The 71,380-nt window shown below is 45.7% G+C and overlaps 2 protein-coding genes across 2 annotated transcripts; one reads left to right on the top strand and one right to left on the bottom strand.

Moving 5' to 3' along the window:
• Positions 1 to 10,812: 10,812 nt before the first annotated feature.
• On the bottom strand, positions 10,813 to 46,427 carry ILDR2 (immunoglobulin like domain containing receptor 2). The gene is made up of 10 exons (XM_086630879.1): positions 46,382 to 46,427; positions 36,651 to 36,983; positions 35,433 to 35,552; positions 25,750 to 25,806; positions 21,557 to 21,703; positions 20,630 to 20,806; positions 15,328 to 15,444; positions 13,306 to 13,516; positions 11,692 to 12,379; positions 10,813 to 10,848 (listed from the first exon to the last, which is right to left on the bottom strand). The coding sequence occupies exons 1-10, from the start codon at positions 46,425 to 46,427 to the stop codon at positions 10,813 to 10,815; spliced, it is 1,932 nt and encodes a 643-aa protein (XP_086487005.1).
• Positions 46,428 to 57,047: 10,620 nt separating this feature from the next.
• Positions 57,048 to 71,027, top strand: MAEL (maelstrom spermatogenic transposon silencer). Its single transcript, XM_086630783.1, has 12 exons — positions 57,048 to 57,179; positions 57,911 to 57,994; positions 61,478 to 61,580; positions 63,609 to 63,764; positions 64,278 to 64,319; positions 65,173 to 65,300; positions 66,195 to 66,249; positions 66,835 to 66,976; positions 68,719 to 68,781; positions 69,672 to 69,804; positions 70,015 to 70,093; positions 70,915 to 71,027. The coding sequence occupies exons 1-12, from the start codon at positions 57,048 to 57,050 to the stop codon at positions 71,025 to 71,027; spliced, it is 1,230 nt and encodes a 409-aa protein (XP_086486909.1).
• The last annotated feature ends 353 nt before the right edge of the window (positions 71,028 to 71,380 follow it).

The raw sequence follows: 71,380 nt of genomic DNA, 5'->3' as shown, positions 1-71,380 counted from the left end.
CAAGCCAGGCTGAGCTATGCCCTGTCCCCAGCAGGGCACAATCCCACATGCCCACATGCCAGCAGCCTCTGGGCAGTTCTCTTTTGGCTGACTTGCCTTAATCCATATTTACCCTTGTATCCTCCAGTTGAAGGTCCATTTGCATGGACCACAAGTGCCTTTTCTGCGATTGTACATAGATTTAGCGAGGACAGATAGATGCAGTGGTCCCCGGGAGGACACAGCAGTGTATCTGTAAGAACTAAAGCTTTCAGCTTTTTATGCTATGGTTTTACCTGATCTCCACCTTACTGGATGTTAAAGTCCTTGCCAAAACTTGCAATTCCAAGGTGAGCAGGACTGAGGCCTGCAGAAAAACACATTTTGGCTTTTCCAGGAAGCTGGGAACTTTAAGAGACTAAATAAATTAATCATTTAGCAGGCTCTTGAGTGTAAAATGCATCCTGTTGGAGCTCAAACTCTCACTAGCCTGGAGTACCTATTCAGAGATCAGTGTGCCGACTAATCTGTTGCTCAAAGAGATGTGATAACTGGGACATGAAAATCACCAACACCTGCTCTAGAGGGGCTGATGGAAACAAACCTGAGATACAACCAGAAAGGATTTCTGCCCCACAGTGAGGGCTAACTGAAAGCACTACACCTCCTGTACTAAGTGGTTCTGTGACACTTCAGGCAATTTTTTGCAGGCTCATTCCTCTAATTCAGAGATGGCTCTGAATCACAGACCTTTATCTACAGCCAAGAGCTCTGGACCCAGAAGAGCCTTACCTGTGTGAGGAGTAGCCAGAAGTTACCGAGGGAGCTGTAGGGGCACCTCTGGCTTCTACCTTGGTATGTCGGAATGTTTCCCCAGCCAGAAGAGGCTTCCCGCAGAGCTGGGTGACCCCAGAGCTCGGTATTTCTGTTGTCGTGCCTTCCTCACCCTCATTTGTCTTCAAGGTATGGGCACCTCTCCTTCTTGCAGGTTTGGAAGCGTCTTCATGTGGGATGCGGAGGGGCGTTGAGGCCAGGAGGAGGAACAGAGGCCCAAAGACACACCGAGCGCCATCACGAATGTCAAGAGAAAAAAAAAAAAGGATTAATGACGATTTTCAGAGGCGAGCGTTAAGCTTGGAGATCTTTAAGGCTACCCACTCCGTTTGGTCGGCCTTTCCCCAGACCTCCGACGCCTAAACCCGACAGAGCCGGCTGGGAACAGCCCAGAGGGCCGTCCCAGGGCCGTCCGGTCCGGTCCGCTCCCGCCCCGTCCCGTTCCGTCCCGTCCGCGCGGCGGCCGTTACTGCGCGGCCCCAGGACGGGCCGCCAGGGGGCGCGCCGGGCCGTGCCGCCCGCCGTGCCCCGCGGGCTGGGAGCTTTGTGCCAAGCGGGAGCGGGGTCGGCTCCTGCTGCTCCTCTCTCCGGCACAGCCGCGAGGGGCGCGTCGTTCCGGGTTACCGGGGGCGCTCCGAGCGGACGGGCCCGGTCTCCGAGGAGGGCGCTCGCGTCGGTGATGGTTTTGTCCCGGGGGCTGCGGCTGTGGACGGGGTGGGGTATGACCGTGAGGATCCGTCCTGCGGTACAGCCCTCGCGTCGGGCTCCCTGTGTGCCGAGAGCATAAAGCTGGGATGTTAGTTCGGCGCGGAGCCAGAAAATTTGAGTGGATCATAGAATCATATGATTCTAAGTTGGAAGGGACCCATAAGGATCATCCAGTGGCGTTGTGATGCAGCCTGGCTATTCCGGAGGGGCATCCGGAGTGAGGCCGAGCTCGCTGGGGCTTGACCAGCATTGCCCTAGGAAACAGGTGGCCCTGGCCTGCTTCCCTTTCCACAGGGAGGAAACTCCAAGGGATGACGCGCTTTGCACAGGGAAATACAGAGCGGAGCTGGGAGCTGCCTGCAATTCTCCTGCGCACCTGGCTGCTGCTAACGCCCAGCGGATATGGATCTAAACATGTAAATGCTGTTCGGATTACATCTGCAAACAGTGCGAGAGTCCGCATCCATCATTTATAACATGGAGACGGGATCTGAATGGAGTTACTTGTTTATGAGAGAGGAAAAACATCAATCCAGAGTACTGTCTACATGAGCACAAAGGGGTCAAATTGCCAAAAGGAAACTAGAAAAAATAAATTTCCCCAATAAAATCCACAGGGAAAAAGGTTTTTAGGTCTGCAAAACCAGGGCAGGGTGTCTCCTTTCTGCGGAGTAGTGTGGCTCCATGGGGTACTTCTAGGGATATCTGCATGGAAGGAGGCTGGGCAGAATGGGCTCGTACATGTTATCCTGTGAGCTAGGTGTGAAGTTTATACAGCAATCTGCTGCTTCACTGAAAAATGTTTGGTTTATCGTCCGTTAATCAAAAAAGACTTAAAAACTGCTCATGTAGACTGCTTATTTCTTAGCAAAAAACGGGTAAATTGTTTGCCTGCAGGATAATAAAAAGGCAGATTGGCAGTAGCTTTTCCTGCTTTTATTCTCCATGGTGACAACTCAAAAGCAACAACTTCAAAACTGCGAGCATGGCAAATGCATAATGCTTGGTAATTGGGGATGAGGATGTGTCCCAAAAAGCTATAAAAGTGTTGTATTTTCATGATACAGAGTATTGTTATGTCCTTCTCCTCCCTCCCCCCATTTTGAAAATAAGTTCATTACAGGAGAGAAGGGCAATTTAAGTAAAATAACAGCCGAGTACAGCAAAGCAAGCTACTCACGCACTGCATAACGGGGAAAATGGCTGTTGCAGGAGAGCAACAGCAGCAGAAAAAGAGAAAAAACAGCTCGTTGGTAAACAGCAAGAGGACTGTATCCCTGGGCCGGGGCTTTTGACAGGGTCTGTGAAAAGTCAGCAACGGCAGGCACCGAGCTCCCGGCCCAGAGTCCCCAGACTGTAGCTCGTACAAACAGAACTAAAGGTGAGTCTGTTGGGATGCACGATGGGAATGGCGTTGGTGCTCTGCAGACTGGCTGGCTGGCACAGGGATGCACAAGAGGCTCCTTTCACCTCAGAGTTAATTTTGGTGCTTGGGGCACAGAGAGCAAATTGTTCTCAGAGCACGAGTAGAGGCTTTGCAGAAAAAAAATGCATTTTTCTATATAAAGCGAGCAGGTGTGGCAGAGAGCCACCACCAGGCATTAGAGATTAAAACTTTGCTATTTCCTTGAACTGAATTTTGCTTTTAAAATGAGCCTGTCAACTTTTAATTCATACTTTTAAACTCAAATGTAGCTAATAGCATCTTGGAATTCCATTTGCTTTCCGTGTGACTCATGAAATGCCGCTTTCCTCTGCCGCTGCACTCACCAAGGAGCAAAAACTGACTGCGTTTGCTTCCGTTGTTTGCACTTCAGAGCTCTGACTGCAGCTGCCCTGGGGTTGAAAACAATACTTACTCGTTTTGAAATTATGTTCAGCTTTAATTTTTCAAATGTTTCCAGTAACATCCCTGCTTGGGCTTGAGAGGATATCTGGAGGGCTTGGGGTTTGGTTTTGTGTATTCTGTAATTTTTGCTTTTATAGGGGTAAAAATGTCTTTTTACAAAATGCCACTCACTCTACATCTAAATCGACCGGAACCTCTAGGCGCAATGCTGAAGGTTAACTGGAAATAGCCAAGGAAATCAGAGGGGTCAGAGAGGGATCGATTATAAGCATGACAAAAACAGAAAGGGAAAGGAGGTGAAGGTCCCTCCCGGCAAAGGCCCCCATGCAGGCAGGGGTGAGTGTCAAAAAGCAATTATAAAGGTTGCAAGAGAATCCATATGGGAATCATGACAGATTCATTCCTTTAGTATTAGCTAACTTTATTCTTAAAATTTTTATCTTTCTACTGCTGGTAATCCCATTTTTAAGACCATATCAAAACGATACCTGTTCTGTCACATTACGTAATGGATTTCTTTTCCCATCTCCCTGGCGATGGGAAAGGGGCTTCCAGGAGCCCCAAGTGACAACGAGGGTGGTTTCAATGTCACAGCTGTTGCAAAAAGCATGTATGGCCAGTATAGCCTGATGGAGATGCTGTGATTTCTGGAGTCATAGGGTCAGATCTGCAGCACCTGGCTTATGCCAAAGGTCTCTGCTCCTGGACCCAGTAAAGAAATGAGCTGTAGCCCCTTTAACTTCTGTTTCCCCACGTCCCAAACCCTGTACTTAGTGACACGGAACAGATCCTCACCCACATCTTTGTGTGAAAGCTCCCTGGAGAAAAAGGAAGATAGCTCCAAGTGGTTTCTCAGCACAACAATCTCCACGACATTAAAATTATTTTCAGAATAGCTCAGGCATGATAAACACTGTGTTGTTGTGCTTATGTACCTGTAACCAATTGTGGTAAGGTTTGACTTCTAAAATGTTTTCTGATTGCTCTTTCTTAGGGATCTGTATTTGTACAGCCCCGGGGCTGTCCTGCATCTCCTCAGAGCAGCTTTGGGAGGGATCTTGGGTCAAAAGAGGCATAGTCCTCTTCAAGTACATAGAGAGTTAGCAGTTACTTTGCTCAAGACAACCTCGAACTGTAGGGGCAGGCCAGCAACTTGACCAAGCAAAGCTCTTCCATGCAATGTCAGATCACTCCGTTATCGGAAGAAGCTGGTCACAGCCCAGTGGTAGCATCCATGTGTGTTCAACTCTCCTGAAACCCCTTGAAAAAAATGCTCTGGGAACGTCCCTTCTCTCCTCCCTGCAAAACACCAGTTCTGTATTATAGAATTGTAGAATCATATGATTCTTGCAGTCCCAAGCACAAGTACAGGCTGGGCAAAGAATGGATTGAGAGCAGCACGGAGGAGAAGGGCTTGGGAGTGCTGGTCAATGAGAAGCTCAACATGAGCCGGCAATGTGCGCTGGCAGCCCAGAAAGCCAACCGTGTCCTGGGCTGCATCCAAAGAAGCATGGCCAGCAGGTCGAGGGAAGTGATTCTGCCCCTCTACTCTGCTCTCGTGAGACCCCACCTGGAATACTGCATTCAGCTGTGGAGTCCCCAACACAAGAAGGACGTGGAGCTACTGGAGCGAGTCCAGAGGAGGGCCATGAAGATGATCCGAGGGCTGGAACACCTCTGCTATGAAGACAGGTTGAGAGAGTTGGGGCTGTTCAGCCTGGAGAAGAGAAGACTCCGGGGTGATCTTATTGCGTCTTTCCAGTACTTAAAGGGGCCTACAGGAAAGCTGGAGAGGGACTTTTTCCAAGGGCTTGTAGTGATAGGACAAGGGGCAATGGCTTTAAACTGAAAGAGGGCAGATTTAGACGAGATACAAGGAAGAAATTTTTCACTCAGAGGGTGGTGAGGCACTGGAACAGGTTGCCCAGAGAAGCTGTGGATGCCCCATCCCTGGAAGTGTTCAAGGCCAGGTTGGATGAGGCTTTGGGCAACCTGGTGTAGTGGAGGGAATCATATTACAATGCCCAATGCTTTCTTAGCTACTGCCTCCCACAAATGTATCTGGCCAGTTTTAGATAAAACTCTGGAGAGGATCAGCACATAAAAGACTCTTTGATGACTGCAAAACCATTTGTCTTATTTCTGCTACAGGTGAACTAGTATTGCCCAGCTGGGGGCTTGTTGGAAAAGGTCAGGAAAGCAGTGCAACTGCTGATCCATGGGCAGCAGGTACCTGGAGTCACAAGCCAGAATGAAAACCACAATTCAGTGAGCTACGGAAGGACCCAGGCATCACAGCAGGAGCTGGGACCTCTCGGAGAAGCAGCACACACAGCTGCCAATGCAGGCTGCAGGGGCGGCGAGGTGGGCCGGGGGCACGCTGCTGATGGCCAGCTCTGACCTGGTAACAGTAACAAAGGCTGGGATGCTCACAGTTCCAGTTCCCTACATAACATGCCAGCACAAAGACCTGAATGATTCTGTCTGGCTGTCTCAGGTGACATATGTTGGAGTTTCTCAAAATTTTTAAGTATTCAAAGGGCTGGTTTTGTTAATTTTCCATTTCTCAAAATTTTTAAGTATTCAAAGGACTGGTTTTGTTAATTTTCCATTTCAGTGGAAACAGAGTGGTTTGAGGATATTCTCAGTGAAGCCACACCCTGGAATTTTTACAATGTACTTTAAAGGAATAATGGGATTGTTGAGAAGTCATTACCATTAGTATTTATTTTCCCATTCCATTATGTGAAAACTTTTTTCAGTAGCCCAGATCACATTTTTGACAGCACAGCCAAATTTACTGCTAATGCTTGATCTGCTCTTCCTCTAAGGGCTCTTTTTTTTTTTTTCCCCCAGGATTCACTCATCATCGCTGTTGTCTTCTTAGCAAGTCACTGTTGCGATGTTTCATTTTTAAGGCCACAAAACCATCCATGTCCTTGACATGACTCAGACATCCATATCCTGTATGAAAAGGATTTTAATTTTATGCCAGCAATAAAAATTGATCACTGGAAAATTTATAATTTGAGACCCCATAATAACCAGGCTCATTATCTTCCAGTGCCAGCAGCATTCCGCAGGTGTTCTGAGAGATGACGCAGACACAAACCATTAATTCTTTCCCGAAACAAGTGGCGCTGTCTCAGCCTCTCCATCAGCCTCTGGCCCCCTGCTCCCCTCTGTTGCAAGAGTCACGGGTCATTAGGGTTGTGTTGCTATAGAGATGGAAGCTCTACTCTACGTCACCCCTCACTTTTTGATTTGGTCCATTTGGTGCTGCTGCAGACCCATTTCTAAAGGGAAAAATAAAGATGGCCTGAGGACAGACACTATCAGCAACCAAAAATTCCTTCAGACTTCTATAGGGAGATATGAAATCTAGAATTTTAGACCAAGGTGGAGCCAACAGATGGGTGCTGCCCAGATCTGACTTCAGGGAATTAAGACCTGCTCTGGTTTTGCGGCTGAAATTTTTATCGTCTGGTAAAATCTGTAGAATCACTAGTCAAAAAATCTTCAACACTTTTCCACATACTTGGGATTCAAAAGAAACGCTGGACAGTTCTTACGAACAGTTGTTTCTACAATGAAAATAGTTTTCTTAAGAGAATTAGCTTGCAACTACTTATTTATAAGCTAGATACATAAATAACAACTTCTTACACACAGTGTACAAATGCCCTAAAGTACCAGCATTGAGCAAACAAAACTGATTCAAATAAACGGGAGGAAGGCTTGTATGTTTTAATACACAGAACTCATTCCTGAGGGCTCGATCAAATAAACTACAGTGGCTGAGATTGGGACAGACACAACTGAAAGGAGAAGGAGACTGTGATGTTCTGCTTTCAGTATGATGTAGAAGATACAGATATTCAGAGGCTGTTAAATCATTGTTTTGGCCCCTTTCTGACATAGTCATTGTTGCAGATGCACTTTCAAATTTCTATGTAAAATGTTTCCTGGGTCTGCTGGATGTCTGATGGAAAAGATAGCAGGGTAAACTCCCTTGAAACTCAGGGCATAGGGGTTGCCAAAGCTTTCAAACTAACAAAACATCAACGTTTCTTGCTGCTAGTATCATCTTATGTCAGGGATGAAACATTTACTTTAAAATAGCGTGGAGTGTAGTTCTATAGACTTCTCAAGGCCCTGAAGAACTCAGATGGCAACCGCCTGCCTACCTCTTCTTAACTGTGATTTCCCTAGGAATACGCATTAAAGATGAGAAGAGATGAAAATATGGAAAATTTAGCCTCACCAGCCACAACGTGAGTAGATGTAGTTGACATGTAGCTGGCAAATGTAGTTGCTAAGCCACTCTCCCTATCTAAAAAGTCATGGCAGTCAGGAGAAGTCTCCAGTGATGGGAAAAAGGGAAACATCACACCCGTTTTTAAAAAAGGTAAAAAGGAGGATCCTCGGAATGACCAACCAGTCAGCCTCACCTCTGTGCCCAATAAGATCACGGAACAGGTCCTCCTGGAAGCTATGTCAAGGCACATGGATGGCAGGGTGGTGATTAGAGACAGTGTGGCTTCACAAAGGTCAAATCGTGCCTGACTGTCTGCAGGCCTTCTGTGATAAGAGTGACTGCATTGGTGGATAAGGGGAAGAGCAACTGATGTCATCTACCTTGACTTCTGTAAGGCCTTTGACATGGTCCCACACAACATCCTTGTCTCGGAACTGGAGAGATATGGGTTTGATGGGGGGACTATTTGATGGATAAGGAAGTGGCTGGATGGCCGCATCCAGAGTTACAGTCAAAGGCTCAATGTACAAATGGAGATCAGTAACAAGAGGTGTCCCTCAGGGGTCCACATTGGGACCAGTACTGTTCAATATTCACTCATGACATAGACAGTGGGACTGAATGCACCCTCAGCAAGTCTGCGGATGACACCACGCTGAGTGGTGCAGTTGATTTGCCAGAGGGAAGGGATGCCACCCAGAGGAACCTTGACAGGAGTGGGCCCATGTGAACCTCATTAAATTCAACAAGGCCAAGTGCAAGGTCCTACACCTGGGCTAAGGCAATCCTCACAGGGTACAGGCTGGGGCATGAACGGATTCGAGCAGCCCGGCAGAGGACTTGGGGATAGTGGTAGATGAAAACTGGACATGAGCCAGCAACATGCACTCACAGTCCAGAAAGCCAACTGTATCCTGGGCTGCATCAGAAGTGTAGCCACCAGGTTGAGGGAGGCGATTCCCTCCCTCCACTCTGCTCTCATGAGACCTCACCTGGAGTACTATGTTCAGCTCTGGAGCCCCCAGCACAAGAAGGACATGGACCTGTTAGAGCACGTCCAGAGGAGGGCCACAAAAATCATCAGAGGGATGGAACACATCTCCTATGAGGAAAGGCTGAAAGAGTTGGGGTTGTTCAGCCTGGAGAAGAGATCGTTCCAGGGAGACCTTACTGCGGCCTTTCAGTATTTAAAGTGTGCTTATAAGACAGACAGAGAGACCTTTTACTAAGGACAATGGTTTTAAACTAAAAGAGGGTAGATTTAGGTTAGATATAAGTAAGAAATTCTTTACCATGAGGCCCAGAGAAGTCATGGATGTGCCATCACTGGAAGTGTTCAAGGTCAGGTTGGCTGGGGCTTTGTGCAGCCTGATCTAGTGGAAGATGTCCCTGCACACAGCAGGGGGTTGGAACTAGATGATCTTTAAAGGTCCTTCCTGCTCAAACCATTCTGTGACTCCATGATGGTATGCCCTGCAGGCTAATCTTTTTCTGGCCAAGAAGACCCAGGACTTGGATTTCCAAAACTATATTCATTGCTAGGGGAGTGTGGGAGGAGAAGCAAGCCATCCTTTCATCAGTTCACCTTCTAGCATGAAAACTATACTGTCATAAAATTTATGGAGATGATCCTTCCTCTCCCCTGACCATTGCTGGTGAACTAATATGGCAAAGGAGTAATACATAAATGAATGTCATTTTTATGGAGAACTGCTGTGATGTTAATAAATCCTATGTTCAAAACAGTATTGCCAGCGTGAGCACCTGAGGCCAGACAGCTCCCCAAATTTCCAGAGTAACAACAGAGATGGCATATCAGAGGCTGACAATGTCCATAACACAACAGGGCACCAAGTTGTTTCTGGGTGTAATAGGGATCGAGATGCTGGACCTTAAAATGTTCCCATCATCTTCCTTCGCATCATGATTTTAGCAGCTAAAAATTAAAGAAATTACTGCATTATAACCTATGGAAACCAGAATGTCAGGCTTCCACTCACTTCTAAATTCAGCTTTTCCTGAGACAACAGCCACTTAAAACCATATCGCAACTGAAGAGAATGAAATGGTTGTAAGTGAAAAAGGTGACATTCAAAGCTTGCGTTCAGTCACAGCGTTAATTCTTTGTCCATTGCTGTCACTGCTCTCTTCGATGTCTGGGAACAATGATCAGAAAGGAGTAATACCAATAGCACAGAGTGAAGATGTGCAGCTGCCCTCTCACAGAGGCCTTCCCCTTGTTGCTTCTTGAAAACAAAAAGGCCACTCACTAGGCAGAGATGTCCAGTGATGCTGGAAGCAGAGCGCCAGCAAGGCTAGAGCACTGCTGATGATGTGGTGGAATAGATATTCTAGCTTGAAGCTCTACAGGGTCACAGCTCAGCTGCAAGAAAATGCAACTGTATCAAAACAAATCACAGTTGGGGCAGGGGGAAAAACACATCATGCTCTCATCACAATAAAAGCTACTTTGATCCACTTTCAAAACAATACAACAGTCTCACCTGCAACTCTCATCACGCAATGAACAGAACTAAATATATTGAACAAACTAGCCCCTAATTGTCTCCCTCTCTCTCTCTCTCTTTCTCTGTTCAGCCCTTGCCAAAGTAACACCTCGTCAGTCCTTTTCTATAGTGTCTGAAAGGATGTAGATTTTCTTTCACCATTTAGGGTCCCATCAGCTGGAGGCAGTCTGCAGCTGTAGGAACAAGGCCTCCTCCCAGCAAGAGGATGACACAGAAAAGGCTGGAAGCAGGGAGACAATATTTAATCCAAACAGAGAACTGAGGAGACAGAGAGAGCACGAGGTATGCACACAGGCCTCTGCACATCAGACAGGGCAAGAGGCACAAAGGCAGCCTTGCTTGTAGTTGAGGGCTGCAGGGACAGTAGGGACATGGCTGCCTTCCAATGCAGAATGGAGGGCACTGGAAAGCAGGGTGCCAAAGAGAGCCCTGGCCTCATTTTTGTGGCAGACTCTCACTGTCTCTGAGATGGAGAGCTGCGCATGTCTCTTATGAAAGCCTCTGCTCCCCTGATGAAACAAAAAATTGAAACAAAGAGTCCACGGCTGGTGGCTGCCAAAGTTCACGGAGGCCTGTCTTGCTTGTTGCTCTGCATCTTTTCCACCGCAGTCTCCTCACGGTATCCAGCCCATCAACATGACATGTCCACAACAACTTCAAACCACGAGGGACATCCTTGTTGGGAAATCATTCTGAGAGGAAAGAGGAAAGAGAAATGTCAACAGGAAAGTACTCATGGAACAGACAGAGACAGATGTAGCTTTGACAGAGACACAACCAAATTGCAACAGCCATGTCCGCTCCCACATGCCACTTAAGCTCTGGCCTAACAGCCAAGCAACAACTGCTCTAGCAACAAGGTCTCCCCCATGGAACAGACTTCAGCCAGCTCCCCTTCCCCACCAACCATACACTCATCAGTCCTCCCCACCAGACTGTGGCAGGATGTTTTACACTTGCTGGTATCCCGTGTGAGGAATGCCTTTGGCACGCATGGCCCATACACGTGTCTGTAGGCATGCATCCACAGGAGTCTGTCATCCCACCCCTTTTAGAAAGACCTGAGGTCTCTTACACCATGCCTTGCTACTAGCCCTGTCCCAGTCCCGAAGAACAGAACGTCTCAACCCTTCCTTAACAAGGATCAAGGCCAAAGCAATGCCCTGTAATTTCTGTAAGCCCTGAATATGTTCCTTTCCTACCACGATCCTCCTAAACCCTAGATAAACTCCGAGTTCCCTGGATCACCAGGCCACAGATGCCAAAAACATCCCTCACCTCCCCATCCCAGGCATATCTGTCCCTTCTCTCCATCATGGAGTCCTGTCTAGGAGCTATTTGCCCTTCTGGCCTCCAAGACCCCCAGTGACTGCCCTCTTCCCACAGTGACTCCCCTCATCTGGGGTTCCTCACACTCAGACTCCAGGCTCTACCCTTCCGGACAGTCTCCCTGCCCCTAAACTCTGGTTAGTAACCCCTGCCCGGTGGCTCCCCGCTCAGCCTATTTGGATCAGGAACACCAGACATGGCCTCACTGTTTTCTTGGGGTCCTTTTTCCTCTTCTTGTCAGACGCGTTGAGGTAGGGCTGCTCCCTGGCCCGGTAGGAAGGGCCTCGGCTCAGCTCCCTCTCGCTGTACGGGGGCAGCGTGTCCTCCCCTTCCTCCTGCTGAGGCGGCGGCTGCTGCGGCGGCTGCTGCTGCGACTTCTCGGCTTTATAGGTAGAGGGTGGTGACCAGGCGTAGTATGTTCCCCCTCCTCTCTGACTGGCCTGAGAGCTCAGCTTTGAAGGGGTTTCATTGTGGTCATCACTCTCATCGTAGCTCCGGGATTTCCTCTCCAAGACGCTGCTGAGGTAGGAGTGATCGTATTTCTGGCTCCCTCCGGGCGTCCGGCTCACCAGCCTGGGCAGGTGCTTCTCCTCGTGGGCCCGTCTCCGGGGTGGGCTGTATGACCAGCCCCGATCCGAGTCCGTCAGCGGCTCTCGGTTCCCTCTGCTACGCTTGCTGTAGTACTCCTCCATGGAGCTATCCTGGTGGGGCAGCCCTCCACTGCGGCCGCCGTGCGACTCTGACCGCTCGAAACGCCGAGTTTCCTGGCTGTCTGCCCGCCGGGTCCGCTGGCTGTAGGACTCCGCAAAGGCTGCCAGCTCGTCCATGGAGACGGCCGGCACTCCCACAGAGAAACTCTTGCGGGACAACATCTCGGACTTGGATCTCTGCTGGCTGGAGGAGGGAAGAGGTAGTGTTAGAGGACAGGATTCAGCTGCGCTCAGCCCCTTGGCTGCCTTCACAGACAATGGAGGGAAACAGGCACTCTTGGGGCATGAATCATCTGACCTGTTTTCATCATCTTCTGTAGGAAGAGATGTATCACATCCTAGACATCCCTGCTTCTCTCTGCTGACTGTAAAGGCAGCTTAGTGCAGCTAGCTGGAACTCTACATGTCTAATGTTACCTGAGACTAACTCCAGAGTGCACCTCCCTTGTCCTCCAGCATGCAGGGCTGGACTTGCTTCTCCTTAGCCCCAAAGCTTGTAGGTGTGTGTCCTGCTGGGAAACCCAAGATCCTGGCTACAGAAGCTCACAGTAGGGCAATTTTGAAGCAGGTTTAAAGCAGTGAGCTGGCACAACAGCCTACTAACGGGGGAAAGAAATCCCTGCCATTGCTTTCAGAAGACCAGGCTGCTGCGATGAAAGGGAAGGATGTGGTCTCTCTCTTCTAGGCATCAGAGTGCCAGCCCTTTAGGCCTGGAGTACAGGTCTTGCTGCACCAAAGTACCGAGGTGTGATTCCTAATAAAGTGCACCAGCACTGGGAAGTGCTAGAGCAATCAGGTGCAAATCTCAAAAGAGAACTTTGCAATGGGTGGTTTGGTTTCCTATTGATCTCACTTTTACATCCCATCTGGAATGGGGCTGGTACCTAGCTTTGGCCGGCTGGGTAGGCTTCAGCAGGTTTGCGGAAATTGGACTAATTCTGACCTCATCTACTGACATCTCCAGATTTCATGTTCCTCTCTAACCCCACTATCCTGCGAAGCAGAACCAGAGCAGCAGGATATGGAGAAGAGCTACCAGTCCATCCATCCCTTCTCCTTTCTTTACTACTTTGCCACATACTAGCTGCCTCCCAAGCTGGCACTCCTCACCTGTGCCGGAAACTGTCCCACTCGTCTCTGTAGTCAGAGACAGCCTGTGATCTTGACGTGCTGCCCCCGCCGATCACTCCTGCCCAGTATTCGGCATCACCATCCAGGTCCCCAGCAGGAGGCAGAGGCTTCCTTCGCACCTGGCGGTAGGGCTGACGGAAGTTCAAGTCCTCCTCATGCAAAGAGCTGAGTTCAGAGATGGTGTTGTTATCTGCAGGGGAGATTGCGGGGAAAAAAAAGGAGACAGGCATCACCAGATAGCATGTGTGAGAAGGGAGGGGAGGAGAGGACACAAAGGCTTCAGTGAGCCCAGCTGCAGCTTTTTCAGAACGAAGCTGAGCTGCCCTCCCTATAGAAAAAAGTCAAAATGGAATCCCAGGCCCTTCTCCAAACCCTTGACTGAACCTGCCCAAAACTCCTGGGGCTCAGTTTGGGCATAGTGCTGCTGTTAGACCTACAGGTCTTCTGAACTGGTAGCTGGCAGTCAGCTGGAATATTCTAAGGGTACTGCAAACGGCATCAGACGCCTATGTCCAGTTAACTGAGTTCAGCCCTCATGCAGAAATCCCCCCTCAGCCCTGCTTCGGTAACACAAGTGAGCTCTCTGCCCTCGCGAGGTGGGCACTGCACTTTATGGAACATCATCACAGCAGTTGTGCCACCTCCACCTTTCCTAGTGTGAGACAGGCTGGCTGGCTCTGGATTTGGCCTTAATTGCCCAGCTAAAACAAAAACAACCTCCTCAAAAAAAGATTAAGAAAAAAGCAAAAGACTGTCTGAATCACTGTCAGTCTCTACCCCATCAAGCACACTGACATCTGGAGGCCTGACACACCAATCTGAAGAGGTCTTTTTATAGTAAATCTTGTGGGTGGAGAAGAAAGTGTGCTCAGCAATGACTGTTTTAGAAGTACATATAATTTGTTAGTTATGCCTAATCTGTACAGAGCTTTGATGTAGTGTCATTCCCTAAAACCCTTACCTTCATTGATTTGCAGCATCTCACGCGTCTGTTTTAAATGAGCCTCAACCAGTGTCTAATGAGGGTTAGCTCTGCGCGAATTGGACGCTGCCTGGAGAAACAGAGTCCCCAGCCTGCTGCTGTCCTCCCCACATAACAGCTAGAGGACAAAGGGCAGCACTCATCATCTCACTCTAAATCCCCTCCTCATGCACGCACCTCGTCCTGTCACTGCACCGCTGGCTCCCAGTGCAGAAACATGCCACTTGTATTCTGACACCTGTTAAGTGCACCCTCAGCCTTTACTTAGGGAAATGCAGCTTGCAAGAGGCTGCTGGAAGACGGTGAGGAGCTGCACACAGAAACTCAGTTCTGAGTTTGCATCATGTCCGTATTCACCGCCCTCCTCCCCTTCATCTGCAGCTGACTGCCAAACTGTCCACACTGACACGTGTACCACTTCTGATCTTATGTTGACCAGGATCACAAAACCTGACAAGCCTCCAGTTTCTTGAATCTTTCTTACAGTTCCTGCTCTTTCTTCAGGGCAACGGCCGCTCCAAACTACCTTTCTGCATCCTTCAAACCACACTGTGGTCATTGCAGCCCACAAAACATGCTTTCAGTAAAATCATCCCTCTCCTATTTCGCCACGCTGGGAATTTACAGGCACCACACTGTAAGTTATACAGAAATTGTGAGGACAACATCCCAGCTATTATCACACCACAGGCTGTAGAAGACAGGAGTATGGACTTGGCTTTTCAGATACTGATGATCCAAAAGTTTAATTATCCAAGTGGACAATTTTCATGAGCATTTGAGTCTCCCACACCTTGTTTGTTCTAAGCAAAGATGATTAGGTAAGCAGCAGATCTTTAAAATCAGAACATACCTGTAGATGCCTAAAATCTAGACTTTATGGCCCAAGTACCATATCCTGGACATCATACCCTAGAGGCTGGCTCTAAGGCAAAGCCAGGAAACTTTTAACTATGAATCTGCCGAGTTTTTTTCAGGTCAGTGGAAAAAAAAAAAATCAAACCATGCTTGTTCCTCACATCGTTCTCGCATTCTCCTAGCTGGGTCAAACTGAGCCAGTTCTTTCTCAACGTAGTACAGCACCTTCATGGAGTCCCTTTCCTTGTCAGTCTGGATCCTGTACCCTTTGCGCACTGCTAGGGAGAAAAGAAAAGCATTAGATGAAAACACATTTAAACCCAAGGAGACTTTCTGACAATGTTGCTTCTATAGTTGAGCTCACATCTGCAGGTAGGTAGGCTGTGTCTTCCAAAACAGTGAGTCAGTCCTTTCTTCAGAAGAAATTTGTCTATAATGCGGGATGTGAAGTTGTGAGCAGCTGCATCATTTATAAAGTTTGCAGTAACAGCAAAAATGGTTTGGAAATGCCCAATCTGTACAACCAAATGCATCAAGTGGTGTCATTGCCAGAGTGATTCCACCTCCCACAGAGGATGGCAGAGAGAAAAGCAGCACTCATTTCCCCTTTCTCAGCACTACAGAAAGGACTCATCCTGGTATGAGAGAAGCAGACCCAGAAGATCAGGCTTTCTCTATGCAGCAGAGGCTGTAAGCTCCCAGTCTGCAGGGGAAGTGAGTGGCTGAGCATCTGGGAGCTGTCACTCTGCAGGACCACTTCACCCTCCCATCCCTATGAATTCTGCTCACACAGGTTGAATAGCATGTGGTAGGAGAAGCTCCAGAGAATACAGAAGGAAACACAGCAACTCCCACACAGCACATCACACTGCTTGGAGATGTATACCGAATCAAATGATGGGGCCCATCAGGTCACTGGGTAACTGTGAAACTGCCTGCTCTGGCATTCTTTACATGCTTTATTTTACAGAATAGGTATGTCTTACATATACATTAAGTGCTTGACTCCTGGGATTACTTCATTTGCAGAGGAAGCCTGGACAGCTTTTTTGGCTTTTTCACATTACTGTGCGTAGAAAAGAAGCCACCACACACCTGGAGCCACAGCAGCTCTAACTCTGGCAGGCTGGCTCCATGCACACTTTACCTCTAACCCTATGAACAGCCTGACTACCTCAAGGAAGGTCTACAGTCGGCAAGCAGAGAATTCCACCTATCAGGACTTTGAAGGAAATAACGCTTTTTTATGGCAGATTATTAAGAAAGATCTCAGCCTGGGGATATTTCAAGATCAACAGAAGCACAGGTCTAAGTACAAAAAAGGACTACAACCCTTAAATCCAGCCTCATTAGAGAACTGCTGTGAGGACAAGTCACTTAGCACTACAAAATGGAACCTGTCTGCCTTGCATGGGGTTCATATGTTCCTTTGTGTGAATACCGCAGTGCTGCATGAGCACTCCTCTTGTGGCACAATTTAAATACTTGGACAGTGGTTTAAGCCAACCTGTTCTTTCTGGTTTTATCCCACACTCTGATACATCGAGCTACTAACATATGGGTTTGGTAGTACGTTGCATAGTATGCACTGTGTGGGCTGAACAAGGACTTGGCAGAGGTATTCTTAGGCACCTTCTGTCCCAGACTGCTGTGCTGCGTCTATGCACTATTAAATAATCATGCTCTGCTTCAAAAACGGCTGTGCCATAGAAATGGGTAGAATGATTCCTGTAATAATCCCACAAATTGCTTCAGGAGGAAAAGTGCTTTACTGTGGGTTTTTACAGTGCACATGTAAGGTAAGTAACTATATCTTGAAATATTACCTTGTGTATCTGCACTTGGGAAAGGTATTAGATGTTAAAACATAGTATGGGTCTACCAGGGTCCTGCTTTCAATGTGCCTCCGGATAGCTCATCTGATAGCAGTCTGGAGTTTCGCTGTGTTTTATTATCCCCATGAATGTGTGCACAAGGACGGCAAATGCACACGCTGATTTACAGAACACAAGGAACCCTGTCTCTGCCTTCCAAAGCAGAAGACCATTACGTCTCTTTAAGTGAGGCTGCTGCTATAAAGAGGGTCTGGACTGACTGGCCTCAGAAGCAATGACTCCTGCTGCACTGCATGAGCAACAGCAAGGGGAGTTCTCCACCTCACCATCACGACTGACCTCTTGTCTGGTACCTTGCCAGGAAAAAAGCCCCTCGCTATTGTTTCTTCTAATGCGTCTACTAGGAGCTCAGTTAAGCTACCACCTCATTTATACACAGGCCCGCAAACAACCATCAGCTGGAAATGACTCTGACCTACTAATAACCTTTGTGGAACCTGAACAGGCAGTTTCTAGACTCCAGTCTACCCAGAGCCACTACTCGCACTGAGGCTGTGCCAAATATCTATTTGGGCAACATCTATATCTCCTGGAACTGATGGAGAATTAGCTAGGCTTCATGCTAGCTTCATGCTCGACTTGCTATTGAAGCTGTGTATCAAAAGGAAAATTAATTTCTTGGTTAATTCTGTAAGCATCTAGAAATTAACTTTGGAATTAAATCTGCCAGGATGACCGTAAAGAGCTCATAAAAAGTATTTCCCATTACAGATAAAGCATATTTTCTCTGTTTATTTATTAAACACTTCTTGCAATGATATTGAATGTTCAACTTATTAAACCTCTTTATTATTCCTCTGTGTGAGAACCAAAGACAATATTGCTTCCTCCTCACACTCTTCTTCATCTGTAATTGCCACAATCTTTTAATAAGGTCTGAATATTTTTAGGTTCATCTTAATTATAATGGAATGAAGATGAAGAGACATTAACCACTTGTCCAGAACCATTCACTGAAGTCAAAGGGAAAGGAACATTCTTCCCTATTAGACCATATTTTCTTCTCCTAAACAGTTCATAGAATTCCTAATGTTTAATTGTGTTTAACTGTGGACACGTTTTTTATTCCTCTGTGGGTGGAAACAAGTCAGCCAAAACTGTAAGCTGTTTTCCTCCCCAGAATGGACAGCACTACTATTTTTTTCAGACAAGTGTGGTTAGAAAGTAAATGATGTCTCATCCTTATACACTTTCCATATTAAAGGTGTGGAGTCCAGCTCTCAGATCAAAAGCTTCCCTGTGTGCAAGGTTTAAGGAATCTATGCAAGAGTCTCCAGGTAACCACTGCATTTAAAATAGAAAGGGTATACATCCTAATTTACATGTTGTCAACACTCTTCTAAATAAGAGAGCTGAAAGTTTGGGTTTGCCCCTTTTCAGTCCTAAGTTCAGGATGGAGTTCCTAGGCTTCACTGGAGATTTCTCACATGGCTTTTATATAACCCTAGACAAATTTTCTAAGTATCCTCATGCCTGAATTTGCTCACTAGATCACCTCACAGGGGTCATTTGTAAGCAGAGACCGATCCAGGGCAGAGGCTGTCCTTTTAAGCCTGGCAGCCAGAATTACAGAATCCTCCAGTCTCTGTCCCTCAGCACTTCTGATCCCACTTTTTTTAAATAAAATTGACAGAAAGGTTGAAGTCTCAAAGATATCAAGTTTCAGATCAGACCTACGCTGGCTGCGGAAAGGACACAGAGACCATAATTAGTGCTCCTTCTGAGAAAAGGCCTTTATTATAAACTCAACCATTACCTGTTTTATTTAGCTTGCTGTCTGGCCAACCAGCAAATAAGTAGCTTGGAACAGCTACATAAGGCTTTCTCTTCTACAGCTTCTAATTAGGGAATATTCTGGGATTGTGGAGAACCTTAAGGGAAAAGGAACAGAGTGCAAGGTATCACCCTTCCTTAACTCCACAGTTCAAGGAACACCTTGAACAACAGGTGCATGATCCAGACTAAGGGTTTGTCCATGTTATTGCAAAATATATTAATTAAAAAATAAAAAAGCTTAAAAACCTCTGTTGTCTTGCTGCAACAGTTAAAATTCTGTAATAATGGTTTTATTTGCAATACATATTATTTCCTGTCAAGTTCTGAGTTGAGGGATTACATCCAGCCAGCTATTTGGATTACATAATAAATGCATCTTTCTGTGTAATGAACAAGGGATGCTAAGAGCCGTTCCATTTGTTTACCAAACGCATCCAGTTTTTCATTCTGCGTTTGTGCTCTGCTAGTAACGGACAGCAGAGACGAGACTGGGGCTGTGATCTGACTCTTAAAAATATCCCTGCAGTTCCCATGGCCAACACCACGCTCTACGTGCAGCGACATTTTTCACAGAAGAAAAAAATTACGCACTGGGCTGTCATTCATCATTTCCTGACAAGGTTTTTGAATTGGATACGTTTTGCTTTGGATCACTGATTGATTTATTTCCTATTTCAAAACGTTCCATTCCAGAGCTCTATTTTGATTTCAGTGAAGGGAAAAAAAAAAAGTATGATTGTTGAAGGAAAACATTTTTTGGAATTCCAGAAAGGTTAATATACTGACTAGAGCAGTGGAAGGATGCATAGGGTTGTTCCAAAAGCTTATTTATTTGATTATGCTACTTAATCTTGTCTTTTCAGAAGTGTCATACCAACACAGTCATGAGTAAATTTAACAATTGATAATTAGCATTGTACTTTGAAATCAGACGTGTGGCTGGATCAAGGGTAAACATACTGTGTCAGTATGGTGACTCTAAATTGCTGAGAGTCACTTCTGCTGCAGCATGTTTGAATTTAGACATGGACTCTGATCCCGAAATGCTAGTATGAGGCTAAATATCTACCCTCTTTTTCCTTGATGGCAGCTTCCTTTGCAGCGGGAGAAGTGACCCTCCCCAAGACTGAGTCATCATACTGATACTCTGACATTGATCCACAACTCCTTTCTAGTTAGAAGTCTTTTATCACTCACATTTCACAGATGCAAAGGCTGAACTAAACAAGTGACCTATTGACTTCTGTAAGATAGGGGAGGGGGTCCAGCCCCAAATGCTCTTGGGCAGAAAAGCTAAGCAAGCATGTCCCTGCACCCAAAATGCCATGAGGACAGTAAAACACAGCCCAGCAACAACTGCTGCCAGAGGGCAAGCAGTGCCCTACAGAAGAAAGGAAGACCAGTTTACCAACAGAGAGCAGCTTGTAAGGCATCAGCTCTAAGGGGAAAACGGCCACTGCCTCTGCTTCCCTGAAATTATCTTCATCCTTTTGTCCCCCACAAGTAAACATTTGCAGCAGCAATGAGTGGGGTGACAGCCATGAACCTGGCCTCTCATTCCTTGCTGACCTAATTAAGCACCCACAAACTTACACTGTGCTGATGGCACTAGAAAAGTTGGACCATGTGGCCCTGAAGGATGCAAATGTTGTCACAGCTAGGATTAAAACACAGTTAGTTTCTCTATGTTTCTTCTGTTCACATACCACTCTTTCAGCCACAATCATTCCTCCCTTTCCCAGTCACACTCCCAGTAAGAGGACCGAATGCTGTGCCTGGCACTGCAAATTACCATTTTGGCTTCCTCCGCTGGAGTCACTTGGGGCTAAGGGAGGAGGGTGCGACTTATCCATCAGCACAGCAGGAGATGGGACACCAGCTACAGGAACACTGGGGATGTAGTATGGACCTGGCATGGAAGAGACTGCAGGAGGGTACCCAGCTTTTGCTGCCTTGCCTGCTACATACACTGAAAAAGAAAAAGAACAGCAGTCAGCATCACACCAGCCTCCCATAGACCCACACGGCACGTGGCCAAAACCTGCACGCCACCAACACTGGCGACAACCCATCAGGAGACCACGGGACAAACTAAACGGCAAGGACCAATCTGAATTTCTCTAAGCCTCAAGGGGCACCAAGGGGTGTTTAAAAAATAAACACAGCAGGTTAGATGGGCACTGCAAGATTCATAGCAACTGAAAGACATTCAGGGTGTTACAGCTGGCATTATCCCTGCCATGATTTAGTGCCAGTTCAGCTTTCAACAAAACTGATGACTCAAGCAGCAGGGATAAGGGTCATGAAACTTGACAGACCTGCCTGAGCCTGATCAGGAATCTTGTTTGGTTGTAAGGATTTTGCACTGCTGTAGAGGGCAACTGCTTTGCATCGCTGGGAAGAAACCTCCCAGGATGCTCTTAGCTCTGACCTGCAACATTCACTGACACAACAACTTTGGAAGGGGAGCATGACACTTTGGAGAAGCAGGCACAGCTGTCAAGGCAGGGAGGGCTCAGGGAATTACATTTGTAATTAACTTTGAGCACTCAACCATTGAGCAATAGGTCAGATGCTTCACTCCCCAAGAACCAGTTCTTCAGTCAAGCAAAGTGCTCAGGGCAAAGGAAGCAATATTGGCAGATTCTCCTCCTGTTCTGCCAGGGAGCACAAGTGGTGCAGCAGAAGATTTGCATTAGGCTTGGACAGGATCACTCACGTGCCCGGGGACAGCAACAGGATTCAGGACAGCAGGGGCAGCGGACGTAACAGCAGCAGCTGTGTGGGCAGCACTGGCACCAGCAGATCCCCACCAGGAGGAAGAACAGGAATGCTCCCAGGATCACCAGGCCCACAAAGACCCACTCTGAAAAACAACAGGAGAAAGAGAGATACTTACAGGATTGCACATTGCTGTGAAAGGGAACATCAGCAACATCCTCCCAAGGGAGAGCCCAGGGGCAAAACAGATAGGTGAATAATAGAAGCGGACTTCCTGCTGGTCTAGGACTACATCCCCCTCTGTGTCGAAGCAGAAATGGCACACGACAGTGAGAAATGGAGCTATAGAAGAAACGTGGTCCCTTCTTGTGACGTCTCTGGCCGGCTGAGAGGTGAGCAGCATGGAGGCAGGAGCTCTGGTTCCCCAGTACAGAAACCCTTTGCCCCACGGCAGACCTGTATGAATGCCGCAGGACGTACCCCATTAGTATTTGGATCTCATCAAAGACTCATTCTTTCCAGCCATGTTCGTGCCCTGCTTGTGTGTTTGTTCCCTAGCTGTATCCTAGTTTTAACGGGACAAACGAGGGTGAAAAGCACGCTATAAATAGCCCAGTAAATGAGCCAGGCCTGCCCCTTCACAACTAGGCCCACGCATGCAATTATTCTTTTGAATGTGCGGAACGAACATCCTATTCAGGCGCTGCAGCCAGCCAGGAAACCTACCACTTGTTTTTTTTCCCCCCTCGCTGAAGCCTCAGATGATGTCTGCCAGGCCCTGAAAGGGAAGGGCTGGAAAACGCCCTCCAAGTGAAAGCACAGAAGAGCTGGTCCACAAAAACCAGGATGGGGTTTGAACGGGAAGGGGAGTAAGAAAAGGTTTCTCAAATTTCCCTGCTGGGCAATCTGCAGCGGCAGCAGCCACGGTGGGAGCAGGTGCTCAGCCTGTGCCGGCCTGGGCAGCTCCCAGCTCTGTCTCTGGCCACTTGGCATTTTGCAGGTGATTGCGTGCACAAGGCTGCACCTACTGCCACGTGGCAATTCCCCGGATTAAGGGAATGGTCAGTGACCAGACCAAGGAATTTCAAGACTTTCAATGTACAGGAGGCCTGGAATTGGTTTTACATCAGATGCACCAACCTATCCAGAAGTCAGGCTGCTGGTGAGGGAAAATCTGTGGGGAAAGACTCTACATATATCCAGGTGGTTATTCAACGACCACACAAAGATGGAAGGAAAACAAATCAAGAAGTGATGGGGCTGCTTGGCAGAGGAAAGAAAAGCAACAGACCACTGTTTCCAAATAGAAGACTAGCATTCACTAAGGGGGTCTCCTGGTATGTTATTATTTAAGATGATGAAATATTGGTACAGGGATTCCAATCTGAGTACAGAATCCCACTGGAAAAATAGTTCACCTCTCACCTGCATCGCTAAGCTGAAAAGTCAAGGAAAAATGTTCAGGTTGGAACAACCAAATCGAATTTTTTTCTAGTTCTTAATAAAATGCAAAAATAAGAAGTGTCATTTTCGATTCATCCACAGCATTTTGTTTGAACAAAAGTAAAATTCTTGGCTTTGTTGGAGTTTTCCTTAACTCTTCTACAAACAATTCCCTTTTTTTAATGCCATTTTTAATCTAGAACTTACAATTTCCTCTAAAAAACGTCAGTGAAAGATCTGGCACCTACAAATCAAAACACTTCATTTCAGAAGTGTCAAGTGAAATGTTTTATATTTTTTGAATATTTTATTTCTTTTTTGGCTGAAACAGATGAATTTCATTTAAATTTGCAGACAATTTTGGTCCTTGTGGAATATTTTTTTTGTGAAGTTACTATATGCTGAGAAAAATTCAGCTAATGAATAAGAAAGTGGCTGGAGGGAAGCATTTATGAATGGAAAAGTAAGAGCTGACAGGAGATTACTGATACGGTACCTCAAGTGCCAGTCCTAGGAACCATGTAATATTTTCATGAATGACCTTTACACAGAAAATAAGAATGTGTTAATGTATCTTGAGGGTAAGAGGTAAGGAAGTATTGTCACTAAAGACAATGACTGGGTTATGCTATAGAGAGGGCCAGCTGTCCTTGGGCCTACAACAACAAACATGAAATGCAGGAATACAATGAGTTTCGAGGTATGCAGCAATACTTTCAAGATCACACGTTCAAGGATTCAGAACAATTTCTGTTCTGAACAGGACTTCACTAGTTGAAAACAAATGAAAAAAAAAAAGATAAATGATCCAGTATACTATTCCATCATAGGACAACTTTAACAATGTATCCACTACAGCCACAAAAATGGCAAATGTAATCCCATGCCCAGTAGAGGAAGAACTTCCAGTAGTGTTAAGGAAATGTTAATGCCATCATACAAGGCCTCCATGTAACTTCATCTGAAGTTACTGATGTTATACAGCGCTAGTCATCTTTGTACAAGAGCGGATAAATTCAGGTCGGAGCGGATGCAAAGCTGGGATTTGAGGGGACGAAGAGACTCGAGAGCCTGCCTCGCAGCAGGAGAGCTGAAGCTCAATGTGTCAATCTATCAAAAAGAAGGCTGAGAGCAGATGTAGTTGCTGCCTGTAAATAAGCTAGGAGGATGAATGCTAGGAGGAAAAGCAGGTATTATAGTTAAAGGTCGTACATAAACAGGCATAAGTAGGCTATGAGTTATGTAGATGGAAGCTAGAAGATGCACATCAAAGAAAGTGATCCAACGGGAAAGAGAAAGGCAAACCCCAGACTACTCTTAAGATTGCTAAACTTATGGAAAGGATGAAATTACACGGTGCTTGGGATAGCAAGCAAGATAGCGAGCCAGACTATCCTTCCCAATCCTGTACTTCCTAATCTACGCCTATCCGAGCAGGGCAACAGGTCAGCAGCTTTTTCTTTTGTCATGTTTTCATCTTGTTCTCTGTGACCACCATCGAGACAGAGAAGGAGGTGAAATGTATCGCATGACAGAAGCGGCCAGCCACAGCTATGCAATAAAGCTCAGGTGTCAGATCTCCAGAGCTATCAGTGAACAGTACACAGGTACTGTATTGTTATTCAGGTAACAGGCAATGCTAACAGCTGAAACGTGGTTTGCCGCTGCCTTTTACACTTTCTTCTTGTTTATACCCGTGCACTGAGGGTACCAGAAAGCTACCTGACCAACACACAAGAATTTTATACCCATTCAATAAAATTGTAAATAGCAGGGGGGAAAAAGCATTAGGCAACAGAGAATCAACTTCTGCCCGTGCTGAAAAAAACAATCCCTCTCCTGCCATGCTGAACTTTCAGGGAGCTCTGGGTTACACTGGAGGTGGAGGAGTGTCTGCCTTCTCTCTTTTTGCATCTCTGGAACAGGCTTGAAAACAGCTTCACACCGTTACGTGGAGTTGCATTTTTGCACAAATGTGTGAAAAAACACTCCTTGGGCACTGTCAGGGGATGATCAGATGACTCAAGGGCTAAATGTTCTCACAGCTTTTCCCTTTCAGGGACAATGTGTTGCACAGTCTCTGTTTCCTCTGCAAGGAGTGCCAGAACTGGTGGTTCTCGTTAGTTTGACTAGCAGGGGACTTATCACGGGCAGAGAGCTTTCATGTCTGGTCCAACCACCTGGTGTTACCTAGATAATGCCCTGGCCATCCAGCACAAGAGGGGCTGTGTCACTGATGGGTTGCTAACCAGTGCTCTATTTCTAGCACCTCCTGTGCTACCATCTGTGGTGATAGCTACAATGGTACCCACAGGACAGGGTCTGGGAGCAGAAGTTACTAATGCACAAGAGCAGCTGACGTACAAAGCCATATGGGCACACGGGGCTGCCGAGGTCTCGCAGGCTGGAGTGGTATTACCTTTGTGCTAGCAGGGGGAGAGCAGAGAGCTTGATATAAAACCTCCCCTGAACAGCACCAGCATTTCTGCTCTCACACTGATCCTGGCATGACATCAACCGTCTCTGTACACTGGCTCCCAGCATGGCTATTCCTCCCCCAAGTCCCAGCATCAGCTCTCTCAGATCTCAACTCAAAACATTTTCCCAGTAAGCAACAGGCTTTTCCCTTTTTATCCCCAGATAAAACACACGTAAGAGTGAAACGTACACCACATAAAGATGCTGTGGAAGGATAAACAGACAAGATGACAGAGGACTGGGTGATTGAAGGGTGAAATGACTGAATACCTGGCATAATCTCCACAGCAAAACTGGGCAAGAGATCAGCAAGCAGCCCTGTCCTGCCTAGAAAAGACAGAAGGAGGAGAACAAGGAGAGAGGTTACTGCAAGAAAAACACACTCCCCAGCCCCTGCCTTAGCCTCTGGTCCCCTTCCTCATCAGCCCACTTGCTCTCTGTTAAGTGAATTCCTATCAACCATAGATGTCATCCTACTCGATGCCTCGTGTCTGCCTCTGCACTTCTGCCATTTCTGTGTCCTTGCATTTTATCTTTATCAGCAGAGCTGGAGGGAAAGAATCTGGAACAGAGCTTCTCCATCTAGGCACAAAATGACAAGAAGAGAGAGGTCTCCTTAAGTGTGGTTACATGGTAACATCTTTTCTGGAGTTACGCTCTACACATGCAAAAAGCTCCTGGAAATGCACAGCCCTCAAACAGTAGGATTTAGTTTACTTTAAAAATGTACTGATGTAGTTTGGATGGATGGGAAACATCTTTAACCCAAGGCCCTTGACAACTCGACCACACGCATCCAACACCCGTGGGTGGTGCTGTCCATGTGGGGCTCTGCTGTCCATGTGGGGCTCTGCAACTGCAGAGACAGCTCCAAGAAAGGAGTCTTGAAGTATGTGCTACTTATTTCAAGACGCACGAGCAACTTGGTGAGTTTTTGTGATGTAAGGCCAACTCTGAAGTGAAGCAAGCCAACCACGAGAGGATTCATGTAAAAATTTGTGGAATCACTTTGCCAAAAAAAAAAAAAAAGATAAAAAAAAAAGGCAAGCAAGCAAGATAGTAAACTGCTAATTTGTAACTGAATACAAACAAAATCCATGCCCAAAGGCTGCCTGGTGCCTATTTGTTTGGGCGCTGAATAACTGGGACATTTCTAATACCCAGCAAACATCCTGCACAGTGTTCAGCTGTAATTTACGCACACATCTGTGCATCAGCAGAGCAGCTCCATGTGCAGCTGTGCTGCTGCGTATGCTTTCATATAGCACCAGGATCATGCTCGGTTTTCTGTAAGACATGCATAAGGCAGGAGAGCTGCACTCTGAAGAGACATACATTGTGGATATAACATAACAGAAGCAGCTAAGGGTAAGCCAGTGCAAAAGTGGTAGAAAGCTACCTTTAACCTCCCCACATGCCCTTCAGGTCCTGCACTAGGTAGCACTCAGACACAATGATGAAGTGGATCCCAAGTTCCTTGGCCTCTAGTCTGTCCCTGAAGCATGTTATAATCAAATTCCCACTGTTCGTTTTTATTTCTCAGTGCTTCAGCAGAGGTTCTGTAGAGATCAAAAATCCACAAGGATGCCCGCTGGAGCCATAATAAACACTGTGAACACAGGCAGTGCTTTGCAACCCATTGCAACTCATCAAAGCTGTTTAGTACTCACAGTTAACACCATCACGATGAGATGCTCCTGAAGCCTTGGCAAAAGATACATTGCTGATCCTTCAGATAATTTACTACTTTGAAGGAGGACTCTTGCCATCAGTCTACTGCAACATTTTCATGTACACATACAGAGAGTTTCATGACATTCTTTGCAGTCCATTTTCTGGAAGGATCAAGTGTCCAGACTGCTCACAGCGAGCTTGTTATGGGAAAGTGCTCATGTATGCTTTCTGCTCACAAGATATAGCCATGTACACAACATATGTGTGGCTTAAGTCTCGGGTGCCACGAGTAGGCTCCAAACACATGCAACACATGTATGCCTTGTGTTACAGTATGCTAGACTTACATTACATTCCACATGCATGTTAAATACATTCCTTATTTTCCCAGCATGCACAAAAAAAATATGCAATTCTTGCACAGGCCTCTGTGTATGTGTGAACAATGTACACATAAACCATATGCACGTGGAACATATGGGCAGACATGAGCACGCAGCTTGCCTCCCATGTGTTATTTTCTCCACACAAGCTCATGCACAGCCCTAGTCTGAGAGCAGACACCAATGGACTAACAGCTGGAAGTATGGAGCTAATTTAGGGCTAGGATTTGCAGTACCAGAGGTAAGGGAGTGACACACATAAAGAGCAGCTCCATCTCACGAGTCCTGCTTTATTTTGAAATTAACCAAAGAGCCTCAATCCCTGCTCGTGCTGGGTCTTACGGTGCCTCCAGATCTCCAGGAGGAACCACATGTTCAACGAGCAAGAAGCATTCCTGAAAAACAACAGTGCTCCAGAACTTGGTAACTCGTTACAAAGACAACCAAAGCAGTTCCTCTCTGCTATCTACCAGCAGCCAAGCGTTTGCCTGCTTGTGCCGCCTCAACCGGCTCTGCTGAGTGTCTGCTTGGGGAATGTGCTCCCCCTTGCCCTCCGGCGGGGCTCGCACAGCCCCGGGGGCCCCCGCGCCACCGCCGGGGGATGCACAGAGCCCGGGGGGGCCGAGGCAGCAGCGAACCCCACCACGGCTCCGCCCGAACTCTGCCGCCTTGAGCAGCCCAGCAAGCACAAAGCCCGCCCCGGCGCTGCCGTGCCCCCGGCAGCTTACCGTGCGCTCCGGAACTCCCCCCTCCCCGTCCGGGGCCCAATTAATTCACCGATAACCCTTCCCCCCACCATGCGCTTCTCCCTGGGCGGGTGAAGCCAACAGGCCGGGGCTGCCCCGCGGTTGCCACGGCGACGGGAGGCTCCCGGCAGTGGCCTCCTCCCGCCCCGCCAGCAACAAGTGGAGCAACAGCAGCCGGCAGCCCGCCCGCCCGGGGACAGGGCGGCTCGCGGGGCAGGGGCCACCGCTGCCCCTGCTTTGCCTGCCCCGCGGAACGGGTGCACCCCAAAGCCGGGCGGTAGCTGGCGGAGGGGAGACGGGGCCAGCACGGGCAGAGAGGGCAAGGTTTCGGCGAGTAAGGGCACTCTTTGGACCTGCGGCTGAAACGCCAGCCAGGAGGAGGCCATGGCAATCGTGGGCACCAACTTCCTGGCTCTCTGTGCCCAGGCTGCTCCTTCTGTGGGCATTAAGCTCACGTCGGGTCTCTCCTTTTGTTTTTGGGTTTGTTTTTTTTTAAGGAAACGTGAAAGCAGAGGGCTGGGGCTACAAAGCAACTGGTGGGAGAAAACAATTTATTGAAAGGTACTGCTAAGAAACCATCTGGCCACACCACCCCTGCAAGGTGGCTCTGCCCGCCTGCGAAAGAGGACAAGAGGCACTGAGACATGGTCGGGCACAGCTGCCCAGTCACAGCTCCGCACCCCAGCAAGGGCTACGTGTCCTCTGTATGAGCTCTCGCCACCAAGCCCCAGCAGATCCCACCAGGGGAAAGAGGGAACAGATGATGGCCCCGTTTACCAGGGTTGTCCCAGGCAGCTCTGTTGGAGCTAGCAGCTCGTCCTTGTTCCAGCACAGATCTGGGACACGCTCCTGTCTCTATTCCCACTGTGCTGCTGCGGGGCTTTACCTGCCCACAGAAGCCTCTCACTGGGCACCCCACACACCCCCAGCCCCAGCCAGCCCCCAAGTGTACAGGAGCCTGCAAGCCCCCAGTCTGCACTGGCAGAGCACAGCGGGAGAGGGTGAGGAGGAGGCATGGGAGAGGGAAAAGCTGAGGGGGAGCAGAGCAGGTCCGGAAGGTGCAGAGACACAGGAGAGGCAAGCGAGGACAGGACTTAATAGGCAGGAGGAGGGTGGGTGACAAATCTGGAGAGCAAATAGCAGCAGATCAGGGAGGACCTGGAGTCAAGCAGCCTATTAGCAGAGAGTCTGCAGAGAAGAGACACAAAAATAATTAGGGTAAGTGGTGCAGCTGAAAAGAAATGATGACATGAATAAAGTAGGTGCAGGTGCAGTCTGGAACATGGCAATTGGGTAAACAGGGGAGCTGGGTAAATACTGGCAATTGCGTAAATGTGATAAATATTGGGTAAATATGGGAATAACTATTGAATTTGTTTCCCTGTTGGGGGCTGCCTCTGCAGCCCTACATGCAGCAGTGAGATCATGGGAGGCAGCAGTGAGATCATGGGAGGCAGCAGTGAGATCATGGGAGGCAGCAGCAGCTACAGAGGGAACTACTTCCTCAGTAGTGGAAAAATTTGCCAAGCCATGCCACAGCAAGAGGCTCCTGGCACAGGACACTGCCCTGAGAGGAGGCTGGAAAGGACAGGAGAAGTGTGGCCCTTGTAAATCAGATACTCTTCCAAAGAAGCTGCTGCGAGATTTATTGGGAGAGTATGACTCTGCAATGAGTTCCTCCATGCTCCCTCTGCTCAGAGTAAACTTCATCCTTTCTTCCCTCTTTCTCTTCAATTGGAGGGAGAAACAGCAGCAGCCCTTCTTGGAGATCAAAGTTTTAGCAGGCAACAAAGACCTCCAAGGAGGCTGTTGCCATGGCTACCTTAGTAACGGAGGTCTTTTAATCACACCAGTCTTCTTTGTGAGCAGCGTGTTGCTGTCGCTGGCAAATAAGGAGGAAAAGAGGGGTAAAAAACCCTCGGCAACAAATAGCACTGGCAAATGGCACGAAATAAATAACTAGTAGCCCAGACTAGGACAAGGGGGACTGGACCCAGATTACAAGGGTGGCAGTATGGTGGTCCGAGGCAGAGCAGCAGCACCTAATGAGGACAGGGCGAGCACTTTCGGGGCGGGCAGACACCAGCAGCCGTCTTGGCATTAAGCCTTTCCTGGATTTTTAAGTGGAGGGCTCCCATGCCGATCACTTCCTTTGCCTGCTAGCACTACTCGCCTTCAGTCACGAAGGTGCAGCTCAAGGCCGGAGAGCCCTCGCCGTGAAGTTGCTCACAGACGCTTCCCCAAGTGAGATCTGGCCCTCTCATCCCCAACACATGGCCAATAGCACTGACATCTCTGCCAACTGCTGTGACCAAGTACTGGCTCGGATGCTACTGGCAGCTTTTCAGCGGAACAGCGAAATCCTAAAACCATCATCTTGTAAGGGTAAATTTTGCCAAGAACTTTTCCGTCTCTGAAACCACATCAACTTTTATAATACAGTCTCTCCTGGCACACAAAAGTCTCCAAACCTGGCTATATTTATACCAGCTATTGAGTCACTTTGCTGAGTAAGAACTGTCTTATTAGCATTGCACACCATACACACACGTCCCAGTAGAGATTTATCCTCTCTGGAAGCCAACGCATGTCTCTATTAGTACATTAATTACTGTGCAATATGCTGTGTGTATATGTGTCTACATTCTTTCCTACCTAGGGGTGTTAGACTTGATAAATTTTGGGTTTAGCCTACATCAATATTGGCTGGCAATACAAGCTACCAAAGATGTCGGTTTACCAATGTTAAGTGCTAGATGACTTCAGAAATTAACAAAAAACTCAAGTGCTAATTGTTGTTATTTAAAGCATAACCACGGTAGAAGCTGAAGCTTCTAAAAGATTGATTATAAAATAATATTTCACTAATGTATCATTTATGTAGTATTAGCTGCCAAATTGGATGGAAAAAAAAAAGCAGGGAATGGCTGTCTAGCAAAGCACGAGCATAACTAACCAAAGTATCAAACCAACAACTGGGATTAGCAGATCACTTTCCTGCCTATTTCAGGAACTTGACACATCCTTGGAAATGAAGCCACTGTTTTGTGAAGCATGTCTAAGCTATGTAAAAATCTCGTAATGCAAACATTGCCGAGCTTGCACGGACCTACGCATTTCAGGGTAGCCCGCAGTGCCTAGCTATACCTACAGCCATTGCCCTATAGCTGTTCTAGCTTCAGAAGGGAGCAGTACAGCTGCTTTCACAGGACCCTATACCTCGTTAGTAAATTCCAGCTCTCATAAAGGCTTACTGGGTTATACGCAACCCCACGCAATTAAGCTGGACCGCTTCCTGATGTGAGCCAGGTCTCCTGAAGTATCTGCTTCGGGAGGATATCTACTGACCCTCCTGGTCAGTAGGTACAGTGGGGTATCTACTGACACTGTCCTGTACTTCTGACTCAAAGGTTACTCCAGGCACCATGCATCCACTGCACTGGTATACTTGCTGTTCCCTTCAACAAAGGCTGCAACAAATGACTCTACTGAAGCCCACTGACATTCTCAGATAAAAAGCAGCGCACAGGTGCTACCAATAACAATTTCACTAATAGTACTGTCTGTGTTTCAAGAAGCAGGACACTCAGCTGCTAGCTACTAAGCTAGAAACACAGACTTTTTTAAATTTAGGATTCAGCCTTTTCGACTTGATCACGTTAGGTCTAAAAACTAAAAATGTACAAAGTTGCAACCGGATTCACTAGCCCAGCTGTAAAGTCAGCAAAGGTTCTACGTTTCTAGTAAAACACATGAGTGCAGAGAGCATCACTTGACTCCTGTTGCGGAATTGCTAAGCTCTGTACTAGTCTAGTCCTGCTACAGCAGAAGCAGAGTTTATATAGTTGCCAGCATGCTAGACCCCCTTTGGAGATTCCAAATGCCACCAAAAATAGTACTTTTTAATTTAAATTCTCTTCTTACTCTACAGGAGGTTCACCACCAACCAGTCTCCTTCTGTGTTTCTGAGGCACAAAGGTTGCGATTCTTCTTCCCTTGCCTGCACTGATTTCGCTAGAGAGGGTTAAAGTCCCCTAGTAAGCAAAACCTCCTGAATGGTCTTTTCAGCAAAGCACATAAGCACACGCTTAACATCAGGTATGCTTTATAAATCCTATCCACTTTGTTGAGCACGAACACATATAAATAAATGTTTATATGCTTTTCTGAAAGAGGCCTGAAACGAAGACAGCACATGGGATTCTACGCTACCTAGAGTTCTCCAGCCTCTCTGTGTGTCAACTGACACATACAGGGGACAAAATTCAACATGCAATCCCATCATGACCCAGCCTGACTGGAAGTCTCCTTGATTGCTTCCATAAGAAAAAAGAAATGGTGTAATTTGCTCAGGTTCTGGATTTTGCTCCAAGTTGTGATAAATCAGATTTTGACCAATTTTTAATGCTGCAATTCACTGTATAAAAGCAAGATCCTCCACTTTTAGCTAAGCAAATTTCCATTAATTTATTGATGCTATTAGCTATCTACCATTTTTGCTTCTCAGACCTTTCGAGATTTCTATGTGATATTAAACTGCCCTGTCCAGCAGTACCTTTCTCTAACCTAAACACACCTTCCATCTTGGCATTAATATGAAACCACTAGAAGGGATATTTTCCTATTTCCTTTTCTGTTCTGATTTTTGTGTCTTCCCCCACTGGTAACAGGAGTGGGTAGAACCTCTGCTCTATTCGGTATTCTAATCTATGCTTAAATCATACAGCAGCCCCAAAATAAGCAATGTAAATTATATTTGAAAGGCCACTGCCATCAGGGAGCAAACAGCAACATACTGTGGGAATCGCAGTGTCTCTTGCAGACACTATCCCTCTGCTGCTCCAGCGGCTCTAACAGGGAATCTGAGTTCCACCCAAAAAGCAACGAACAGCAAAACAGCAAACAAAACCCTTTTACCACATGTCCCCTAGGACTGTGGAATCACTCCGATCTACATTTGTACTCACTGTCTCCCTGCAAGTCACTAATACGTACCAGAGCAGTGAGATGGAATAAAAAATGTCCCAGAAGATGCCACAATATTAAGAAATTGTATTTTCACCACTGGCTGCTTCCTTCTTTAGCCATCAATGGGAGAGGTATAGGAAAAGGAAGGACGGAAGGAAGGAAGGACGGAAGGAAGGACGGAAGGAAGGACGGAAGGAAGGAAGGAAGGACGGAAGGAAGGAAGGAAGGAAGGAAGGAAGGAAGGAAGGAAGGAAGGAAGGAAGGAAGGAAGGAAGGAAGGAAGGAAGGAAGGAAGGAAGGAAGGAAGGAAGGAAGGAAGGAAGGAAGGAAAATGGGTAGGTAACCTGGAATCGCTCCAATAGTGGGAACGTTGCCTCCGTACACATTACCCAGGAAAAGAAATACATACAAGCTGCGCCAAACAGCATGAGGCAGAACAAAGTATGCCCACGACAAGCATGCTTTCATGCTGCTGCCAAACTTAGCAGAGTGCTGCACAAAGTGCAAGGTTGGACCCACAGGCTGTAGTGAACAGAAAAGCAGATGAGGTCAAGGTAATGCAGCCTAAGCTATGTGTTTCCTCCCAGCAGAACCACAACGAACTGGGGCTGGGGACACCATCAAGCTGGCCTCAGAGGTGGGGATTTCTTTGTTTTCCCCCCACATAGTCTTCTGTACACACTGAAAAACAGATTCTTCCTGTTACCATGGTACTGTTTCATCACTGGTGTCTGAGCACAGTTGTAGACACAGATAAGAGAAGATACCAAATCCTGGACAGGAAGGCGAAGAAGGGACAAAATTCAGCAGCCCATCACCATGCAGCCACACTCAGCTCCTCTGGAGAGGCTACGTAACAGCTACCAATGCCACCTGGCAGAGAGAACATCACCTGAACTAACACAGGTTGGTCTTGGGCCTGTTATTAACTAGTAGTGTATGATACACAGTCACACCGTGGATTTAGACAGGGGTATGACACTGTTTTCTGGAGGGACCCATTCTCTCATTGTCCATCGCTCAACTGACATCTGAAGGAGTGAAGGGAGGTGATGGCACTGTTAAGAGTCACTCACTCAAGCCATTCAATCTGGGTTACTCTGTGGTGACAACTACAGCTCCAAATATGAATGCCAGTTAAACTCTGACCCGAGCCACTTGACAGACACCTTCTATCATATGCCTCTACATATCACTACAGACCCAAGCTCTTTAACATCTACTTCGCAGGATGTACAGAATCTATACACCCAGAACCATGCAAGTATGCTGACCAGACAAACATTGGCATCAGCAGGTCTTAAAGTAAGTTGGAAAAAACTCATCTTACTCGCCTGGGGCAGTCTAGGGGTGAGGTACTACCGCTGGCTCAAGGCAGTGTCAACAAACGCCCCTGAAAGGCTCATTCCACTATGCTTTTCTTCCCTAGCTGGGATAGGTGCTTTTTAGATCTTCACAGTGAGCTGGATTGTGGAAGCCATCAGTGATGGCTAACCCTGCAAACAGGAAAGAAACTGATCCTGCTCACCACACTGCTCAAGGGAGCTTAAAAGAAACACAAAGCCAAGCGTGCATTCTGCAGAGAGGACAGGTTCTTTTAGCAGCAGCAACAGCTTAGACCTCATTAGGGTGATTCTGAAACTGCACCTCTAACTGGACAAGTATAATTAGGCAGACAGAAAAATCTCTCAAATTGACACACTCAACACTCAAGCAGAAAAACACAGTGCTTCTTGACATCCCCACAGGTCAGAAGAGTGGGATGAAGGGAATGTTAAAACACTGCAAAGAGCATATGATTTGATGTCTTCTGGGTGTCTATTTTTAAAAGACTCTGTCTCAAGTGTTCACTTTGCTGCAAGTTTATTGTTTTATGCCTTAAAAACAAGGGTTCTGACTTTCCATAGCCCTGCATTTTCTGTAGTCATTTACGCCTGTGTAATGTGTGAGCAGTGTGGGTGCAAACATTACTATTCTGGTTTGGTAGCATTTGCCACCCACTTTGCCTAGGTGTGAGTGACTGCACAAGGTGCAAGGCCATGGTGAAGGTACTGCCGGGACTGCTTTACACAGATCTTACACCCATAGTAATACGGTGCACAGGTATGTAGAGAGAGCGAGAGAGCAGAAGGAAAGATACATTAGCTATCTGCTGAAAAAGCAATCTGGCAAGAGGGCTTACCAAGCACAAGCAGCTCCACTGCTTCTTCATTCTTGCCCTCCACATCATCCGGTGTGATAATAAGGCAGTAATAGAGGCCACTGTCTCCCCACATCAACTTCCCAATCTGAAGGTCTGCGTCTGAAAGGCAAAAAGAAAAGTCAGGCTTTACCCCCAACATCTATAGGAAGAGTGAAGTGATGAAAGCAGCGGGTCTGACTCCGTGTCCCAAATCTATTTCCTTTCCTTTCCTTACTAAGAAGGGGGGTTAGCCTTATCTATAATATCATAATATTCAGGAAAAAATTAACAGGCTCAGGACTCTGTGGCTGTAAGCGGGAAGACAGGTGATGCCACAGAGGCAGCTCACTCTGCAAGTCCCGAGAGCAGAAGGCGTAACTAATGTCACACTCTGTCCTTCCTATCACCTAAGGCCTGGGGTCCCGACAATATTCGTGCCATGCAAGGACGGATTAGACAGCGTCTCCTCTACAGCACTTCAGCCATCCGCCAAAGAGCTTACACAGAGACAAAGGAAAACACTCCCCCTTGCTGAAGCTGATCATATGCTCTCCACATCAAGGAGCCTCCAATTCTGGCTAGGTGGTCTCCTGAGTCAAGCAGAAGCCTTGTACTTTTGAGGGACACGGTTTCTCACACAGCCTTCCAGACCAAATATTAAAGGACCCTGTGACTCCCCATCTCCACCCAACATGACTTCACCCCATGGAAATCCCTTCCTTTCACATTGCCCAAGGCTGTGTGGGTTTAAGTTCATGACAGAGTAAGCGGGTGAAGTCCAGAGTTATACATGAGGTATAGGATAATTCTGGTATTTTGGAACTGGGAAAAAATCAGTGGAGTTTGCAAGGAAGCAAAACCTAGCCCACAGAGACTGAATTCATACCTCTCTTGCTGGCATCCCTTTGTTAAGGAAAATCTATATACAGAGCAATATGCAGAAGCCAGGAATAGAAACCTTCCACTTCATCAAAGGGAAAAGAATACCATATCAGGGTTGGACATCTACATGGAGTCAGATGAAGGGAAGCACCAAAGGAACTGGCCTTTGGGTCTAGGGTTGGTTTGTTGAATCCTAAACATGGGACATACAACAGGTCCCTCGCAGCAGCCTTTTCTAAGAGAGTTAACCGAACAAGTACTGCCAGCCTCCAGTATCCCAAATTGCGAAGGGTCCATTCCAACCCCCACCAGGCATCAGTGGGGTAGGAGAGTTACCGTGGACAATGCTGACATCTCTTTCCTTGTAGAAGTCTCCTATAGTGACGGCAGATCCTTGTTTGGAGGCCACGACACGGACTGTCCTCCTGCTGTCCACGCAGTCCAGGTAGGGATCCCAGTCCAGGTTCCTCTTGCTCATCGTTTGTGAACCAGAAGTCGCCATACCCAAAGCTTCTCCCATCCGGTCCTGGCAGTAAGATTTAAACCTCCACTGTACCACAGCTGGTTGGGTGGAAGAAGTAGAGAAATGGCAGCGAAGAAGAGCAGGCTGAAACAACATGGCCACCTTCTTCTTCTCAGGCACAGTGACCTGCAACCCTTCCACCTCAGCTAAAAGACAAAAACATGAGTGTCATATGCCTTGGCATTGCTTAAGAGGGAGCTACTGCATTTTATCATAGCATCATTCTCCTCAAGTACATAAAATTAAAACGTCCATCTGTTTCAGGTGCCAGGGTGCAATACTCCTCTATGTATGTAAACAGAGATATTGGCAGCAGAAGTGAGTTTGCTTTTTTCATAGCCTACAGCCACAAGGAAAAATACAGCATGATGGGGCTGAAGGCTCAAATGTAGTATCCTTACTCTCTGTAGAGATCCTAACACAGTGGCGTGACAATTCACGGCTTCTGTGGCAGGTTCACAGATAAGGAAGAGATATTTTAGGGATGTCCACACTCCACTTCTAAAGCAGGTCAGCCAAGAGGCCAGATCCTGAGTTCATAACAATCCCAATGTAGCATAAATCACCTCCCTCCCAATTTCGGTGGCATCACACCTCCTCTTTCAAAGTCAGGCAGCACATAGTGCCTGGCCCAGTCCGTTGTGCACTTGTGCCCAGTTAGTGCTGCTTGCTCTGCCAAACTCTAGAGACGCATGAAGGAGCAGATCCAAATTGCACAGCTCCTGCCAGGGCTGGCATGTAGCACTGAAATTGCTCCATGTGGGAGGTGCAGAGAAAAATGGCCCCAACACTCAAGTTTTTCACATTCCCAGGGAGGAGATGGATCTCAATAAGTAATGTTTATCTAGCAGCTGACAAGAGAGCTGCAGCCTGGAGTCAATGCATTAAGGACTCAGAGAAGACGCATGGGACTGCTGCCACATCCTTGCATAGCTTAGGGAGAAGCTGGGAGTCGGTGAGCAATGCCGGCAGAGTGCCCTCGGGAGAGTGAGGTACTCCATCTACTTGCAGGGGAATGGCCAAAACCTCCCACACATGCCCTTCAATGCTTCCCTCCTTCTTGCACTGCAGGCAGCAATGACTGAGAGCACTTGCACAACTCTGGAAACACACGCTGACACTTTCGCAAGCGGGGCTGTGCCAGCCTATGGAGGTACAGAAACAGCCCAGAAGCAAGGTGAGGGTTATCTACGAAAGAGGATTTTTGTAACCAGGGACACTCTGCAGCTGAGGGACTGCAGGGCCTGACTGTGGCGGTTCGTATGGGAAAAGGGAAGCCGGTTTCAGTGCAGGAAATGTCGATGACAGCAGCTCCCTGCACCCAGTTACCATACACCCCAAGGCCCAGAGCAGTGCACAGTGAAAAAGAGGACAAGACACAAGGAAACATTCAAGAGAGTAAAGCAGAAGAGGTTATTTACATAACATCAGCAGAGACTGATGGACTTAGGGGAGACAAAAGACTGAGGACAAAGAAAGGCTTCCTGATGGTGGGAGGCAGTTAAGAAAGAAGGGCAGATGCCAAGAAAGAATTAAACAGAGACTAAGTACCAGGGTAAGTGTAGGAAGCAGAAGGATAAGCAGGATGACAATCACAGAACAAGGAAGAAGCTGAAGAAGGTGTCTCAGACTAGGTCAAAATAATCTCAAAGGGCTGGAACCAGGTTAATCATAGAATCACAGAATGGTTTGAGTTGGAAGGGACCTCAAAGATCATCTAGTTCCAACCCCCCTGCCATGGGCAGGGCCACCCTCCACTATACTACTAGGTTGCAGGAGATTAAGAAATGATGCAGAGGGGAGAGGAAATGGAGCCAGCAAAAATAAACCACCCCCTCGAGAAACTAGAGATGAAAAGGAGATGGAGGCTGGCAAAAGAAAGTGAAATGACAGGAGATATCTTTTGGATGGGGGAAAAAAAGGCACAGACTAAAGCACTGGAGCTTAAAGCAGACAGAGAGCAATAAATGCAGCAATAGTATGACAACAGCAGGCATGAAGGGACGAGGTCAAGTTAGAGACAGCTGCAGACCTGAAAAGCAAAAGCAAGCAGAGATCTCATGCTCAGCAGTCAGAACCAAAGGAAAGTGAAGAGGCTAGACTTACATTGACTATTCATTTCAACAAGTTATCAATGTTAAAACTATAAATCTAGTTTATAAATCAAGTCTATAAATACCAGTCAGGGGATAAAACCACAATATGGACAGAACCTAGGGGAAAGCATATTTCAGACAGGCAAGATAGTCACTGATATTAGCTAACAAATAGTTACTGATCTAGGCAGGAGCTTACCCTGGGGACTGCCATGTGAAGGTTTGCAGCACACAAGAGTGCTGTGCTATGGCTTTTGCACAGGAATGCTATATTACACACATAACGAATGCAGGACATTACGCATATCGCACTTGTGCCAGGTGGCAGTTGCATAGCAGATGTCATTGGTTTTGCCAGAAGTGCCTGGACCCAAATCCAAACACTGAAGTGTGGGTGTTCTCCAGAGTACCACGAAACACAGCTGAGATTCCAACCCCCATGGCAGAGGGGTTGGAACTAGATGATCTTTGAGGTCCCTTCCAACTCAAAACCATTCTGTGATTCTATGATTAACCTGGTTCCAGCCCTTTGAGATTATTTTGACCTAGTCTGAGACACCTGAGATCTCCTGCTACAGGAGAAGCAGGCCATGAGGCAGCTCCTCCACCTTCCCGAGGCATAGGCAGAGAAGTAACTCTGAAAGTGGCAGCTGGGATGTTTCTGCCAGGCCTCCTGTTCCTAGGACAAGAGGGGCCCTGCGGCACCAAGAGAACATCACCACTTGCTTCTTAAGGTGATCCAAGTGGTGACGTTGTCTTATTCTCTCCTCTCCAGAGACCTAAGCTTCCCACGTTGCATCTGAGTGCAAGAGACATGACGAGCACCTTGAAAAATGAATGGGTCCAGGTCAGACTTGTATGTGACAACTCTGTTCCTGACCCCATGTAGTCTGTGGCCAAAGCCAGCATGTGACACAGGCTGGTCAAGTGACTCACCACATTACTTCAGCTTCAGGAATAAAACAGTGACACAGTGAATATTCAAATCTTTCCCTTGTGAACGAAGTACACTGCCTAGTAAACACAGTGCTTTCAGCTAACCACGCACCATAGCCCTCCTTCCCTGTTAATGAGATTAATGAGTTTGGCAAGCCAGGGACTGCTTTAATAAATGATTAGCTGAGCTTTAGCAAATTCTCATCTGACTAACTTTCCCCACCCAACCCCCATGTGAACATCTGTATCAAGAAAAGGAAAGAAAGGCAGCTTTGGGGAAAACACAGGAATTCTTTTTCTACCCAAAAGCATTTGGGAGATGTGCAGTAAATTATCTGGCATCTTCTACATCCTATCCCAAGCTCTTTATTAACTTTTGAAGTATTATTTTCGGATTCTTTCCAGAAATAGCATGTAAGAGCAACATAGTGCCTCAAATCGAGAGACTGGAGCACTGGAAACTCTAGACCTATTTAAGCCAAATTATATATAATTATATATGGCTGAACCGAGAAATTATATACCTGTTATTTCCTCTGCCAAAAAAAATATATCGGAATCAATGCATGTAATACGTCATTGCTGTAACAGCGCCCATCAAAAAGGCCAACAGGATGCTCGAATGCCTGAAGAGAAGACGGTGGCTTCACACCTATCAGTTATGTCCACGCACATGAATTACAGAGGCCTGCTTAGGACTTCCTCAACCTCAAGAAGAAACTGCTGACCTCAAAAACTGTCAAGAGACAAGCCAAGATAAGAAAAGCTTCAAAAGTATCAGAGGACAGAACTCTGGGCTGTTTATACAGCAGAGCAAAAAGAGTGAAAGATATGAAAAAGGATGACAAGCTTAGCAACAGCACCGTGGTAGCTCTTTGTCTAGTTTAATACAAGTAGGACTAAAAAGAAACTGAATTGTGCTCAGCTATGTTTTGACTAATGCAGACAGAGCAAGATTAGCCCTTATTTCAAAATCCTCATGGAATTGTAATTCCTGCGCTCCAGAGAAGCAACCTGTTCATTGTGAATTTCACAATGTTTGAACTTTCACAAGAAAAATCCAGCTCGTGGGAGTGTCATGACTACATGACAATTTTGCTTTCCTTCTTTTTCGCTCTCCTAAATCCCCAGAAGGACTGCAAGTATTAATCAAGTGCATCTTAAAAAACAGATATCCTTACTCTCAGAAAACAAAAAGAATCCAGGGTTTTGCATGTCTGTGCATGTGTATGTATGCGCTCCCAGAGAAGGAGCTTAGAAATAATCACACTTCAGAAATGTAATTGCATGGGTTTTGTTTCCTTTCTCTGATTCGTTTCCTAAACTATCCTCAGATTATGCATTCAAACTACACAATCGACATTACACACAAGCTATCACTAATACATTTTAGTGGTGATTAAAGAAAATTCCAGGAAGCGATTATAGAGGGGATATTTGTAAGGGCGCATTTGAGCCTTCTGAGTCTGATCTTCATAATCACCTTCGATGAGTAAAAGAGAGAAGGCAAGTGAGAGGTGATAACTTAGGCTCTGCTTTTCAGTCGCCCTCTAGAGAAGCCTATGTCTCCCCTAGGCCAGATGAATCCCAGGAAGATTAAGTTTCACTACACAGCCTGAAGTTAGCCTTTATGAATAGAATCATAGAATGGTTTGGGTTGGAAGGGACCTTAAAGATCATCTAGTCAGAATAAAGTTGACCTGAAGCACTAATCTCTGTAAAAAAAGGCAAGGCCAAATAGCGTAGTTCATTGTAATGGGTCTCAGACTGCATCCTTTTAGCACGTAAGATAAGATTTGTGTCCAAGAGAAGGCAGCACGCATTATCCTTCAGGTCAGCAAGGATCTCCCTATCTGTGCATGCATCACACCTCCTTCTTTGCAATTATTTGGCTCACGCTACTGCGTTCCTGAGGCAGTACAGCTGATGCTATGAAACCACAAAAATTACATCCTCTGATTCTATGCACCTTTATTGACAGGAGCGGCAGTTGAGTACACAGGAGAACGGAAGTCCTTGGGCTCTGAACCAGGCACCTCAGGAAAACTACTCCTAGACTACACCTAAGGGCTTTGGCAGAAAAGCATACATTCATTGCTAAGAGACAGTGTTCGCAGGGTAGTTTATATCATTTCCCTAAACAAAATAAACTGTTGGGCAAAAGGATGCTACATCTTTCTTTTTTTGTGCCTTGGCTACTATGCATCAACTAGAAGTGTTCTTTCCCCCACTGCTGAATCCTGGCACACCATCCACACTTTTAAACGTGGATCAAGCCTGAACCAGCAAGTGGAAGATCTGAGCTTCGAGACTGAAAAGTCAGGATAAACAGATGTGTAAACAGGTGAATGGAGAGCCAGCAGGACTGCTAAGACTGTGTTGCACAGATTCTTGTCTACTCATGCTGGACTAAATCCAATCCCTGCAATTTATCAGCAAAAGCCATCACCATCAGATTGCGTTGAGTGGCTTATGAGAAATGAATTGGATGTCTTGGTCTGGTTCCTATCAGACTTGTGCTCTTTGCTCTGTGGCCACTAATTATCAACTTTTTTAGCCAGCAAGAAACCAATGCCTAAATAGGTCAGCTGCACCTGAGGTGAAAACATGGTACTGCTCTCTACAGCTCCATAGCAAAACAGAATTTCAGCTCCCTAACTGCTTAACCTGGAACGGGGAAAAACCAAAGCAGATGGAGAAAAGCACGGCCTTGCACACCCAGCATTCACAGCACAGAACCTCAATACAAAAGCACTCCAGGTAGGAAACAGCCCAGACCCTGCAAACGGACTGCAGCAGACATCGGACTATTCCTTGCTCTTCTCCATTCTCTGTGATGCTGACTCCCAGGCGTCCCACGCTCCCGACTTCTCCAGGGAAGTACACAGCCTTGAAATGGCAAAGACTGCGTAAGGGCTTTCACAAGAGCTCAGGACATTTCATGGGCTCTTCTAGGTATCAGTCTCTCTTCACCAGCTTCCCTGCGCTCATTACATTCCCTTACAACCTGCCCCTTTCACACATTCAGTTACCCTGGATGTTTTCAGGTGAATTATCTCAACTTTGGCCATCAGATCAAACCCATCCTGTCTTATTACTGCCTGAAAGCTGTTACAACGGTCAGATGGCTCCTGGTTTACAGTCTTGGTTCAGTATCCCAGAAATCATTCCCAGAACTATTGCTCAGCAACTGGTCACCACCAGAAGCCTGAGAATGAAGGAAAAGAAATGGAAAGAGTCTCTCCAAGCCTTATAACATCAAGCCATAACATCTGTCTTGGGATGGCATTGGGATTTCCACTGGTGCCAGACCCACTCAAGGTGATCTCACAGGAATAAAAAGTAAAAAAAATGTGAGAATCTTCCCAGTTACACTACGCTTATGCTGCGTGTAACCAGTCAAGAGAAGTCAGATGAACACTTTAAATCAAGGTAGGTAAAACAGTCCATCCATTTCCCTGCCTCAGTTGGCCAGGAAACATCAAAGCTCCAGCATGCCCCCTCTGTCTGCTCTCCTAAACTGTGGCTGGGAAAGTAGAGGTAGTAAATCTACCCTCCTTTGTACTATACCATTGCATTGCACCGGCTCTTCTGCATAGGGAGAATGAACAGGTACCGCGTGCTAAATTATTGGTTAAAAATTACTTAACAGAGAGAGATCACATTCTAATGCGGACAGTCTTCTAACTGTACTCTTTCCAAGCTTAGCCTGAGTCGTGAGGCAGAAAAAGATTTGCTCTGCTTGTTCTATAGGTAAAACTGGAGTTCAGACTCCAGTGCAATACTTCTCTCTAGTTCTAAATGCATTAGGAATTGCAGCATTAATGAGAATAATGGTAAACAAGAGGGGAGGATTCATTCCAGAATCAAGCTGCATTTGGTAATTTACAAGAACCAGCTTTACACAGGGGCTTAAGGATACTTGACAAATTGTACCTTCTTTTTCTAGAACGAGAACACAGTCCCACGCATATCCTAACCTGTGTCACTTCACAGGAAGGAATAAAGGATGCCCTGCTCGTCATCCTTTTGCTGTTGTTATTAAAACACTAGCTTTAAGCACGTGGGAGAGCAGGGCAGGAGGAAGAGTTGGCAAAGCAAATACATTGTACCTCATGCAGGATTTTTTTAAACTGCAGTAAGAAGTCACAATGCACAAAACCAAACAAAAGATAAATGCAAAAGCCAAAAATTAAAGACAAACAAAGGACAGAGAGGAATTATTGCTGGGAGGAAAGGAACTGCAAGTGCTGATTAGAAATTTCTCAGCCCACCTCGAGGAGGGAGGAGGGGAGAGAAGGGGGTGAGAGCCTCTCTCTCTTTCTTGCTCCCTTTTGTCTCCCTGCTTCCTCCCCATCTTGCACTTTGTCTCTTACCCTGGCCCCTCCACCTCCCAACCCCCACTTCTCTTTCCCAGAGCGGAGCGTACCACTCCAGCTGGATTACGGCTCCTTACCTTGAAGCAGACCTTTCATTCCTTTGCACAGCCACCGGGGAGAGGAAAACCTTGAATCCATGTTTGCTAGCCTCTCTCCCTTTTCTGTGCACACACATACATGCTCACTCACACACACCTTTGCTTATTTGCTTTCTCTCAGCCATGAAAAACGACAGCAGTGTCTGCTCTATCGTTGGGCGGCAGCTGCCGGGATGCTGGAGGGGAGCGAGCTGACATGGGCTGCCTCCATCTCTCAGCGTACGGCTACAGCTAACCTGTTGCCTGCCGGAAGCCTTTGCCTGCCGGCGGCCGACAGCATAAGTATCCTGCAATCCTGTCTCAGAAGCCCAGGACTAGAGGAGACTGGAAGGTCTTCTACTGCAGCGGTACCTCTCTCTGCATAGACCTTGCATGCTCCAAACGGTGGTCGCTGCCAGTAATCATGAACTGCCTTTAATGGAGGGAGAAAGGTGTCAACAGCCCAGCCTTTTAGCTTGATGGAAAAGTCCTGATCTAGCCAGACATGTCCAGATAACAAAGCTCTTTAAAAAGAGGGAGGAATGTAACGTCATGTTTATCTACACCCTGTACTCCTTTACCAGTCCCTGGATGCTATTTATCAGCATACTATTATGGCTAGTCGGAAAGGAGTGGTAGCTGTGGGTGCGCTGGCACTCCAGACCAACTCAGTGAAGCGGGATATCTTTGGAAGCAGCCAACGGCAGGGAGAGAGGCAGAGAAAAAGGCAAGGAGGCAGGATGAGCTGGAAGCTGCCGAAGCCCCAGATGAGGCCGTGAAACCCTGGAAGAGAGCAGTAGGCAGGCACCGGTGTCGAAGATGACTCAGAGTGAAAAAGCAAGGAAAGGGGTGGGTGGGTGGTGGGAGAGAGGTGTTATGACTAAAAACCGAATTTACTGCTTGTGAATCCTAAATCTGAATAGGAAGAGGGAAGAGCCCGAGGTCTTTTTTCTGGGATACATTGGTGGTGGTGGGAAACACATGCCACTTAATCCAAGCGTGCCTGTTTCTTCTTTCAGCCTGTAACCAGCCTGCCTGGCTAAGTCAGCCTGCTGCAGCTTTGCCTCCTGCTCCTGCCTGTGCCTGGCTGCTGCACCGGCTCAGAGGAGGCAGATCCTGCCGCTGACCTGACAGGGCTCCTTCCTTCTCCCTGATTCCTGGCTGCCCTCCCGCTCTCATTCCGCTGTAATCCCTAGCCTCTCCTTTCCTCGCGGTCCAGCGCTCAGACCCAGCCCCTTTTCAGCTTGTTCCCCCTGCCCTCTCCCCATTGTAGAGCCCTCTGCGCTCTCCTCTCCGGCTCCCCTCCCCCTCGCTTAGGGAGGGCTTGCCCGACCTCTTTGGGAGCCGGCCGGACAAGAGGTGGTTGGCGAGCTGCGCTGGGGCAGGCAGTCCTGTCCTGCGCTCACAAAGGCCGGGGCACAGCTGCACCATCACCGGGAAGGCCGGATCCTGCTCCCCTGGAAGCCAAGGCAGGGCAGCCCCCTCCTCTCACACCTATGTTAGACGGCGTGTGCGGCCAGGACACCGGGAAAGGAGAAGTTCCTGCAATTGTTCCCGGGCCGGCGTAGGGTTGTCGCCATCCCCCCTGCACCGCGGCCAAGGACGCTCCGGTCCTCCCCGCGCTCCTGCTGCCTCCCCGGGCCGGCTCCCACCCTCCCCGCCACAAGCGCGCTCCTCTTCCTCGCGCGCCGTGATAAACAGTGGCCCAAGCGTCCCCCGCACTCCGCGGACAGAAGCGCCCGGAGCCCCTCGGACCTGTCCCCACAGCCTCCCGTCCGGGCCCGGGCAGGCAGGAGGCGCCGGCTGCCTCCCCCCTTCCCCAGCGGGACCAGCCCTCTCCGCGAAGTCTCCGCTAACTGCGCCGCGGGACGCCGCCCAAAAGCCCCCCGTCCCACGCTGGCTCTCTCCGCAGCTGCCCTCCCGCAGTCTGCCGGGGCTTTTCCCCAAACCTCCCGTCTTCGCCCTAAAAAAAGACGTAGAGCCCGCCGGGCACGGCACGGGCAGGCACAGGCACGTCGGGGCCGCTGGGACGCCCTGCCCCCGCCCGCGGCCCTACCTGCGAGCCACAGAAGAACGATCCATCCCAGGACGTGCCCATCCATCTTCCCGCTGGCCCGGGCGGCGCGGGTGGGCGGCAAGCGCGGGGCGGGGGCGCCGCGGGGCGGGCGCGACCATGCCGCGGGGCGGCGGGAGAGGCCCGGGGGCGGCCCCGCCCGGCGCGCCCGCAGCCCGCTCTGGCGGCCGCGTCCCCGCAGAGCCGGCCGGGCTGGCGGCGAGCGGCCGCGCCGTGTGGCTGCGCTTCGCCCGGCTCCTGCCTCCCCTGCTGCCGGCTGCCGGCTCCCGCGGCGGCTGGGGGGGGCCGCCTCGCAAGGCCGCCCCCGCGGCGGTCCGGGCGCGGCGGCGGGCGGGGACAGCGCGGTTCGAGCCGGGGGCGCCGCCGCCGCGGGAGGGCGGGGGACGCGGCTTCCCGAAACTACTTCCCTCCCTCCGGCGAAGGGGCTTTGCGGTTGCCAGGTGCCGCTGGGGGGTTTCCGCCGGGGCGGTGGGGGGTTGCCGGAGCTCTGCGGAGCCCACGGGCACCCTGGCACGTTTCTCTGCAACTGTTTCAGCCGCCGAGCCCGGAGCGACGCGCAGCCCCCGGCTGCCCCGCGGGGCGCTCAGCGGCCTCTGCCGCTGCCCCGTCCCGCTTTACAACTTCTCTAGTAGGCGCTCAAAAATGTCCACTCTGATCATCTATCCTCCCCAAATTAACCAAATGTATACCTTGGGGAATGAACGTACACTGCTCCAATTCTGAATTTCCCTGGGGTTTCCACTTCCAGCACGGGCACTGCGACTAATTACTGTAATTTTAGATGAAGAGGAGATATAATTTTAGATGAGGAGGAGGTGTGCTGGCTGTTAACGATGGACAGATGGGTTGTGGGATGTTAAGTTTTCATGCCAACATGATATTGGAAGGTGATGGAAGTTTTTTGGGAGGAAGGGGACAGCCAACTAGAAATACAGCTAAAGAAGATCACTTTTAAATAAAAGAGAGATATTGCTCTGAAATTAAACGGTCCTGGCCACAGCGGACCCACATGTATACGTACGTACTCTACTTAAAACTTCTAAACTTTCTGAGAAGGCAAAATAAGTCAGTGGAATCATTCACAGGCCCAGAGCTGGCTAAACAGCGGCATGCTTCCTTCGATGGCTCAGCACCAAAGCACCTTCCAACGCAGCACTCACCATTCACAGCATCCAGCTTCCCTTTGCGTGCTGTTCATCTCTGGGCGTTTTCCCTTCAGGGGCTTGGCTGGTGTTCATAACCAGCGTTTATGTTCTGTGGACATCAGTGATCCACATGGGAGATGGGAGTAGTCTTCAACTTCTTCTAATCTGGAATCTGCCAAAAAACATAAACAAATCTGATTTTCTGACACAAAGTCAGAAGCCCCAGAAGGGAGCAGCGGTAGGTGTGTCCTGCTGCTAAAGGCAGGGTGCACAGGGATGCCTGTGGCAAAAGTGTACAAGCTGCTTGCATTCTAGCAGGTATTTTCCGATTGCCTGTAGATTCCTCATCATTTTGCCTTTCAGATCGAACTTCTCTACCGGCAAGATAATCTTTATTCAAAAGTGTGAATAAAAATAGATTGATAATTTCTGAGTGAAAAAGCAAAACAGCATGTTTGCTATGATAAATGATGTGTTGAAACATTTTGGTTGTTTTTGAACAGTTGTAGTCCCTCTGTTAATACAGTTAACGTGAATTAAGCAAGGAGACAATCCCTAGGCAGCCAGTCTGCTTTCAAGTGTTCTATTCAGAGTTATTCAATGTTATTTAAAAATACTTTTCACACACAAGTTTATTTTTATTCAACATTGCTTTAAAAAAGAACCAAAACACCCACCCCAGTCAGTGTCCTGATGTTCCTCTGACCTGATACGTGATGAATTCAACTGTTTTGCAGTACAAGATAAAAGCCACTGTTAAGAACCAAGAACCTGTTATGCTAAATAACATACATACCCAAAAGTGCTGTTCTCCTTCCGCACACTGACCTGACACCCCACTCGCTGCCTCTGTGCATACTCGCAGGTGGAAGGCAAAGTAAAAACACTCCTCAGGGCCACAACTTCAGCCTTGGGAAATACACGTAGTTGCAGAAAACTCAGAAGGAGCTATACTGCTTCACGTCAGCTGAGGGCCTGCCTCACCACTGCTACGTAGCTGTAGGATATAATCCATGAAGGTTTCTATGGGCTGAATTAAGACTCCTAAAAGGTGAACACAAAACTATTTTTTCTCTCCCTCCCTTAACCATTTTTCCTGATAACCCTAAAAATCTCAAGTGAAATCCTGGTGCCTTGCCTTTCTGTAACTTAATTGGCTAGGAGCCTGATCCAGAGTTTCCTGAGACAATGTTGATGTTGATATTATCTCATATGTTTAACATTGGGAGCAGTACAATCCCTTATGCGTCACTATTGTTAGCTACTCCTAGTGTGGGGTTTTTTTTTAATCAACTCCAGCTTTTGCAAATAAATTTGGCATACGTCAGTTTTGCTAAACTTTTGACTCACAACGAAGGAAGGAAAGATTTTCAATGCAAGGAAGCACTGTTGTTTTGCATGTAACTTTGGATTTATAGCTGCTTTGAAATTTTATTATACTCAAACTCAACTTGGGATTCTTTTTCACTTACTGTGTGCTGTCATTTGTATATATGCACATATGATAGATGCCTGAACCCTGAATAGATGTTCCAGACCTCTGTAGACCTTTGATCTGAGTATTGCAACATCTGAGCTGGCTTAATAGTTAGTGTTGGGATGTTGTCTTTCATTTTAGCCAGTTCTGGGAGACAGAAAGCTGCACAACTGCAGTTAGCCCAATGTCACCTTCACACAGTGGGTAAATTCCTATGTGATTAGCCAGATCGCTTCAAGTCACAGCCCAGCAGGGATTCTCTGTCCCCTGAAACCCAGCATACTGGTAGACTTCAACCTTCCTCCGTTACTTGACAACCTTGATGACCAAATTCCCCATGCCTATCCTGCCTAATTTAGCCCGAGACCGAATCGGAAGAATACCATGCTACATAATTGTTTGATGTAAGTGACACCATGACTCTGTTTGGAGCAGTTCTCTAAGCAATGGGATGATGAACAAATTCAGCTGAACAATAGGGAAACAAACAAACTCACTTTTTACTCATGCTGTAGCAGCTGCTGGCTCTTTTCAACTGCTTCATTCCTCCCTCCCTCCTTTCATCATCCAGTACGAGTCTTTTGTGGTCATTTCCTCTGCTGATAAACAGAGTCAGCTTTTTAATAAGTTACCAGCGTCTGGAATGATTTACACCAGTGCACCTCACTCAGAATGACCCATCTGAGCAACAGCCCTGAAAACCTGCTATACTGCATGAAAATATTTCTCTTCATGCGTACTTTTGCATATCCATTCAGCCCCCTGGATTTCCCTTGTAGAAATTTCCATAGAAACAGTGATTTCAACAGCTTTCTGGGATGTCATACTAGATTCAGCCATTAGACACTGCTCTCTTGATTTAGCACTGAGACCAGCACATTACAGAAGCTACTAGGTGACACATCATCAAACCATGACGTTTAGTGAGCCTCTTCAGAATAGCTACTAACTAAAACTTTTCCTTGTTTGCTTTGTTACGCTGGAATCGCTTATCAGTCGTTGGTCACTTCACAGCAAGACATTGCTGAAATATATGCACCCTCTGTATATGTTGTTTTTGCTGAGCTGCGTGGCTACATTTGATAGCACAATAATACATACGAGCTTTTACTTCCCATTAACGTCAGAAGCAAGTGATATGGTTATATAAACTGCTTTTGTTCTTAACCATGATGTTTGTGGCAACAAATGTTTTAGAGTATTTAATGGGGAAATGAGCGTGGAGTTCTGTAATATAAATTCAGCATCAGAAAAAAAAAACAAGAGAACAGCATATTTCTATAGTATTCACTCCTCTGTATAGACTTCCTGTGATGCTCCTGATTGTTTTTTAGACACCAAAAATCACAGTGCACCTTTGCTACACTTTCAGAGGGAAGCTGAAATTTTCATTTAAGTAAAACACTAAGCGCATATCAGCAGTAACATTTTGTGAAGTTATTATATAGGTACACAACCGTAAGTCAGTCATCTTAGCTCACAATCTTTTGCGTGTCACTATACACAAACATACACAGGAATGAGACACTCTGCTTGCACATCTACAGATAATCAAGGAGATAACGAGTTCTTAAATCCTCTACTGTTGTGTTGTTGGCTGTAGAGAAACTGCGGGCAGCACAAATACCTTCAGGGTGCTGGAGTTCACAAACTGAACTTTTGTGATTGTCCAGTCCAGCTCTCTTAATGAAACAGGTCACATCAGTTTGCCACACTACATCCTGTCTGAACTACAGCATATCTCTCAGAAAAAGAATCACAGAATACTTTGGGTTGGAAGGGACCTCACCCTGCCCCTAATTTCACCTATCTTCAATTTCTAGTACTGCCAGGCTACATGGAAGGGCCTCCTTAACGCATTTCCGAACGGAGGCAACAACAGACTATGATCAAAGCACCCTTTAACTTTCTCTTTGGAAGTTCAACAGACTGTATTTTGCTGTATTCTTAAGCTAACACCAGATCTGTGGAGAGCATCCCAGGCACAGTTGCTAAAAGCGTGAAAGCAGAAGTACTACAGCATCATCACTCCTACTTAATATTTCTTTGTTTATCCTTCCAGGGATCATGCTGTTAGTCCTCTTGACATAGCATCACACGGGGAGCTCCTATTTGGTGGATATCTCACTCTGTCACCTACATTATTAACTATTCCCTCAATCTTTATATCATTTGCAATTATGTGTGATGACTGTATGTTTCCTTCAAAGGTACCAACAAATATTTAGTAGTATGCACCCAAGAAATGACCTAAGAAAGATCTTGCTGAAAATGTGCAATTACAATTCCTCATTTAAAATTACATTTTGAGACATCCTAAGCTAATGTTTTAACTGGGGACTGGATAGTATCATTATATTTCCTTGATTTAGTGTTGTGTGGTCAAGTCACATGCCTCACGTGTCTGAGTGCATTACCTTTAGTAACCACACTTAATATCTTTTTGATGCAATTACAAACCAATGTGACAGAATCTATTTTCTGCAAACCCATGTTGATTGGCATTAATTCATTGCTTTTCTTTAATTCATTATTGAAGAAACTCCAGTATCAGTGATTCTATTCTTTCACCTGGGAGCCATCTCTGTCAGTCTGACAGGTCTATAATTACCCAGGTCATCCTACTTAGGGCCAGATCCAAAACGAGACTTTGGAAAAAATTTGGTATCTAACGTTTAGAATTCCAATCTAAAAACTCCTCATTCAGCAGCAGCTTGAGACCGAAAACACACTTATACTGTCAAAGTTGACTACACTCTTACAACTTTGCTTCTCTGCATGCCCAGATGGTCCAGAGCACATAGGTGTCTAACAAGCACCCAGGCTAAGGCTATTAAGGACTTAGGGTATTTGTCCAAGGTATTGGAACAATGCAGTGGTTTCGCTGGAGCCACAGCATTAGAGATATTTGATATTTATGGCATAGAAGGGATGCAGCTGTACCACACATGGGCAGTTGGTTGCCACATACCTTGTAACAGGTTTAGTGGTTCTGGGATGTGCTGATCAGCAGGGTTACAGCACTTGTCCAGCAAGTCCCATGCACCCACAACCCCATGACCTGCTGCACTGCAACTGCCAGCACAAACGCTAAATTTTCTGAAGAGCAGACAGAAGCAGAGCAGCTCTCATTTGAGTTCCCCCAGAAACCTGGAAGAAAGATGCTGATATCACCTGTGAGGCCTGATCCAGGACATTCACAATAGGTCTTACACTCAGCAAAGCCCTGCAAAGGCGGGCAAGGGAACAAGGTGGGGAGATATGGCTCACCTTTTGTGAAGAGGCCTCCTGACTCCTTGGTGTTCAAAGTTACATCCTTAATCACACACCTGAGACAAAAGGCACCCTCTGCTCCTTTCGCAGTTGTGGCACTGTTCAGAAAGAAATCCAAGATTCATTAGGTCAAAATGAGCGAGACTAAGAGAAATCTGACAGCTATAGCTTACTGGTTAAATCATTCACCTAGGGAAGGGGAAGCCTGCAGGTTCTGATCCCTGAAATGTTTATGCATTCACATTTGAAACAATAATAATTACCGCACTGGAAAGGCAAAGTTCCTACTTTGTATCACTTTCCAGAGAAATTGTTGGTTTAAAACCTCCATAACCAGACTGAGAAGGACATCAACTGTGAGATTATGTGATAAAAGCTTGTCTACGCACCCATAAAGGAGTGCAGAGAGACAATAGCATGGGGGTAACACAAATAATACCCTGCCCTGGCTCCCGCCACACCCATCAAAAGAGCCATCAGCTCATCAAAGGCCCATGTCCACAAGTTCAGAGGAGCACAGGGACACAATCACAGATGGGAATCCAAATTAAGAACTCAGAGGGAGGGAAAACCTGCCCAGGCCCCTCCCAAGGCTATCCTAGGAGAGCCTCAGCCCCAGGGTGCAGTCTTGAAGCCCATCAAGACAAGTCAACACCACAGAAACTTTAGGTCTAAAAACAGTTGCAGCCTACAGATATAGGACACATTACAGGATGGAAGGGAAGAGCATTTCTGGATTGCACAGGACTTCTTATGGGACGCTTAGGAGAGGAATCAAAGGCAAAGAAAGCAAGAGAGCTAGGTAATTTGGGAAGGAACAAGTTGGAGAAAATAGAGGGCTAAGAGAATAGAAAGGGCCAGCTGTGTGCAAATGTTTGCCAGGTGATGTAATTGTCATGCCATGCACCTGCTCAGCATAGCCCATTCCTATCTTCTTACTAAATTCCATTATAATTCTGAGTGAAGAACTCCCAATTTGGGGGGTGGGGGTGTGTATGGGGATCTGAGTGCCAGCCTCTAGTCAAGCCATTGGTTGGAGAGCTCTTGTGCCTGGGTGACAAGTGACTGGAGAGACAGGAGTGAGTTCACTTAAGTACCAGCAACTGGAATGGGACTGCAGGTCGCAAGGTCTTCTATGTGTCCATGGGGCCAGCAATGGGACCACATGAGGGTATGGGTGCCAGAAGTTGGGCTGGGACCACAGTCACCGTGTGCCTGGGTGCCGGTGTCTGGAGAGACCCAAGTGAGTGACAAGATGAGCTGTCCACTAGGGTGGACCAGGGCTCAGAAGCCCTGACATCAGTGGTGCCAGGGGATAACGACCATGTGAGTGTGTCAGCATTAAATGATCAAGCTGGACTAGCTGTCAAGACAGTGAGAGAGCTCTCCCTCAAGAGCTGGGATGGGGGAGCAGAAGGTGCATCTCCCATGGGAAAACCACAGGAGGAGTTGGTACGTTAGGCTGTGAATACATGCTCAACTTCTCTTCAGTCAGACCTGGGAGCGTGGAGCTGTGTCAGTCAGACCTCTCTTGGGCTGATGGATCTGGCCTGATTCCTCTAACTTACACAACAAATACTGCATTTTGAGGGAAAGTGCTCTAGCCCCAGACCAGTAGGTAAGTGGGTAGCAGCAGATGTAGTCGACTGCCATGTTTTTTATAATAACTTTGCTCATTCTTTCCGACAAACAACTGTAAGATATACCTTGGAAAGATTATAGGCATGAATCCTGACTGAATGAAAACACATTACTGTCAGAAAAGTTCCAGATAGTTTTTCTCTCTACATAATTCTAGGGTACAAAGACCGTATTCTGAGATATCTAACAAACTCCATGTATTGATGGGAAAGCATAGGCCCCTGATTCTGGAGCTGGTTTCCCAAGGCCAGGTATCTAAGAGTTAGGTGTTGGCATATGAAGTCATTTACTTTAATTAAGTGCTTTTTTTAAAAAAAAAGGAACATCTAAATACTGGCACGACACTTGCTTTTATCCACTGGAATGGCCCCAGTGTTACGAAAGCTATTTACAAATCAGTGTAAACGGTTCTGAGAACTCCTTGGCCAGCTAAGTTGAACAGCAGATAATCAAAGAGTTAAAACATGAGTTCCTTCAGAAACACTGGGATCTCCCCAGTGCCCTGGGGAAGAATACCAATGACATGGTGCTCTGAAGATGATCTGTTCCTTGTTTTTTCTCTGACCCCCAGTCCACGTAGGAAAATCCTTTCTCTCTCCACTGCTTATGAATTTTATTTTCCAACCACACCTCTAGGCCTAAGAGAGCGATTACTAGTGCCTTGTGTTTTTCGAACAGTTGATGCACACATTATCTGAATTTCTTTAAAAGGAAGGGCTGCTAAAGGGTGAGTCCCAAAGATGCACACCAGAGAAAAGTACACAGTGTGAAGGAAAGGAAAACAAATGTGCACAGATGCGCTCCTAGCAACAACTCTTACAGTAATATAACAGCAAACACTCGCCTTTCTGCCTGAAAAACTAGACTCTGTACAGAAGTTCGTATTTACAAGATACCAGTTATTTCTTGCAGTCTCTCCTCAGAGATTTAGAATTAATGTATCAGGAGCTAGACCAGAATATAAATGATATTCCACAACAGTGAAAGTGACTTTACAAATGCTCACCTGTTCTCATTGAGTTTACACCATGATGTTATACATTTTTAATAATGTGATTGACAATTCCTTTACGCTTAAGAGCAAATTCATTAAGTGGTTCACAAACATAAATTGTTTCACTGGATTTGAACAAGACAGAATAGCCTCCAGAAGACTAAACTGCACCAGCATTTTTTAACCCTCAGAGAAATCAGCCATCAGTGAGATGCCATAGCAATCTGATCTGACCTTTCCTGCCAGCAGTTCCAAACATCATCAGCTAAGCCAAAGTTTTAAGCCTAAACAACAGCTACCTCATTTGGAGCTAAACAGACTTGCATTACCTAACCAGAAGATGAAAAAAGCAGCTGGAGCCAGCGGAAAAGGCAGAGCTTTCCAGCAATTTGGAAATGCACGGAGGTGTTTTATTGCCATTTTTATCCTCATGTCTAGGTTTACAGTAAATTCAAGAGGACTCTGGGATAGAGGATTGGAAAGAATATTCCAAATCAGGGCTACACCATTCGTTTTTATCGAGATTGTCTGGGCAACTCCACTGAAGATGGCTGCATGAGAAGCAGTGTGCTAGCTCTTGTTCTGCTGCACTATGCAGGCTCTTCAGGAACTGCAACGACATGCTGAAGAAGATTCCCCAAAACTGTCCCCCCTGAGTCAGGTCAAACATAGGGTCCACTGCCCCAGGCAACGAGATTTCACAATCCCTTCTGCAAACTGATTAAACTTTGCTTTAAAGCCAGTTGTGGTTATTGCCCTGCTAATTTCCTTTTTTCACTATGGACAGTGAAGATGATTTGGTTTTTGAGAGAGATCAATAGAGAGTTTAAGGGGGTAAGCAACTCCTGCTGCTCATCACGATGATACAGATTAGATTATTTCCAGCCTTTATCTTATCTGAACTGTGACTCACTATGCAAACTTTCAGTGAAGGAACCCTCAGTTTTGTCAATGAGATAGACGAAAGGAAAAAAACCAACAAAACCCAACCCAAAACCTCAAAAAGAGTGTCTGGACAGCAGCCTCAGTTTTGTATAACATGAGCTCCCAAATTATTTTTAATAAGCGAGTTTGCCTTTCCAAGCATACGCATGCCCTCTGACCTTGCCCACTTTTCTTCCACGTACCTCAAAACCAAATGCAGGCCTCCTAACCGAAGTTGGTCTCCACCTCTTCCCCCACTCCTCCCTGTATCTCCTGGGCCCCTACCCCCATTACCTGCCACCCCTCTTCTCACCCAGGACCCAGGTCCTGGTAGTGCCTTGAGCGCTCCTGGAAGTGTCAGAGTAGACACATCTCCACGATCACCTTGTCTCACAGACTACCAGCTCCTTGCGAGCTTGCTGTCAGGGAGCAGCAGGGGCCAGGCTGCTCCAGAGGGAAAAGTGGGAGCCATGGAGGTGGTGGGGCAGGCACCCTGCCAGCAGTGCCCAGCCCTGCAGCCAGACGCCTCTTTGGCCCAGGTGAAGTAGCTGCAACCAGTAATTACGATCTCTGGATGTTTTCAGAAGTCACATCTACCAGTAGGTGTATTTTGGATATGGAATTCCAGTTGGTCTCTTCTGTTCCTTTTTTTAGTTTGTTTATACACATGAACACACCTGCTTGCCTAAAAGAACGTAGTGACTCTTTGTAAGGATTTTACTAAATTTAGCATGCAACACTATTCAGATTGAGAGGATGCGGAGGAGCAGACCCTTTTATTTCGAAAAATGAGCATACGGCCATTTTGTGAGGGTGGGGAGCCTGCGTTTTGAATGTCTACAACAACTTGGTGCGAGCTATTGCTCCCATTGGGTATTTCTTATCCTTCAGCATCCAAAAAAAATTAAAAAAAAAAAACACACCACACAATCAAAAAGCACCCAAGCACCAAACAAACCCGCCACACTCTCCTCAAGGCCCATCCTGACGTGACGATAAAAACCCGAGGTGGGGACAGGGCCAGAGCCACCCACACCGCGGAGGAGAGGCCGGACGAGTACCGGCCGCCCTCCCCTGGCCGCCCCCGGGAGCCCCGCCCCGCAGAGCCGAGCTGCCCGCCCGCCCCGGGCCGCCCCCTCAGCGGGACGGATCGCGCCACAGCCTTGGCGTGGCGGGGAGAGCCGGCCGGCAGCCATGGCGCAGCGGAAGGGCCGCTCGGCAGCCTACTGCTGCTTCGTGCGCGACCAGCTGCCCGAGCTGCGGCAGCGTGGGCTGCCCGTGACTGGCGTGGTCGACGCCATCCCTTATTGCTCGCAGGCGTGGGCGGTGAGGGAAGGACCCGCTCCTGCTTGCCGCCCCTCGCGCCCCCGGCCCTCTGCGGCGGGGAACGACCCCGGGTTAACGCAGCTTAATGGCGGGAGGGGCGGAGGGAGGCCTGCGGCGTGGTTGTGGTGCCGCAGCGGGCCGGGGGTGTGAGTTTCATAGCAGCTCACCTGCCTTGTGCCAGTGGGGAACTGGTGCCCATCGGGTGGATCTGTGTGGTGCCCCCAGGGCAGGTTGTGTGGGGGGACAATATATGTCAGCGTGGCCTTTTTTGGAGGGTAAAGCAGCTGGAGGCGCAGCTGCTGTATGTTCAGCGGTTCAAGTGGGCATCTTGAGTGGCCTCAGCTGGCTCAAGATGGATAAGTTGTGCTGTCCTCCCCTCAGCTGCTTCAGGGTGGCTTCAGCTTGTGTGCCATGGGTAGTGGCATCCCTGGCTGGCTAAGAGTAGTTTCAGAAGACCTTTGGTTTGTAGTGTGGCAGTGCTCGTTTGTCCTCATCTGAAGGTGCTTCAAAAGCACGTGGTCACTAGCACGTGTTTTCAATCAAAGCTTGAGGCATTTCTAGGGAGAAAGGTACTGGAAATGTTTGAGTCGATGTTAGGAGTTCTTGCCATGCATTGATAACGTCCTTTGAAAATGCACAATTAACTTCTTACACAGGATTTGTTGGTTTGTGGGACTACTGGAAGGAAGCAGTAAAATTATTTTTTTTTTAACAATTCACTTTCCTTCAAGTTGCTGACTAAGGAAGAAAAGATGACATATACAGAGAAGGCTCGTAAGTGGAATGAAAAACGGTCACAGAAGACAGTGAAAGAGGTGAATGCTGAGAAAGAAACACCCTTCAATGTAGCTAAATAACCGGGGGAGTATGTGGTGTTAGGGTGTGGTCATCTATGACACTGTGAAAGATCACCTGTTCTCCATAGCCTCTAACCTCTGGAGGTTAAGGTGGCTATGGTAGCCCATATCATTATGAAGGTTTGGCAGAAGATTGTTCTGGTTTGAATTGAAGGTGAGAATGCTCTATATCATTGTGAACCAGCACAGCTTGTTCCTCTGGGCTCTTTTACCAAGTAAAAGGTAGTTCTCTAACATCTTAGTTTTATATTTAACAATATTTTGCAGTGACTGATTTACAATGGTTTATTTATTTATAATACTGTAAATTGATATTCTGGTCATAGTTTCATGTTGCTTTTGCTTTGTGTAATTTGCTTGTGCTTTTGCTTAATTTGTGTGGTTCTTGTCTGACAGCCTGAAACCACATATTACACACAACTGATTTGGTATTCTCAAGTGGCTATGTACTGGACCGGGTCAACGAAACGTTGCACCCTGTGCACAAAAAGAATATTATACCTTGCCATTATTTTTATATTGATTTGATTATGGAGAGAATAGTAATGCTATGGTGGAGGACAAAACCCCACAATGTAGAAGTAAGCAGTTATGTTATGCTGAATGTGGTTGTGGTCAGAAATAGGGCTAAATGGATCCCTTCTATTATTTACTGTCTTGAAAAGATGTGTGTATGTCTTTTTTTTTTTTTTTCCGTCTGTCTCTCCCTCTCTCCAGAGTTCCCTGAAGCATGGTTTGCTTCAGAGTTTGAATTATGTGAGGTGTCAGAAAGCTTATTGTATTCCAGTCTTGGTTGTCAATGTAAAAACTTGTGTCAAAGCAAAAAGCTTAATTGAGTAAATGGGTAATACAGCATTTACTTCTTCATTCCGTATTAATAGATACTGACTATGAACTGCAGACTACTGGTGAGGGTAGATTTTTAGGACTTCAAAACACTTACATGATGTAGAGAGACTGACAGGATGACTGTAGCTTGGAGTAACTAGTAAATCTGGATTAGTTAATTTAGTCAATCTATACTTGTAGGGAGATGTTAGGCAATGTTTTTTGATTTTAGAGGCCTGCCGGTATGGAAAAGAACTGCTCAAAACATGATCGTCGTTGTTTTATTTAGCAGGCTAGGAGTATGTAATTCATTAAGCTCCATTTTTATATATAACGAAGAGCTATATGAAATCACAGAATCACAGAATGTTAGGGATTGGAAGGGACCTCAAAGGATCATCTAGTCCAATCTCCCTGCTGGAGCAGGACCACCTACATCAGATCACACAAGTACGCGTCCAGATGGGTTTTGAACATCTCCAGAGAAGGAGACTCCACCATCTCTCTGGGCAGCCTGTTCCAGTATTCTGTTACCATTACTGGGAAGAAGTTCTTCCTCATGTTTAAGTGGAACCTCCTATGTTCCAGCTTATATCCATTTCCCCTTGTCCTGTCATTGGATGCCAGTGAGAAGAGCCTGGCTCCATCCTCATGCCAGTCACCCTTTACATATTTATAAACATTAATGAGGTCCCCCCTCAGTCTCGTCTTCTTCAAGCTAAAGAGACCCAGCTCCCTCAGCCTTTCCTCATAAGGGAGATGCTCCGCTCCCTTAATCATCTTTGTGGACCTGTGCTGGACTCTCAAGCAGTTCCTTGTCCTTCTTGAACTGAGAGGCCCAGAACTGGACACAATATTCCAGATGCGGCAATAATGTCGTTATGAAAAAGTAACTACAATCACAAGAGATGCTTTCAGCAAAGAATAAGAAATGTGAATACAGTTATTCAGCACCCTGATATGACCTTATCTGAAATTCTGGAAACCATTCTGTTCATGCATATTCAAGATGCCCAAACTAAATGGGTGTGGAAAATAAGTGTTAAAGTGATAGAGGAACAGATACTCAATCATATACAAGAAAAAAATTTCCAGAAATGTGAAGACTAAGTGCTGACATAACTGCTTATGAAAATGGAAGTCAAGTATCAGGTAGCTGCAAGAAGCAGCTAAGCTAAAGATACTTTTGAGGCAGAACAAATGGATATAAATTATATCTGAATAAATTAAGTCTGGAAAAGGAAGAGTCATACAATGGAATAAGGCACTGGACTGCCCTGACAGGAGGAGTGAGGAGGTATGCTAATGACCTTTAACCAGTCTATTAAGACTTATACTAACAGGTCATTTGCTAGGCGATTGGACTGTATCTTCTAACATTGCTGTGAAGTTGTGTGCTTCAGCTGTATTTCATAAATATGAGATAGCTGTTTACTTTTTTTCTCAAAGTGAAAAAACCTGGGAGAAAATTTGGATTGTCTAGCTAGAATGCTGGACTATGTAACACCACATCATATGTAATTAGCACCAGACTTAAACTAAAGTTGACAACTGAGCATAGACTCTCTATCAAAAACTAAATCTAGAAAAGTGCTCACGGTCTTACTTCTTTAATTTATTTTTGGCTATTTATTTTATGTTCAAGAAAGAAGAAAACCTGATAAGTCATAAATGGAGGCTTCTGCATTTCCTTCCAAAAGTGGTAGCATTTTGGAAAGCTGTAATCAGGGAAAGGAATAATTTGCTTTACCAAGATAAAGAACATCATACTTACTGCCTGTCAGTGGAAATACGGAAGTGTATATGTATGAGATTGTATGTGATCTCAGGTTATTAATCACACCCCTGTACACAGGCAACCACCAACCACCGTTATTTTGTGTAGTGAAAGGTCTTGGTCATCTTTTGGAGATGACCTAAGCTTACTTGGATGGGACTAATTCCTCGTTTTATTTTAAATAGTTCAAATTGATAATCAACAAACTTTGGCTAAGATGGTCATTTGGAATTAGCTTACCTAGATGTTATTCCCAGTTTGGGCCTTGAATGATTAAATTCTGTAAGCCTGCCAGGTTTCTCTTCCTGTGCTCTTAAAAGCTTATTGTTTTTGCATGGATTTGCGGTGCCTTGTGGGCATACGCGCCCCTCTTACTTGCTCTGTGCCAGAGCAATCTGATGACTTCTTTGAGGCTTCATCAACTTTTCATCAATTTTAATTTTAGTCAAAGGCAACTAACCCATGTGTCAAACTTTTTCATAAAATTTATGGAAAAAATTTTGAAATTTCAATTTGAAGAGTTCTTTGCCTGTGACAAGTGGTTGAACCTAACAAAATAATATTTTTTTTTTTTTTAATTACATTTTGTAAATTTAGCTGTAGCTCTTTCCAGTGAGTTGGCCAAGGTACGAAAATACCTATTGCTCTCTTTGTTAGAAGAGAAATCTTGCCTTCTCGGTCTGCAAGTACACAGGCGCTTGTATATACTGCAGACTTGTTCCACCTAGCCATAACTGTTAGTGGACGTTGTATTTTCCTCTAATATAAAGAGGTGAAGGACTTCATTGGGGATTAGTAGACTCTTTTAACTTTTTTAACTTTCTCATCTTTCCCAGGCATGTAATCTGGCTCATCCATTTCCTGCTTGTCGGACCACAAAGATGCCCAGTGTTACTTCTCTTCCAGATGCCTCCACTATGTCTTGGAAGAACGATCAGGGTATAATCATTTTAAAGCAGCTGATCCTGGTAGATAAAAGCTTGTCCTTTATAGATATTTTCAGTGGTACCTATTCAAAGGCTGTTTACATTTTGCTAATAGCCATCTGTGTCAACTGTTTGTTTGTTTTAAGCTCACAGTCTACTGCTGTAAAAAAGTCTTTTGTAGTGTAGAGGGAAGTCAGTTCAAATGGTCTCTTCCTCCCCCCAGCGCCACCCAAAATGATTCTATCTTCTGTTTTTTAGCGTGATGGAAGTATAGCCACTAAGAGTTTCTTTACAATGATTTCAGAATCTTTTAAGAAAAAGGTAATTCTTCAGCTCCTACATTTATGATTTACAAGGCCCAATCCAAGTTCAGCATAAAAGAATACTTGCACCTATTTTAAAGGGTGAAGAGTTGTTAGATATCCAAGTTCAAAATTTCTATGGTAGAGGTGTTAAATAAAACAGTGACCTGACCCCTTTGGAAGAATAAAAGAGGACATATGTACTTTGTCAGTGCTTCTATAACATCTTGGCTTGCTTTCTTCCTGAAAGAACGCTTGAAAACTAAACCTTTCTTATCCGTACGCCCTCTTCAAATGGATGTTTTCATTAGAATTGAGTAATGAACACATCTGCAGTCTTTTCCCCAATGAATATTACATTTTTCTGAAAAGTGATAAATGGTAGGGCTTACAAGACAAGTCAAGCAGGCAGTTAATATAAGCTGTATCTGCTGTGTGGTTGGGTCTCAGCTCAAGCCTTTTACCGAACAAGTCTCTTGAAGTATTTTCATATTGTCGTGGTTATGGAGGGGCAAGAAAGATTAGCTCCATAACAAGTGTAATACCTGTTATTGTCCTGCCCGACAGAGGTCGTACTCCCCTGTCATTGTGATGCAAATTTGATCAGGTTGATCATGGTGGCTTGAGCTAACATGATGTTTAAACTGAATGAGAGGAATAATGATAAAGGGTAACTGAGATGTGTTTTATGATGCTGCTTTGTAATATTTCTCAGTAAAAATCCTGTATGGTTCCCTGTAGCTAGATCTTTTTTTTTTCATAAGGAAGGCAGTTCAGACTTAGGTAGGGGAGTTATCTTTCCTATGACCCTGCAATTTAAGACCCATGTAAGAGAGCACCAGCATTCGAGCTTAGGACAACTGGTGTTACATGCTAAAATGGTGTTAAATGTTGAAAGTCTGGCATACAGCATTGTATCTGTGTAAAAACAGTTACACATTTCTATTTAATTTAGTAGAACAACTAAGATTTTTTTGATGAGGGGCAGAACTTAAGGGTAAGGATTAAATAGCTACCTTCAGCTTCAGTGAGAACATTCATGAAGAGAAGGATGAAGATTTATTGTGAAATATTCTTCATAGTTGGATACTTATCAAATTAGTAAATGATACATTTTTTGCTTAACATTTGCCTTGGTTATGCTTGCCACCCTCTTTGGGAGCTCGTTTAGCGGAGGAGAAGCAATCCTTTTAATTAGCAGACTTCTCATCTCCTCTTACCCCAGAAGATTATTACCAGCTCATTTAACTTGTGTAAGTTACTGAACTGAGCTTGTGAGGCTGCTTTGCAGTGATTGATTTTGTTTCTAACCTTGTTTTCCTAAAGGGTGAGGAGACCTACCGTAAAAAGGAATAGTACTTCCTGTTGGATTCCAGGCCTCTTAACATTCTTGTGGGTTTGGGGTTTGATTTTTTTTTTTTTTTAATTGCCTTTATTTTGTTGGTTGTTTTGTTTTTTTTTTTCCCCTGATCTCTATGCACAGTAGCATCTATGGAAGGTGTACCAAGACTACTGATATGCTTGACTCTTGCTTAAATATTAGTTACCCTGTCATCTCAGATATAAAGAAAGATCTGTGTGTTTTACTTGATCATTACCCTGCTTTAGTCACTCGTATGATAAAGCACACCAAAGCTTTAACTGGATGAGCTGAGGCCAGGATGGCTTGCTGTATCCTCTGGTGGCTCTTCTGAAAATGTTTTTGGTTTTTGTTGTGTTTTTTTTTTTTTTTCTTTCAGCTGTGGTTGCAGACATCTTCTACTTCCTGAACATTTACAGCCATGGGGAGCTGCCATCCCACTGTGAACAGCGCTTCCTTCCTTGCGAGATTGGGTGTGTCAGGTACTCCCTACAGGATGGCATAATGGCTGATTTCCATCACTTCATAGATCCAGGTGAGTTCCAAGGAAAGGAGACGAGTAGTATTTCATCTTGCTTTGGAGTGAGAGGGAGGTTTCCTAGTGCCCATTACTGCTGCCCAGATTAGATTTCTGTTATTAAGACCGACTTATTTCTTTGACTATAAGTGATTGGACTTCTTAAAATATTGGAGCAGTGCTGATTGTTTCTGAAGAGATGGACTTAACTGTCAGAACTGCATGAAGCTTCAAAGAGGGTAGAGTAAATCCAGGAGGACTTTCAGATGTTTGTGGGGTTTATTTCATGCTAATGAATATTTGTCTTGATTGGACCTAAACACACTACACAATATACTTTTGTTTTTTCAAATGCATATAACTGAAAATAACTTTTTCAGAATAGTTGTGGCACTTGTACAGAGCCACAAGGGAAGATGAAGCTCTTCCTTTCTATACATGAAACTGGTGTATAGTGGAGAGTTAAGGCTCTGTCATTGTGGATGTTGGATGATGATTGTTTTTCCTTCTGTTCCTTCTCCTCCTCTGCAGAAGTACCACCGTGTGGTTTTCGGTACCACTGCCAGGCTGCTAGTGAGTATCAACGGAGAAAAAGAATGGTGTGCGAAGGTGTACGGTTTTAGACTCAGCTTGTCTGATCTATATCCAAATGTTGTATGTCTACAGTTTCTCTTTCTGGGAACTTGTCAAGTTTCGAAGAGAAAGGAGTGACAGTCACCTTTTATATGTTTCTTGTACCTACAAATGACATAGCACTTCACCCAACATGGTTTTGTCAATGGCAGAGTTATTTGTATACTGTCTTCTTATTTTAATTCAATAATAACTGCAGTATGTTCTTGTTAAATGGGACAATTTTGTGTGGCTTTAACTGCTTTCAAGCCCATTTAAGCAGAGTATCCTTCCCTTGATAGTTCTTGTGTATATGTTCTGCATGAAGTGTTAATTCATGATCGGGTAACTCAAAGATGCTAGTTTGTATTTAAAAGTTGTAAGTGTTTTGCAGCTTTACATATATCAACAAAGTTAAAGTATTCATGCCATTGTTGTGCCTGGCTTGGCATGCCTTGTTTCCCTTGTGACTCTTAAGGAGTGTTTATGGATTCCAGTTTGTTTCTATTAGGACACTTCCTCCCCTTGTGTACAGAGGGAACAAGCTTGGCCCGTGTTTTCCTATGTCAAGTAGTTAGAGAGTGGCCTTTCAAAAGGGGTCAGTGTGCATGTGTTTGCTCACAGCTGAGACCCACCAGTCTTCTGCTGACGGAAGCAGGGTTTTGATAGCTTAATCACAGACACTGCCTGTAGAGAAGAGAAGGTATATACATATATGTATATAAAAAGATACAAAGGAGGGGGGAACTGTATCATTTAAGGAAACAGGACTTGCCATAACTTGTGGTTGCTTTTTTCCTGCCTCTCCCATTAGGTGACGCCACTCATAAAATCCCAGTCTCTGGATTTCATCTTTCGCGTACTTGTTACTCAGTTGTCTTACGGGAACTTCTTGAGTTTGTGCAGCCAGCCAGAGGTGTTCGGCCTCAGTTTTACTGCAGGGTATGGTCCAGGTCAAAGTAAGAAGCTTTAAATCAACCCCTCTAATTTCATTTCCATTGGATGACTAAGGAGATACTTCACTCTAAAACCTCATCAGTGTGCAAATGAATGGGAAGAAATACCCTTTTCCAGAGTTTCACAGTTCCATGCAGGAAGAAATGGCTCCTAGAAGCTAACTTCTTTATAAAGCAGAGACCTAGTTTTTCTGCCTTCTTATTTTCAGCCTGTGCTCCTGGCTCTAGTTTACTGATGAACGTTTCATGTGGTCTCTGACATTGTTTTGGCTTAACTTAAAGGGCTTTTGAGATTGACTTAGAATTGATTGTGCTGAATAATAGTCACACAATCCTGCTTTTCTAAGGAATGTTTTTACGTTTTTATGACTCTTTCCCCGTGAGAATACTGTATGTCTTAATTTTTGCTCAAGTCTCATTTGAACTTGAGCAAACAAAGCAGACAAAAGCAAAACAAAACGTTAGAATTCAGAGGCATTTAAGCTTCATGACAGCTATATCATATTTTGATTCTGTTTGAGCCTGTTAATCCTTCAAAAGGTGGGAAGGGTCAAGATCTTGAGCTGTATCCATAAATATAGGGGTCTGAAGAAATACGTATGAAAAAAATATCTTGGAGCACTTAATGGAGATATCTGTAGTATGGGCTAACCTTTAACCTGTCTCCAAACATTAGTCCAGAATTTCTGCTGGGGTTTGGTTGGAAAGCCTACATGGCATATGGTTCCTCTTCAAGATAATTTTCGGAAAGAGTGTTCATTCAGTCCCAGAAACCGAATTTTGTTTTGGAAGTGACTTTTGAGATATAGTCAGAAGTCTTGCAGATGTCAGAATTATACGCTGTATTTCTTCAATGTGACTGAAATTTTCTTTCCTCTAGTCTGATGACAGATTCCGTATTAACTGGTGTCTCAATCGAATGGCTAGCATAACAGGTGGGAAATGGATCTTTTTTGGCTTTTTTCCCGCTGCCCCCAAAGGAAGAAGGGTTATGTAATCATGGACAGCTGTATTTATCTGAAAATCTTCAGGTCTCAAAAGTTTCATAAAAGCTGGTACTGATGGCTAAAACTACTTTGCATGCTTTTTCCTCTTCTTTTCCTACCCATCAGTGACAGTACAACTGCAGCGTGATCAGCTAACTGGCTAATGAGCACGTCCATAGAATAACATACACGGTTTCTTGCTCAGTCAGTTAGAGGAGCACTGGAGGCAGTGAGAGTACTGTGAAGGAGAGCGTATGGTTACACATGGGAAAACTAACAGCTTACGAGGAGAGGTGGCCTGAAAGTAGGATACATAATTAAAGAGGTGGAGAAGATTATGGCAATATAGGATGACCCACTTTGCTAGGAAGCCAGATTTTATTGAAACCACTGGTGGAATAACTTGTTAAGGTTTACAAGAGCTTTGATGCTCTGGTAAGGCTGGACAATGAACAGGGACTGACTGAGAAGCGAGCTGAGAAGAATATTCACTGACTCTTGTTCTCCTGACATGGATTTTTCTCTGAGCTACAGGCATTAAGAGCCATATGGAGCTTCTTGCTGTAGAAGACCTGGTAATAGAACTGTACCGGAAGAAATGCCAAAATGAGCCATCCAAGAATTGGGTGTGTAGAGAAATGGATGTCGTCCTGTGGGATTTCTCCAGTAATACCAGGTGCGTTGGGTTCTTCTTTGTAGAAACGTGTATTAGCCTGACCTGTCTGGGTGCCCTACGTACAGCTTGTATGCTGCTAGGCTAGGATGTTCTGCAAGCCTTCTAATCAGAAGTGCTTCTTGTTGCATAATGAGCACAACAGGAAATGAAAAATACTTTTCCAAAAGAAGTGTAATGGTAGATGTTTTTTTAGTGCTGAGGGGTAAAAAATGGGAATAAGACATATTGTGGTATTTAACTGGAAATCATAGAAGTGAAAAGATTCAGGCTGTCTCAGAAGTGTAATTTGGAGGGGACCTGACTGTTGCTATACATGAAATGCCTCATGCTGCTCTGTGGTGAGGGGCAAGGTGTGTTGCCAGTGGTATCAATTGAGTTCTCAAGCATAACGGTTAAGCTGGATCCTATCTTTTTTCCTCCGGAATGAATGTTTGTTATTACACATCTGGATATTTAGGGAAGTGATCCTGCCCCTGTACTCGGCACTGGTGAGGCCGCACCTGGAATATTGTGTCCAGTTTTGGGCCCCTCGCTTTGAGAGATATTGAGCTCCTGGGGCGAGTCCAAAGAAGGGCGACTAAACTGGTCAAGGGGCTGGAAAATAAAACTTATGAGGAGCGGCTGAGGGAGTTGGGGCTGTTTAGCCTGGAGAAGAGGAGGCTGAGGGGAGACCTGATTACGGCCTATAAATACTTGAGAAAAGATGGTGGGGAGGTGGGGGAAGGACCCTTTACATTAGTGATGGGTGATAGAACAAGAGGAAATGGGTATAAGCTTAGTCAGGGGAGATTCAGGTTGGATGTTAGGAAGTATTTCTTCTCTGAAAGGGTTGTCAGCCACTGGAATAGGCTGCCCAGGGAGGTGGTTGAGTCCCCATCCCTGGATGTGTTTAAGAATAGGGTGGATGATCTACTGGAGGATATGGTTTAATGGGGATTAGGGATGGTTGGACTCGATGATCTCTAAGGTCTTTTCCAACCTAGAAATCTATGAATCTATGAATCTTATTCACTTCATAGGATTTTTTTTTTCCTATGTGTCTTGAACGATAAAGCTTTTTCCCTGCTTCTAGATTCTTCTGTGTTTGTACAAAGAAGTGGTATGTAGCTTGTGGAGTTGCAGGGAAATATTTAGTGATGATGCAGTTAAGTTACTTTAACTTTTCCTCTGCTACTGTTTTAAGTAAGAATCAATAATTTGATCTTAAATTTTAGTGGATTTTTAAAAAAAATTATTATTGGAAATCTGCTTACAGTATGGATTTTAAGATCCATTGGAGTAATCAGTGTCGATTTATCTTTTTATAGTCAGTTTTACATTTCCATGAGTATCTTCACACTAGAGGGAGACCTTAACAAGAAAGGAAAAATGAACTTTAAAACACACATTTGGAGAGGAAAATGGAGGTGCTTATACTAAGAGGAACTATTTCACGTTAATGGGAAACTTCAAATTATTACCTTTAAATTTCATTTGTCTCTTAGAATTGTCTTTTCTCCCTTTCCCCCTCCTCAGCATGAAGCAGGTTGCCTGTTAAGCATGCCTTTTAACTCTACGTAAGCCACTTAGAGCTTAGATTTTGAACGCTGGTCCTCTGATAAATTTTAAGGTACTGTATGGTCACTGAGACAAAAAGATAACATCTTTAATGTTTGTTCCTGTTCCTTCTGACTAGACCAACTATTCATGTTGATTAATGATGTAGATGCTTCTGAAATAAGCCTGAACTTCATTTCATGTAGGTGCAAGTGGCATGAAGAGAATGACATACTTTACTGTGCTTTGGCATCCTGTAAGAAAATTGCGTGAGTATTGCTGAGGAGATATCTCCAGTATGATGGCTTTTTATTTTATTATAGACACACATTTTTGGCTCTGTCTTCTCTGAATGCCTGGTCCACTGTAGTTCTAGATTTTGAGTTTTATTTATTCCCTCCACTCCCAAGATTTTGTTCTATTTGTAACTTTTGTTGTTTGTATGGCTTAGCAGTATGCTGTAAGTCTTAGCACTTAGGTATAATGTAATTACTGTGATAGTCATGTCCGTTGCTCTGCAGACGTCCTTTCACTACCTCCATTTACTACTGGAGAGTTGAGAGAAACGTTAATTACGTGAGAATTCACTGTTCCTCTTCAGAGGTTTAGTATACCTGTATTTGGTGAGAAATTCTCAGTATATTCTAGTATATCTCTACTTTGGAAACTTTTATACTGCCTTACTAATAATGTAGGTACGTGAGGTTCTGTAATTTTTTTTGGTGTGGGGAAAAGGAAAGTAAATAGTTGGGAAACAAGAAAATGCTGTTTGAGATCTCGGTCAGTAGTAGTATCACTTTGAGAGAGATAATAATGAATAGTCTTTCATTCAAAAAACTCCTGTTATGTTCTGCTATGCCTTGCAAAAAAAAATATGTTGCTTTTCACACTTCTAAGTGGCTGCATTTGATAGTGTGGGGAAGCAGTTGTTTTAATTTCATGTGTAGTTGTAGAATAGGCTGGTGGTCCTAGAAGGATGCAGGGTAACTATTTAGCTACTGTGAAAATGTCCTCCTGCCCTCTGTCATCTACTCTGTGCATCTCAGTCTGTGTTTGCTGCTGTTCACCAGTTGAAGAACTAAAAATGCTGTGCTTTTGTTCATGAGCATTACAGTCTTCTTAGCCAAACTTTTATTGTTTTCTTTTCTGCTTGGTCAAGATACTGCCTCAGTAAATCTTTATCGAGTGTGTATGGAGTCTCACTGACAGCAGCTCACCTACCCCTTCAAGACTCTCGTTATGGCGAAAGCACAAATACCAAGGTGGTGATACTGAATGCTGAACGTTTTCAGGTCAGATTCTTTAAACTGGCATCCTATTTTATTTCTAGTTAACTTGAGTATTCAAACTTGCCAGTTTCAGGTTAGGTGTATTCTCTTTGGATGCTGTCTTTTGTCACATACATTGGGCAGACTGACAAAGAAAAATAATCACTAGCTGGGTAATTCCTTGTGATTTTAGAAGAAACGTATATTATTTTTAATGTTTATCTCTTCATACAGAAAATGAACACTGAGGGTTCTGGATGTGACAGACACTTCACTTCTCCAAGTCCAGGTCAAGAGTTTGTCCCTTCTAATTGTGAGTTTGAAACTTGCACATTTGTAAGGGAAAAAAAAGTATTTAAAATTAACCCAATTGCTGGTTTTTCAAATTTCTGGGCTTAGATGTTGCCTGTCAGTGACATAAAGCTTAAACAGCTCTGCATGAGCTGCGGTTATTCCTATATATGAATTTCAGTGAATTTCTGAATACGTAAACATAAAGAGCTGCTCTTTTCTTACTGGACACAATCTTATGGTCAAAAAAGTATCTCAAAATTCAGTTTTTCTTACAAATGTTGCTCTCTGATTTATGCTCCCTTATTTTTCTGCTACATGAAGTCTGTTCTCATATGCTTAGGTGTTTTGAGGCAGGGCCATCTTTAAATTACTCTCCTTGCTCTTAAGTCATTATATGTGCAAACTTAGCTAGTACTTGTTGCAAGTATTCTGTTACAACTCAGTTTAAAAAGACTGCTTATTTAAAGTTGTTTTTTTTTGCGATTAATATTTTTTAATAGAAGGCATGTGAGTTTAGTTAGTCTGGGCAGTTCATGTCTCATCTTCAGAGGAAGTGAATCAAGTTTGCAAGACAAATAACTGTAAGAGTCGTGACTTTGCAGCTTGTTTTCTTGCGTATAAGATACATGCTGAGTAAAACTCTGGAGCTGTCCCCATTATAAACCATGAGATCATATGGTCTTGGTGTTTACGTAGAGGACACAACCCCTGTCTCTGACTTTTTGTATTAGAGCTGTTGAATAGGTTCAGCTCCACAGCCTATGAAGAACAATTCTATTCAGTTAATTTATACAAGCTTTAAAGGCTGATTTGATTTGTGAACTGTATTTAATTTAATAGGTGATTCTTCGTGTGGTGTGAAGACTTCCCTTTATGGAACAACCATGAGAGGAAGAGGAATTACTCGATTACTGAAAAGTACATCAGATCTGTCCAAGTCTTTCAATAGTTGAAAATCTTTTTTACATCCAGGACAGCTGTAAATTCTAATTTTCCTTGTTTCCCGAAGATAACCAGTAGTTTCTTCAGACTGCAGTTTTTCATCTTATGTGCAACCCTTGACAGTTGAAGTTCTTGTTAGAACGATAAAACTATTGACTGAATTTAAAGATGACAGAAATCTTGTTTATTAACTACAGGAAGACTTATTTTGAAGGGACCTGACAGTTGCCTGACAGGCAAAAAAGCAGACTTTCTATGAAATGACTTGGAAGAAATGTGGTGGCAAATTTATTGATATGTTAATGTTCTTTGACAGGAGCAAGTACAACATAGATTTTTTTTTTTTTTCCTTTGCATCAGTTTT

Source organism: Tauraco erythrolophus, chromosome 1 (assembly GCF_009769465.1).
Source record: "Tauraco erythrolophus isolate bTauEry1 chromosome 1, bTauEry1.pri, whole genome shotgun sequence".
Taxonomy (NCBI): Eukaryota; Metazoa; Chordata; class Aves; order Musophagiformes; family Musophagidae; genus Tauraco; species Tauraco erythrolophus.
This window is presented reverse-complemented; position numbering and strand designations above follow the sequence as displayed.

Excerpts from the sequence above, each read along its gene's own strand:
- ILDR2 (XM_086630879.1), bottom strand. The coding sequence starts at position 46,427 with ATGGATGGGCACGTCCTGGGATGGATCGTTCTTCTGTGGCTCGCAG. Across the intron at positions 36,984-46,381 it reads CGTTCTTCTGTGGCTCGCAG|CTGAGGTGGAAGGGTTGCAG; the intron begins GTAGGGCCGCGG and ends TTTGTCTTTTAG. Across the intron at positions 21,704-25,749 it reads TGCTGTGGAGATTATGCCAG|AGTGGGTCTTTGTGGGCCTG; the intron begins GTATTCAGTCAT and ends GTTGTTTTTCAG.
- MAEL (XM_086630783.1), top strand. The coding sequence starts at position 57,048 with ATGGCGCAGCGGAAGGGCCGCTCGGCAGCCTACTGCTGCTTCGTGCGC. Across the intron at positions 68,782-69,671 it reads GCATCCTGTAAGAAAATTGC|ATACTGCCTCAGTAAATCTT; the intron begins GTGAGTATTGCT and ends TGCTTGGTCAAG. Across the intron at positions 69,805-70,014 it reads TGAATGCTGAACGTTTTCAG|AAAATGAACACTGAGGGTTC; the intron begins GTCAGATTCTTT and ends CTCTTCATACAG.